The sequence below is a fragment of the Cajanus cajan genome, chromosome 3 (assembly GCF_000230855.2).
Source record: "Cajanus cajan strain Asha chromosome 3, NIPB_CcT2T_4, whole genome shotgun sequence".
NCBI classification, from domain to species: Eukaryota; Viridiplantae; Streptophyta; class Magnoliopsida; order Fabales; family Fabaceae; genus Cajanus; species Cajanus cajan.
Window position 1 is genome coordinate 4942506 of NC_138519.1, and position 72089 is coordinate 5014594.

Sequence of the window (72089 nt, forward strand, 5' to 3'; positions counted from 1 at the left end):
ACTGTTCTTGATTATCCTGTTGAAAAATAGAATCTAAAATTTCATAGGATTTTGGTATTGTTAAACCATATTAATTTCAAATGATTACTTTAAAAGGAAATGATATTTTCTACCATATTTTTCCAGACTCACCTTGTTTCTTAAATATCAGGATTCACCAGATACTGTGAGACTTCTGTCAGTTGCTGTTTCAATATTTGGACCACGGATGATTGTTAAAGAAGTCTTTATTAAGAGCAAAAGTCACATTTTTAGTCAGCTTTCATATGATGAGGATAAAGTAGGGGAAACAAATATTCAAGAATATATTTGTTCCTTGGTGTTTGCAATCAAATAGTTGCTCAACCAGTGCTAGGCTAGAGTTATTGTTGGCACTGCTGGATGATGAGTATTTCTCAAAACAATGGTCTTTCAATATCAACTATGTGATTGGCCAACATTATGCCTTAATTAGTAAATGAAAGTAAATTAAAATAGCCTGGTTGATCTTTCAGCTAATAACATGATGATTTTGGGATTAATCTAACTAACTAACCCCTTAATTATTAGGAATTTAAATCTGATCCTTGTTGAATTGTACTTCACATATTTTAAATTACTTCTTTTTCCTCCAGCTTTAGATTTTATTCTCATTGATACCTCAAGTTATCCCAGGGCACATTATTTGCCTGCATGCGGGGACAAAAATTGCATTTCTATTCATTTTGTGGCGGTGTAAAACCGCCAAAACATGACAAACAAGTCAAACAGAATTGCGTATTTGTGGCGGTTTCGGACCGCCAGAACATGCCAAACAAGTAAAAAAAAAAAGCATTTTGTGGCGGTTTAAACCGCCACAAAGAGATTGAATTTTCTAGCGCTCAAAACCAGCGTTTACAAAATGTACGCCACAAACGGTTTTTGCGACCGTGGATCCGGCGGTTGTTAATGACGCCGGTAATACAATTTGTGGCGGTTTTTAACCGCCAGAAACTGCCAAAATAACCGCCACAAATCACACATTTTTTTGTAGTGGCTTATTGATTTTAACTCAAGCTGCTTACACTGCCATGTGTGTTTTAACGACCATCAAAATTCATCGTTATTTAATTTATTTCGGTATCTATTATATTCAGCTATTAAAAAACTCAATATTCATGTATCAATTTCTAAGGTTTGATTTTTGCGGCATTAGTCAGTGTTTGATTGATTATTCCTGATCCTGTCTTTGTGTTATTCACCTTTATTCTGCTTGTTTCACTTTCGAGGAACCTTGTAGGGTTCAGTATGTTATCTTGAATGCATTTTTTTACTCTCTTCTAAATTTTTATTTATTTGTTAAAGTAGTTCTGATTTTTTGGTATATAAATTGCAAAGCAGAGAAACACCTAAAGAGACACCATACATTTGTTGATTTTATTATGTCAGAGCAGTAGAGGAAGCTCTTGAAGTATTAAATCGAAGTGATATTGTTAGGAAACTCATAAAACTTGAACACAATCACCCTACTGAAGCACACAAATTAAGTAGGTATTAAATCAAAGGATAAATAGGATATCCGAACCAAATTGATTGCATTACCAGTTTTAAAATCTAAACTAATTCACTCCGGATTGGATTAGATTCATTAGATTGGATAGAATCTACAATCATCTCTACTAAAATTTGTGTACACCAAAAAATATCCCTTTTAGTAATAGTACATATTAGCATGAGAAAAAAAAAACACAATATCTATATTGTATTAAAACCACACACAAAAAAATCCTTTTTATGAGTAGTTATTTAGGAATATAGTTTCAAAATAAATTAAACAAGAAAGTTACTCATGCGTAATTTTAGAATAACAATATAAAAAAAAGTCTTAAGAAGTTGTAAAAAATAAATAAAGAATAAAATAATTCACGTAAAAATAAAAATAAAAAATTATTATAAAAGGTGGATCTCTTTTATATAATAGTATTTAAATATTTTTATATAGATATGTTTTGGTTTCTAAGTCCTCTTATGCAACTCATCATGTCAATGACTTTTTTGGACTCTATTACTCTATAGTTCATGTGGGTTCTTTACTAACATCAATACATAATTAATTAGATTCATTCATGTCATTTGTATATCAGACTCCATGGCACTTTACTTAATCTTGTAATAATCATCTATCCATCATCCTTATGCTCCGATGGTAAACTTCATCAAAACATTCGGAACATAAAAATAAAAGTTCAGAGACAAATCTTAAGATAAATTTATCTAGTTGTACATTCATTTTAAATTCAAGTATATATCAAATAAAAAGTTTAATTTCTATTTCCCCCCTTTCTTTTGCATTTTGTTCATTATTGTATGTTTTTTAGAATAAAAATGTGTCCTAAATATTACCGATGTAATTAAAAAATTATATTATTGCAGATTTGCAGACTTCTTTTAATATTTGGAATATCATTTCCTCCATATTCAGAATGTTATTTGTTATGAGTACACATAGAACCGCTAAGTCGTAGCGAGGAGATTAGCCACTACTATCGACGGTGGATACTCCAGGAACGAACAAAAAAAAATAATACCACTAAGTACTATATATATTGGACTATTAAGTGGTTGTTCACTATAAAATTTAGAAAGAAATGTCTCAATAATACATTTGCCCCTCTAAATAAGGTTGTTGTTAAAGCATGAAATTGTCTTTTATTGAGAATTTTTTCTAGGATCTCATGGTTTTAAATTCTGAGTGAACACACTATGACAATTACAAGGACATTTTAAGAATAATATTTCAAAGAGCTCTTAATTCATGAGAAAATAGCATTTATATTTGCGAGTATCTTAACTTTTAACGAAATTAAAAAATTATAAATTAAAAAACACTAAAAAAGTAAATAAATAATGTACATAATTAGTTAGTGTACTTTCATTTAATTTTTCATCTACTCTTTAGGAATATCATACTTTATTTTCTCATCTTTGAATATTAAATTTACTTTTTAAATAAATATTTATCTACTAAAATTCGATATCACAAACATTTATATTCATTAACTAACAACTGAAAATTCGATTTTGACTTGAGTATAAAGTTATTATTGGATATATCGTTTTATTTTACCAGGGTTAATATGATGAAAAAGAGTTATAACACTTTATTAAACAAAAACAATGTTTATCTTCATTATTTTTATTTTTAGATTATATATTTAATTAAACATTATATATTTTATAATTTTAGATATTTCTTGTTTTAAGTGTTTTTTAATTTATAGTCTAAATTTTATCTAAATTAAAAATATTAAAAATGCTCAGGATGTTTGCCAATTTTTCTAAATCGTCCCTATCACTTTCTATACATGTAACAATTTTGTCAATAAAAGTTTGCATGTTTCTTCTTTGGTGGCTCAAATTATGACCCCATAGGCATAAATTAGTCAATAGCCGACCCATGCATGACCGCGGTTTGTGTAATCATTAGTCCCTAAACCAACACAACCAATCCAAATCCTGCCTCCATTGAATTTTCAACAAGTTCATCATTCTCATTTTTTTTTTCTTTTCTTTTGATCCTACATATAAGATTTCTCAGCCATTGACCCAACTACAACACCTGCCGGTAAATGAAAGTTCATGTTTAAAAAAGTTTGATTTTTAAAAAACCACTTATTTATTTTAAAAACTCTTATTACTATTTTTTTAGTTCAATGACAACTTTATAGCTAGTATCAACTATTAAAAATTATCATTAATATAGTTTTTAAGATAATTAAATAATTATCATAAAAGTTAATAAATTTGTTATACTGAGTGATAATATAAGATTGTTTTACATTGTCGTTATATATAATCAATTTCTTAAAAAAAAATAAAAATAGGGAACAATGAAAGATGACATGAAATGACATTCTCTTCTTACCTCCCTTTCTTAATATCTGTTTTTATTATTTAGTTTCAATTTTCTCTTCTTTAGATTTTATAACGGTGTGTTTGTTTCGAGTCATCTTTTAAAATTATCGGATATATATGAGCCATTGAGCGGTTTAATTTTTTTAAGAATGCATGAGGGATAAAAAAAATGGACAAAGAAAAGCCGTTAACAAGATACTATATTTATATAATTTAGATTTCCCATTCTGTGAAGCAAATTTGGCAACACATATGATAATTCCAATGGTTTTGATGAGAATATATATATATTATAAAGAGAAAACGGACCAAGAAAGGTTGTTTAGCCCAAAAGATAAGGTGATCGAACGAATGCACGTAACACCACCTTGCCCCCTTTTTTGTGCCTCTAAATAACCGCCAGAACTGACCCTTTTCTTCACACCCATGACGCCCCAACCTTTTCTTTATAATAACTTCCAATCAACCTCTCTTCTAAGTTCTCAACCATTCTCTCTCTCTCTCTCTCATGGCTTCAACCCAAAGAAAGGGACTAGTCCTAAGTTCAAAGGCCATAGCTGATGCAGCTTCATGGTACTGTGCCTTTGTCCTTGTGGCACTCGTGCTCCTAAGCATCTCCAGAGACAGCTCCATGCATCACTTCGTAGACAGCCAACAACTCTTGTCTCGACCGTGCGATGAGATCTATGTTGTTGGAGAAGGTGAGACACTTCACACAATTAGTGACAAGTGTGGTGACCCTTTTATTGTTGACAACAACCCTCATATCCATGACCCTGATGATGTCTTCCCTGGCCTCGTTATCAAGATCATTACACCCTCACATCATACCTAGAAAGCTTTTTATGAAATCAATTAGTTGGAAGTTGGAACCATCTTACATGTATTAGCAAAAGTTTTCTTTTTTTCATTTTGTGAGTAAATGTAATCAGAATATTCTTAACATGATATGTTATGAAGTTTTCAGTGGATTCGTCGATTAATGTTACGATTTCGTTTATGGAATTGTCGGTTGGAGAAGCTAGATGTTCTTGATAGGTATCATAGGTTTGTGTCATAGCGGTTGGAACTTGGAACTCTAAACGGGGAATCGCACTTTTTATTTATTTATTAAATGATAGACTAAAGAAGACGAGATTAGTGAATAGTGCATGCGGTTGATGAAAAAAGAGAAGAATAAGCTTCCAAAGTTTTCATGTTCAAGGAACGAATTATTTTGAATATGCTCGTCAATTTAAGGTTTTATTCTTTTGCTTTTGCAGATCTTTATTTTGTTCTGTATGCAGTAAATTAAGCTTTTATATGTTTTGTATATGGCTGAAGTGGTAAATATAAACTTATATATCAAGTTTTTTTTTATTTTAATAATGGTGTCTCTTATAACCGTTGGAAAATTGATGTGTCTAGTATATCATATAAAGATTGATTTTGGTCTTTTTGCTATTTAATAAGGAATTGTTGGGAAACAAAGATAAAGAATTGTACGAATCGACATAAATTAAATGTGCATAACTACATACGTTTTTGAGAAAATAATACATATACTAACGATCACATATTGCATGCCTTATAGATATTCTTGTAATTTTGATAATAATTATTTTAAAAGCTATTTTTATACTAACGATCACATATTGCATGCATAGCTATTTTTATTCTCAACTGCATATTTTGTTTTTTTTTTTTTTTCGTTTTTGATTTTTTTTTTGTTTTTTTTTTTATATTGTGTTTTTTTTTTGTTTTTCGTTTTTGTTTGTTAATTTTTTTTTTCTTTTTTGTTTTTTGATTTTTTTTTGTTTTTTTTTTTGTTTTTTTTTATTTTGTTTATTTAGATTTTTTATTTTGGTATATTAATTTTAAATATTTAGTTTTTTTTAATTTTTTGAGTATTTTCAAATAAAATAATTTAGTTAAGTTTGTAGAATAAAAATAAATAATGAAATAATTAATTAAATATATAATGAAATAAATATTAATTAAAAATTTTAACAATAGATAAAATATTTATATAAAATACTAGAAAATAAAATACAATATTTGGAAGGTTTGATGACATTTTAAGGTTGATGACTTGAACTTCCTTGACGGTAAGGACATTTTTTCTTTGAGTGACCTACATTTCTACAGAGAGAACATCTTTTTGGTTGTCCTGGTTCAACCATATCCATTTCAGTGTGTATTCTGGATGACTTTGGACGACCTTTTTTATTTCTAATCTTTTCCGGATTTGGTATGATTTGCGGTTCTTCACAATCCGGCCAATAAGATTCATTAGGCAGTTCACCAAATAATTCGTTATACACATTTGAAACATATTGTAATGTGTATACCGGATCTATGTAAGATTTATAATCGTGGTGAACATGCTTACATGCAGCAACAACATGGGAGCATGGCATGTGTAGCTTTTGGAATTTTCCACAGTCACACCAGTTGTCATGTAGTCTAACCGTGAAAGTTCCAGTAGGTCGTGTTTCCCTTGGGTTAATAGTCTCTTGCACCAAAAAACGTGTACTGTGACGATCAAATTCGAGGACATGATGAGTATTAGCCTTTGATTCTGCATCTCTCATGGCCCTATTCATTATTTCCGTATAAACTTGGTCAGCCCTAAGTTTAGCATCGACTTCCTTCCCCCTTTGGATGAATAAGGCATTACATCTCTTATAAGTCGACATGATAATTGCAGAAATTGGCAAATTTCTTGTTTTTTTAAGAATGGAGTTAATTGCCTCAGCCAAGTTAGTAGTCATGTGTCCCCATCGTCGGCTACCGTCCCATGCAAGAGTCCATTGTTCTTTTGGTATGGTGTTGAGCCATTCAATTACACCTTCAGTTTCTGGTTCGCTCCTTAACGTGTTGTAGTAGTAATTGAATCTTGGCTCAGTCATCCCATAAGCTGTGAAATCAGATTTTGAAAAAATGAACAATTTAGTAATGTTGAAATATGATGAAACAAATTAAAGTAATTAATGATGCTAAGTACATACCCATATTGATGATTAATTTTTTCCGTTCTGTATTCTTGAAATGCCTCATGAAGTTTTGAGCTATATGGCGAATACAGAATACATGCACTGAATTCTCAGGTGTCCAACCACTGCCTTGTCTAGCGTAGGCATTTTTGATAGACTCGTGCTTGTCCGAAATTAAGCAAAGGTCATCTTGAGGGCAAACATGTCTTTTGAGATAATGTAGAAAGAAAAACCATGCCTCTGCTGTTTCACCCTCAACAATTGCAAAGGCAATTGGAAAGATTTTGTTGTTACCGTCTTGAGCCACGACCACAAGGAGAGTTCCTTTGTATTTGCCATACAAGAATGTGCCATCAACTTGAACAATGGGTTTGCAGTATTTGAACCCATCGATACAAGGTTTAAATGTCCAAAATACTCTATGGAATTGAACATAATGATGAACCATCTCACCTTGTTGGTTGTATAGTGGCCTTGATTGCTTCTCAACAACAAATCCATTAAGAAATCCACTCATGGCACTAAGCAACTTGGGTAAATCATGGTAAGATTGTTCCCAGTTACCATGTACGTCTTCAATTGCCTTTTGCTTTGCCATCCAATCTTTGCGGTATGAGATCGTGTACCCTTCAGCACTTTTGATGTGTGCTATTATTGTTGGAATAGAAATGGATGGATCACTCTCCACCAAAGGAAGAATACTTTTGCTAATATATACATAGCCAAGGTTAACATGATCTTGTGTAATAATAGGTGATGAACAAGAATGCTCACCTGATAGCTTACGAAGCTCCCATTTTTTGCTTTTAGTAATAAAAGCCACTCTGCACCTCCAATCACATGGACTGCTTGTACTGCTTTAACTTCATTTGCAGTTGTAGCCTGGCATCAAACTGATAGAGTCCAATTGCAATTTGGCTTATGGCAACCAATCCCCAATGAAGCTCATAATCTTGATAAAATGCACGACATAGACATGAGAGGACATAGCGACACCAACTGGGCTCAACAACATGCAGACTGGATTTCGATTTGGAAAGATAGACGCAAACATGTTATTTTCGGGGAACCACTTCAAGGGCCTCTCCAACACACTCCGGAGTATTTACAATGGTTTTGTGCTAATTTTAAATTATTTCTTTGTAGTCAGTATTCTTCATCTCATGCATCCACTTCTAGTACGCAACTCCCAACAACAACTGCAACAACATTCCCAATGGCTGGAGATAATCACCCACCTTATAGTGTGGAACAACATCCTCAGTCTTATCCATCATTTCATACGCACCATGAACAATTCATGTACACACCACCATCAACAACAACTCCAACAGGGGACTTCATGAGCAATCTTTTTGGCGTCGATGTACACACGCCACAAAGTGCATATAATTACATGCAAAGCATGAATTTCCCTTCATTTTCGTCTTATCACTCTGAGGTCGGTGGAAGTGGTTCGTCAAATCCAGTTACCAATACTGTTAATATAGAACATGACGAGGACCAGGTTGAACCACAACAACCACGCATTGGTCGTCGAAACCCAACAAGGAACCGACAACCTCCGACTCCGAGGTGTGGAACGGGTGGACATAGACATCATTAAAGTTGGATTGTAATTTCCTGGATTGTAATTCTGTTGTTGTTCTTTTTTATTCGATCTCCTATTTTGTTATTGTATTTTATTTTTATTTCAAGTTGTTCATCTCAATTAATGTTGTTTTTATTTAAAGTTGTCATTTATCATAATATTTTCATTTTTAAATATTCTATTTAAAATTAATTTTATTCAATTTTATTCTTTAAATTTAATTTTAAATACATTTTTATAATTTAAAATTAATAATTATTTCATTAATTATTTTTATTCTAAAAACTTAACTAAACTATTTTATTTAAAAAATACTAAAAATTTTCAAAAATTTATAATTAAAATATGAAAATAAGAAAATTAAAAATCTGGAAAAAAATAAAAAAAAAACAAAAAATGAACCAAAAATGAAAAAAAAACAAAAACGAAATAAAAAACAAAATACAAAAGCAAAAACGAAAAAAAAAATAAACAAACAAAAACGAAAAAAAAAAACACAATATAAAAAAAAACAAAAACGAAAAAAAAAAAACCAAAAACGAAAAAAAAAAAAAAAAAAAAACAAAATATGCAGTTGAGAAATCGGTTAACGTACAACCGATTTCTCACTGCATTGTTTTCTAACTTTGAGAAACTGAAGGTGAGAAATCGGTTCCCTTAACCGATTTCTCACCTTAAACAGTAAATGAGTCATTTTGGTAAATAAAATGGGGGTGAGGTTATTCAGAAAAATAAAAAAAATTGATATATTAAAAAAAAAAGTCTTAAACTCTATGTTTTATTGGTTAGTTAAAAGAAAAAGAAGAAAAAAAAAAGTCATTTTTGACGGACATCTTGGAAAGAATTTCGTCCGCCTTTGTGCAATTTCTTTTGGATAATAAACAAATGATTTTATTCATGTCACTGAAGACTCCTTTTTCACTGGTTAATCGGGTCTAAAAGTTAGAAAGCTTCGTTGAATACACACGAGATTTTATGAGTTTTTGTGTTTTATTTATGTTTTCCACTGTTTCAGATATAATATTGCATTTTACGTCATTTAAAATATATTATAATAAAAAAAATGTTATTTTAAAAAAATTTAAAATATATTTGCTTAGACTTTAATGTTTTTAAGAATATTTTTCAAATTTAAAACAATTAAAAAAAATAAGAGTTTAAATGAAAATTATAATTGAGTCAAGAAAATCACATTCTTATAAAAAAAATATATAATTTTTTTTTCATCCCTCATCATGAAAATAAAAATAAAGTAAAATTATGTATTACTAAGCTAACTCTTGTCTCTTGGTAAATTCAGTTTGACAGTGTGACATTTGATTTATGAGAGTTCTATATTCGTTTATGATGATCCCATATTCGGTTGAGTTAGGAGTATCTTCGATCATTTGTAATCTGTTTCCAATCATTTTTGAAATAGATGGGGTCAAAACATTTGTGTCTGATCCATTTGATGACAACAAGTAGTGCAGTGACTTCTCCTTCATTTACATTTGACAAGTAAAACTTATGGTCCGAGTAAGATTTGACAAGGTGTCCTTTGTTGTCTCTAAGGCATGTCTTGAAACCAAAATTATTGCTGTCAATGAAGAATATTGCATCCACATTTGAGAAAGTCTGGTCCATTTGGTGGTCTGGCGAGTGGCCATGCTGTGATTTATGTGTGATGGTTGTGTTGGCTTTGTGCCATTCATAAAAAATTTCTAAAGTTTGGCCAGTCATGCCCAGTGGGTTAAAAGATTTTTCCTCCCAAAGATAAGTACTTCTATTATTTCAGATGTTTCAGAGAATCATGACAAATTTGCTGACTTGAGTATCGGTATCTAAGTTGTAAAAGTAGATGACATCGTTGAATGAGTCCACTTTGAGGATGAAGTATGGACCACATAGTTGAATAGAGAGCTATGCTTCACTTCTGGTGTTGCAATCAAAGAAAAGGTATTAATGGTTCTTAAGGTTAGAGTTGCAGAGGGAAAGTCGTGGGTTGGGAAGAGTTAATGGTACGGGTAAAAAGACAGTTCTTATATGTCATGCGAAATTCTTTCTTTAATCTTATGTGAGTTTTTCGGTTACAAATCTTGTTGCATGACATAATATTTATTTATATATATAATTTATTTTAAATTTTAGCTATATATAACAAATATTTATATAAGTTAAAATATTAATTTTTAAAAAAATTATATATTTAATTACAAAAAAAATTCTAAATTAAGTTCTTATTAAACATTTTTAATAGAATTAACATAAGTTTTTTTTTTGTCATTCTAAATTTTTAAAAATAAAAATTTTAAAAAATTATTTATCAAAATAAATAATTTGTCTCAATGTGACACTAGATTAAAGAAAACACTTTTGTAGGTGATGTTTTTGAATATAAATATAAAATATTTGAACAGAAAACATTTAAGGGAGGAGATGTTTTCTATTCCTGTCCTGTCATGCGTCAATTTCAAAAAAAAAAATTAACTCTCCAAATGTTAATTTAAATTAATATTTAATTTTAAAAATTATATTTATTTTTTTATTATTAAATTTTAAGTTTATAAATTTAAATATTAATTTTATTATATGTGTAAATTTAAGATAATATTTTTAATTTTATTTATTTTTTTAGTATTTAATACATTTATTTTTTTAGTATTGATTTTAAAAAATTAGTTAATCTATTAACAATCAAGTTATTATGCTTATTACCTCACAATAAGAAATAAGAATAAATAATTTCTTCTAAATTTATTTAAAACCGTAAGAACTAAGAATTAATAATCTCTTCTAATCTCTTGCATGTTTTTAAACATGTTTTATTTACATTTAGAGCGACAGTTTTGTGATATAATTTTTAAATAATTCTAGACATAATCATATTAAGTAATAGGCATTAATTTGGTTGATAATAAATTAACTAGTTTTTCAAAATCAATCATAATATATTAAATACTAAAAAATAAGTAAAATTATAAATATTATCTTAAATTTATATATATAATAAATTAATATTTAAATTTATAAAATTAAAATTTAATAATGTAAAAAATTAAATATAATTTTTAAAAATTAAATATTAATTTAAATTGTAAACATTCAAATTAAAAAAAAAAATTATAGAAAACACTTAGTGGGAAAGACAATTTTTGTTCAACTCGTATAATGGAATGTGAATAGAAAAAAGGTTAAAAGGCTAGACATTTCAAAGGGTGGGATAGCTGGCCCTAAGATTTAACGCAGCTGCATACACAAGGCAGGATTCAAACCCCTGACTTTGCTTAAACGTAGATCAACCCTTACCGCTGAACCACACGCTTGGGTTCTATTCAAATATTCTTTAATTCTTAGTGATGGTGCACAAATTATTTATTTTGATAAATAATTTTAATTTTTTTTATAATTTAGAATGGCCAAAAAAGCCAACTAATATATGAATAAATAATTAATTAAAATAATAAGAGTATTTGAGTTAGAGTGATTGATGAGATCAAGATTTGGATTCGTGTCGTGAAAAATTGAAAGTGGTAGCAGGTTGTTGAATTGAAATCCAAGTAGAAAGAGAGAAGAAGAAGAAAAAGGAAGGCACAGTTAGGTTTGCGATTGATCGATCAGAATGGGAGATCAAGCGGAGGGAACGGTCCAGAACGTTCTAGAACAGGAGTCGCTGAAGTGGGTCTTCGTGGGCGGCAAGGGCGGCGTGGGCAAAACGACATGCAGCTCAATCCTCTCCATTCTCTTCTCCACCGTTCGCTCCTCCGTCCTCATCATCTCCACCGACCCCGCCCACAACCTCAGCGACGCTTTCCAGCAACGCTTCACCAAAACCCCCACTCTCGTCAACGGCTTCTCCAACCTCTACGCCATGGTAATTTCCGATTTCTTTTTCTTTGCTTTGCTTTCTTCAATTCTTTCTCTTATTATTATTCTTCCCCTTTGCAGGAGGTCGATCCCACCGTTGAACACGAGGATGTGGGCGGCTCCGATGGCATGGACAGTTTGGTCTCCGAGCTCGCCGGTGCCATTCCCGGAATTGACGAGGCCATGAGCTTCGCTGAGATGTTGAAGTAAGAATACTGTTACCGTTCAGTTTTCGTTGTGTTGGAGATCCCACTTGGCCACTCTGATGACTATATTAGTGTTTATAAGTAGGGAACAATCCTCAATTTACAAGTCTGTTAAGGCTCTTAACCCCACTCTTAAGAGGTTGACTTGTTTTTGAGGCATGTGTGTAGTGTTTGTGATGGGATTGGTGGAGTGATTTAGGTTTGAGGTGTGTGAGAGAGGAAGAGTATGGATTGGTGATTGTGTTTAGTCGTTTAGAACTTGCTTGTTATGAGAATTTTGGGAAAGGGGATTTATCAATGGGCACCGCCACACTAATTAACACATTGAAAAAGAAATGGCGAGAAGAGAGAGAAGTCTAGATATGATAGGAGTTGTGATAAACATGCACCCCAAGAAACAATACGGAGATCGAGCAAGAAAGTAAAGGTAGAGAGAGAAAACAATAGATATGACAAATGGTGTTGAAGGGAGATAGGAAGAAAAATGAGGTGGAAGTGGGATAAAGAAAAATTAGATGCAAGTTAAGTATTTTTTTATATGATTGGGGATCTGATGTGAATGTGATAAAAAGCAATTATTGGTGTGAACGGAGTGTATAATATGTGGTATTGCCCATATATCATCATTCTTTTGGAAAACCCTTGTGGAATCAGTCTTTGAGATTTGAATTCTGAAAGTAGGGACACAGATAAAAATAGGAAATTTTGTTGTGTTTAGTTGTCTATTTTTCATGTGAGCTGCACAATTTGTATGGTTTTCTAATTTCTTGCAAGATTCTTGTTATAGGTTTGTCATCTGCCCTCATGGTTGTCTTTTTGATTGCCACCTCTGCCAGTGATGTAGTAAATATCCTGATTTAAGTCATAGTTCTTTTGCTGTTTCTATCACTCAAGGTGGACAAACAAAAGGAAACATGTTAAGATGTTGTGATATTGATTTTCAATTTAATCATTTGTGTAAATTTGTGGAGATTATTTTTCAGAGTGCAGAGAATATTTTGTTAGTTGTTGTATCCTGTTACTAGGAGCCTTTAGACCATCCTTGAGGTTTTACTTGGGATATTATATGTAAAGCACATAGGTTTTGATGAGTGTCAATTTCATATTTCCACACCCAAGTCATCATTGTGGACGGCCTGATGGTGTTGTTGTCGACATTGGTATGCAGTGGTGGGATGGCAAACAATCTTTTCACATCTTATTCAAAATTGATTCAAATGGAAAATTAGAATGCAAATTTAGATCTCACATGAAATAGTGTAGTTAAAAATATTCCTATTATTGGTTTCTGAGAAATCTTCCTAAAATCCTGTCTAGCAAGTAGCAAGTTCCCACAGCTGCATAAGTAAAAAGTAAAACTACAGCATTATGTAGCCATATGGTTTATGAGAGGGCACTGTTCCCATCACGTGTATGCTAAGCAAATATATAAACTTCTAACTTCTGAGGGTGACTATTAATTTTATACAAGAAAATGGTGAATCTTTTTTATTTTAAAACAGCATACGTCTAAGTAAAGGATAGTTCCAGATGAATCAGTATGTGGCAATCTCAAAATCTAAAGATGAATGCATAATTTGTATCAATACTAAGCTATGTGGATTTTTATTTTCATTATTTATTGATTTGCACAACACTCTTAACCATGTTTGGTTCATCATGAAATATGTTAGTCAAGTATGTGTGGTGCTCCCATTTCTTTCTTTTTCATTCAAATGTCACGTTTCAACTTAATTTTTTCTTCTGTTCAGTGTGTGTTTTGATCTATAATAATTTTGCAGATTGGTGCAGACAATGGATTATTCTGTTATTGTATTTGATACTGCTCCCACTGGCCATACACTTAGACTGTTGCAATTCCCATCGGTTTTAGAAAAGGGTCTTGCAAAAATGATGTCTTTGAAAAATAAATTTGGTGGCTTGTTTAATCAGGTACAAACTTAAGAAGGAATTTTTCCTCATCACATGATATTTTCTTTCTAGTTTAATGTTGACTAGTCTCAGTTTCAGTTTTTAGACTGTGATCTTCAATTTTTTTTATTTTTTTAATTTCAATGTACACTATTCCCTCGTTGTGGAACTGTGATCAGTGCAATATAACATCATTTGTTAACATCTATAGAAGACTTATTTAATATCAAGATCTTAATCTTCAATTACATTCCCACGTTTTTTATTAGATGGTTCTCTGGCCAGTAGATCCAAGTATAGAAACAGATCCACATTTCATTTGGAGATCTTACTGTTTCAGTTTCAACTTCGTGCAATATTCTCATATTCTCTCTTCTTTCATTTCACACACTTTTCCTGTAACTAGCCAAAAAATTTCTCTCTTAAGCATCTGAAAGACTCAAAGTATCATTTTTTTTTATATTCTTTTTATATGTATACTTGATCTTCATAATCAGCCATCTCTTTCAATTTTCTCTTGTTTGTCTCTCTATCTCTAGATTGAATTTCAATATTTTATAAAAAACATTGTCAATAGTTAAGAATAATCTTGTCTCACAATATAAATAGTTTATTGTTAATCTAAAATATAAATTTTCATTTTAAAGTATATTTGTTTTTGAATTTTAATTATAATATAATTTATATTTTAAAAAATTGTATAAATAAACATTTATCAGACTAAAATACTAGTTTACATTATTCTTGTAACATAACTATTTTTGTACCTAACTTGGAACAAACTTCCTTGATGATTCATGAGATGATGTGTTTCGTTTCATCAACTATTGTCTAATTGGAAGCCATTTAAACTTTAACCACAGATGACTCGCATGTTTGGAATGGGTGAGGACTTTGGAGATGATGCAATTCTTGGGAGGCTTGAAGGCATGAAGGATGTAATTGAACAAGTTAATAAGCAATTCAAAGATCCAGTAAGTATTACATTTAATTTCTGTTTAGTATTGTTTTAAAAGTGACAATTTCTTGTTTATCCTTCAGTAAATTGTGGCTTATATCTTGCAGATCAATGAATGTAGTTTTTATTTATTCTCTTGATATCCTTAAACTGTAGTTTGTATATTCCTGGTAGAATTTGACCTTTTAATCCTTAGAAGAAACAATGGAGGTTGGGATGTGATGCACCGATTCAATGAGTATCGCATATGATACATATCCGATACAATGGTACGATGATTTTTAAAAATATAAGATACAATACGTTTAAGATACGTATTAAAAAAATTGAAATCAACACTATTTTTAGAGATATATTTGTTAAAATATTAATAAATATAAAATAAAATTAAAAATCTATTATAAAAAAAAGTTGGATTAAGAATATATTTTGTTTTTATTTTTAAACATTACTAAAAATATATTCTTGGTTTGAATTTTTTAATACTGATATATTTTTTAAACAAAATTATTATGGATACGTGTCCAATATGTATCAGATATGATATGGGACAAAAAAGACGTATTGGTGCATTAGAGGATCTATTAGGGGAGAAAATTGAACTGACACATATTGCTAGTAGCATATACACTGTCTTGACATATTATTAATTTAAAGCCCGAATAATATGGATATGTTACTTATAATGAAAATATTATATTTATTGTTCAAACTGACTTTTTTTTCTTTCAATTGTTACATAGTATTAACCTTGAAAAATAAATATAATATATGTGAGAGGACCGTAAAAATTAAGACGACATGAAGCATTCTTCCACTGGTGTTTAGATTTGATCAATTTCAATGGCTAAGCAATGTCCTTCACTGCATGGAAGCAATATTTCCCTATAATTTTGATAAAATGAATGGGCTTACTTTCCTTCACTTGCATTTACAAATTTACAATTACAATTACTATACTCATGCTTGTTGTCTGTCATGTACCACAATTTTCTTTACATGTTCATGAACATGCTTTTATCTGTTTCTAATTTCCATATTAATGCAGTTATGCTCAAGAGGTAGGATAGTGATCTTTTAACATAAATTGTTAGATTAGTCCTAGTCATTTGTTGTATTGTTTATGTTCCCTTTATTTGGTAATTTAGTACGATCAATTAAGATGTATTATTTGTTGTCTTTGAATTTTGTTCCTGTATATTTATGTGATTAATCTTATTTTCTATTGTATTAGTTACCCAAGCCCGGGTACCAATCCCCTTCCTAAAATAAATTGTTGTATTTCTTTATTTACAGGACATGACAACCTTTGTCTGTGTGTGTATTCCCGAATTTCTCTCTCTATACGAAACAGAAAGATTGGTTCAGGAACTTACAAAGTTTGAAATTGACACGCACAATATCATCATCAATCAAGTAATCTTTGATGATGAAGGTAACATCCTAGTCATATCCATGTTATCCTACCTTTTTTTATTTATTATTTTTTTCCATATCATATTATTATCTTATAATCTGTTTACCCTTGTAGATGTTGAATCCAAGTTACTCAAAGCAAGAATGAAAATGCAACAGAAATATTTGGACCAGTTTTACATGCTGTATGATGACTTTAACATTACGAAGCTGCCATTGCTCCCAGAAGAGGTTAGTTGTTATTCTCGATACTCAGCTGATCCATTTTAGTTGCTTTTTTTCATGTTAATTGCTTGTTTGTTTCATTATCCTTTAATTAGCCTGTGCAAATTGATAGGTTACTGGGGTTGAAGCTCTCAGATCATTTTCAAGACATTTTACATCACCATATCAACCCTTATCTAGTACAGTAAACCAAGTAGAACGGTTAGAGCGTAAAGTAGCAGCACTAAAATGCCAGTTACATGATGCGGAAGAAGAATTGGAGAGACTCAAACAGGCTTGATGTTCTCCATTCATCAATTGTATGCCTTTTTGGTTCGTATTATTTTTTAGTTTACATCTGATAAAGCATTTTTTTTCTTTGTTGGGCTGCCAACACTACCCATTCTCTATTTGCTTTTATTTAATTAATGTCACAACGAGCTTTCTTATGTAAACCTCCCCCCAAAAATGCTAAGGTTAGTCCAATTTGTTTCATGAATATTCTTGTAGCCTTCATATTACGAATCGGATAATTTCTTATTGATATTCTTCCTTGTTTTGTTTTATACGTTCCAAGCAAAAAATGCCATGTTAAAATGTTCAATCGTCCATCATGATAAAGCTCATGTTATTAACGCGGTTGATTTTGGTATACAAGTATCTCGAGGAACCAATTAATAAATGTAAAAGGAAAATGTTAAAAGCGTGCGAAAGTGTATTTGTGAAATGTGCACGATGCAGATTTTCGTGAGGAGTTTATTTTATATTTTTGAAAATTATTAAATGTTTATTTTAGAAAAAAGGGGATTGATTCATGTAATGAATTCGTGCAGTAGGTTAGGTTCATATGAAATAGCACTACTACAATTTAAATATGGGTGCGTGGCAGTACCTGTGATGAAACTCTTGCAATTGTGTCAAAAGTAAAACTATGGACCGGATGGAGTAGTGTTTTGAGAGGACGGTGTAAACATTCATAAAACAGCTTTATGGAACATATAACTCTAAAATTAAACCTTGTAGTTTATTGAAATAAAACTGTAAAACATCTGCAAAAAATGGGTAAACAAAGTACCATATAATCCTCAAATAAACATAATAATGAAATATGTTCTCACGCAAAAGGTTATAAAATATAAAACAGTAGAAACATATAAATGTTCTACGCTAGAAAAATGTGAATTACGGATCCGTTAATAATAAATAAAAAAAACTTAACATATCAATATTAAATATTGTTTAAGGGTAGGCATGACAATCTAACCAGTTCCCGTGGGTACCCCTGAACCCGCCCCGATTTGGACGGGGAAAACCCGTGTTTATCGGGTTCGGTTTTCCCCGATTGATAAAATCGGGGGTGGGGGCGGGGATGAGGATGTTAATACCTACCCTGCCTCCGCCCCCACCCGCATACCCGCCCCCCGCCCCCGCTCGCTTAATAATATAATTAAAAAATTATATATATATATATATATATAAAAATCAAAATTAGAAATATTTATATGTAAAAATTTATATATATATATTTTTTTAAAATTGTTCATATTTATTTATAAATAAAAAAAAAAGGAGCAGGGGCGGGGCGGGGCGGGGAAACCCGAATCCCGCCGGGAGCGGGGATGAGAACCTAGATTTTATTCCTGGCGGATATCGGGGGCGGGAGTGGGGGCGATTTAAATTTGCGAGAGCGGGGGCGTGTTTTATGTTTCCCGCCCCCGCCCCAGCCCCACCCCGTTGCCATGCCTATTTAAGGGTATGTCAAAGCGTTAAACATAAATATAAATAAATAAAAATATGATTTCGGACTTCGGAGGGATTATAGTTTTGATCAACCTTATTTATTTATCATATAAATTAACATGTTTACCCTTTTGTGATCCCTATAAGATGGCCGGTAGTCATTATACCTATGATTGTGAAACAATTTCTGACAAAATAATTTCTTTTACGATTACTTTGGAACAATGTTGTACCTCAAATTTTAGTAAACTAATTCGATATATGTGTATATTAAAAAATTAAATTAAATAAAAATATATATGATATAAATATAACATTTAGAATAGTCGAAATTCAATGTTAAAATAATAGCTTTGCGTAATAATTTCATGTATGTGTATAAATTAAAATTGATCAAGACTCTCCTTCCAAATCATTCAAACAATTAAATTACTAATATCTGTCTAGAAATAAAAAAAAAATTATCAATAAAAAGATACAATAACGATAATGAAATTTTTTTTACTGTATTTTTTTCACTAAATCAAAAATTTAAATTCAAAATTTTAAAGTTTTAGAATCAATCATAATATTTAGACCAACAAACGTTCAATAATAAAGATTGAATTATTACATTGATAAATATTTTTATTATGAATAAATTCCAATAACACCAATGAAGATTGAATTGCTAATATTAACATAATAAGTAAGAGGTTAGGAAGCATCGTAATATAGACAAAATTACAACTTTTAGCTTATTATTATACAATAAAAAATCAAACAAGTGAAAAGGATGACTTTACAAATACAGTTTTTTGAAATTAAAATTAAAATTAGAAATAGTGACCGTCAGCAGTTGTAGCATCAACGTTGAGATGGCCGAGTTGGTCTAAGGCGCCAGATTAAGGTTCTGGTCCGAAAGGGCGTGGGTTCAAATCCCACTCTCAACAAAATTTTTCATTTTTTCATCTATAATTCTTAATCATTATCGATATATGCCACCTTTTGGTTACGCTGACTTATTAGTTAATATGGGAATTCAATTAAAAGTAAGCTTACTGTACTTATTTACACGTTGCAATTTATTCAATTACAAATAAAAAGAATCTTATAATTTCAGAAAAAAAAAATTACATTTCATTGGAAGAATTATAAAACAATAAAAAAAAGAATAAATATTTCATATTATAACACTAACATTTATACTTTATAACAATATATAAAAGCAATCTAACATTTGAATGTATACATTTTTTATGATATTTTTATCTCTTTAATTATTTTCAAATTTCACTTCCTTATTATAAATCACCTACTATTTTTTAATTATTTTTATTTCTTATTTTTCTTTTATAGAAAGTGGAGACAACCATAAAGAATTGTGAAAAAAAAAGTAAGATTAATTCCAATAATTTATTTATTTTATTTTTAAATACATAGAGGTACAAAATGTTAATTTTATGCTAATAATAACAAAAAGGATGTCCACAATTTTTATATATATTTTAATTTTAGGATCTGTTTGAAAGAGTTAATAAATAACTTATTTATATTTATCTTATTTTATAAGTGTTTATAATAGTATTTAGATAAATTATAAAATATTTATGAATAACTCATAAGATATTTTAAACTTATTTTGATAAATTATTTAATATAACTTATTACTTAGCTTATGTGATAATTTATACTCCAATTCGAATTGTGTCCATGACCTAATGACATGGATAATTTTTATTTTTATTTTTTCATTCTTTTACAAAAAAAAATGTTTTAATATTTTGTTATTACTCACTACAAAATTTTTATTACTCTCTCTAAAAGGCTTTTGTTTCTTTTTATTTTTCTCTCCTCTCCAATTTTTTTCCTATCTCTTCCTAAATATTAAAACAATAAAAATTGTCATTCAAGAATTATAATTTTCTCTTTTTCTCACAAAAGCACGTGTCCTTTTTCCTTACTAATGTATAATAAAATCGTTAAAATACCTAATAATTACATTAAAAGTTAAAAATAATTTTTGATTAATAAGTAGGATAAATAATTTTTCAACTCTTATTTCAAATATTTTATTCAGTTACAAGCATTGTAGAATTGTCCAAAAAATAACATATTGTATAATTTCAAACATTTCATTTTGCCAGCTATGGTTGGAAGTAGGCATAAGCGTAATTCTTCGATCCGACCGAAACCGAAGCTATCTGCGTGCAATTTTTCACTTCTAACGTTAATTTTGAATTTTCGAGATTCCAAATTGATTGATTCAATTGGAAATGGGTTTTGTCGATCGAGTTTGGGTTAAAATATTTGAACCGTCAATATCCAAACCCCGACACATAACAATTAAAATTTAAAAGGTATGTCATTGAATTATTTTTTATAGTTGTAGAAATTAGAAACCCTAGTGTCGCAAATGCAACTAGTTTCGTGAGAGTAGTCGTATCGTATGAACCCAAACACAGTTCATTTTTCTCCATCTACCATCGCATAATCGTTTGCTCCTCTCTGCCTACTACCACGAAGACGATCCGCTTGTCTCCTTCTAACACCACGAAGAACAGGTTTGTTCGTCTTCTTCTTCTCTTACATCATTATTAAATCTTCAATAGTTCAGATGACATTTTTGTTTGCACCAATTAAACCGACCCAACTAAATTAAGACCCGACCAACCCAAACCCGAAACACTATACCAGTTAAAAATGGATTGATTTTTTTTTTTTGTCAGTTTGAGCTGGACTAAATATTTTTGACCTAAACACGTCCGAACCCACCCCGTACTCGGCCTAGTTTGAAGCTCGAAATCTTTAAATAAAAATTCGTGAAGGCTAATTCAAGTAACTCAAGTTACGACTTTCCTATAATTTTTGTTATGCATTGGCAAAACTCGAAATGAAATATAGCTACTTCTGTGTTGATTATTTTCCATGATTTCATCATGATTCATGCTACTTCATAATATCCTTATTACAAAACACATTTAGAAGAAAAAAAAAACTTTTTTAGAAGACATTTTATTATTAAAAAATATTTTTTTTATTTTTATTTTTTTATCTTCTATTAAAGATTGTGAATAAATATATTTTTTATTAAATAATAAAAATAACTTAGAAATATATACTTTTTCTCACCGCTTAAATTTTCTAATTATAATTTATTAATTTTATTGGTACTTTGAGTAAAAACAATATCTTCCTCTCACATTACAACTTAATGATAAATAAAAAAGGATAAAAGTATATAATTATTTTATAAAACCGATAAAATCAATTGAATTAACTACTTATATTTACAAGTCTAATTATGATATAAGTTTGTTATAATAAAAATCAAGATGTAAAAAAAAATCCAAATCAATTCATAATCAATCTGAACAATATTAAAAAATTTAATCTAATCCACTTTGTAAAAAAAAATAATTGATTCGGTTCAATTTAACTTTTTAAAAATTCAATCTATCCATTAGTATAAAGTGAATAACTGCATCACACAAAAATCTTTAAGAAATTTGATCCATATTTTTAAAAAATCAAATTGATCCATTTTATAAAAAATAAAATAAAATCAATTTATCAATCTATTTTTATAAAATTGATCAATCCAATTCGATTTAAAATTTTCAAAAATTTGACCCATAAAAACTCCTACCAAGACTAACAAACTCCATAGCTAGCATGAGCCTTGGTGAATTATGAGCCTTATGTAGAAGGGACACTTGCAGGAAGAGATGGGAGTATTTTAAGAACCTCATACAGTTGCTATACTTGTATAAATAGACACATACCTATTAGAGGGGTTTAGAATACAATATATTAGATCCCAACTTTAAAAATGAAATTGACTCTAAGCTTTAAGCAAGTTGGGTGATTAAAAATTGTGTAAAACCCCTATATTTCTAAACAATAATCCACTAAAAATGTCAACTCGTTAACATGTGAGCTATGATGCACCGATACGATACGCGTATCGGATACGACACGTATCCGATACGGTGATACGATTATTTAAAAATATATAGGATACGACACTTGTAAGATACGTGTTCATCAAGGACCAATAGTTTTATGTTTCTATATTAAACATGTTTAAATATCTTATTTAGCCGTAATGGATATTTCATAATTTTTCAAAAATTTGAACACTTTATTGATATATATCACTAATAAGTATCGGTGAAGTATATGAAAGTATCAAAATTGAATAAAATTTTTATAATATTTTTAAAGGCTAGGATACTTCATTGACACGTATCGGTGAAGTATCCAAGAGTATCGTGTCGGATACGTATCGGATACGGATACGTGAAGCAAATTGAAGTATCCGTGCTTCATAGCATGTGGGTATAACTATAAGATAGTTACAAGTGTATGGTTTAAGGAAATATACTTTCTTTCACATTTATTTCTATTTGCACCATTTCATTGAAAAGCAACAAAAAGCATGGTAATACCTTTGCAATTATTAGTAAAAACAAAACAAAGAAAAAACCCTTAAAGCAATTATATCATGACAATATTTATCACACTGATATTCTTGGAGCTAATAATTTGTGTTGTGTTAAGGTCAAAGATTCTTAACTCATTAGTGAAGCAAATCATGGATTAGACCTTGCAGAGTAGGTTACATTGTTAATGTCAGACAAGTTTCACATCCTTGCCAAAAACTGTAAAGTGTAATACCGAAATTTGATTTCAGTGAAAGTAAAGACTGAACAACATTTTGCATACTAGGCTATGTAAGTTGATTCATCCATTTGATAGCCAAAATTTTCGATTATCATGGTTCACTAATGACCTCAACAACTGCGTTTTGTAAGTGATAATAATTACTTCATTAAGCATTCGATTACCTATACCCTAACCACCATGCAGGGTTGATATAAAAACCACCACATCTTTCTCTTCCAGTGATGTATTCAGCTGACCACTTAGCTCCCAATCACAATCATTCACTAGGACAAGAACTCCAGGTCTCCTGCACAACAAATCACAACAAAATTATTAACATAGTGCAGCACCATAATAATACACATGCAGATGGAAGATTTTAATTGTAGTGAAATATGTCTTAATGTTGTGAGGTGTATATTTATAATTGAATCAAATATGTTTTAGTCCCTGAACTTTTGTCAATTTGTTTTTATTTCCTGAACAATTTTTTTTACTAAGTTAAGTACCTAAACTTTTGCTGATTTTTACTTTTAGTCCCTAAACTTTTTCTTCCATTAACATTTTGGTTCTTGGCATCAAAACTTTTTGTTCATGGAGAAATATTTCAGGGACTGAAACCAAATAAAGTTTGTTCAAGGACTAAAAACAATAACTGACAAAAGTTCAAAGGCTAAAAACACAGTTAATCATTTATAATTTACATATTAGGGTACACGTACAACAAAACCAGTGATAAATACATAAGAAGAAATAAAATCCTAAATTTCCCATCCATAAAAATAGTTAAGTATGCTATCTATCATTAATTATAGTTAAATCTTAAATTAGCTAAAGCATAAATACTGCCTTTTCCTCATGTCCACTGAAAAACAAAACCTGTTATGTGCGTTAATGAGGAAACTGACTAATTACTACCAAGGAAAAGGCTCCTCTAAATAAAGTTGTCTTTAAAGTGAGCAAGAGTGTATCCACATTAAATCATTTAGAGTTTGTTTTGATACAAATTTGAAGTGTTTTTGAATCTTTCATAGCTTCTCCACTGAAAAAAAAAAAAAAAAAAAAAAAAACCTCTTAAAAGCTCTTTTAAGCTTGAACTCAAACAGGTTCTTCATAGGTTAAGACTTAAGATTCAGTTTCGTCTCAGATAGTCAGATTAAATTAACAGCAACATACGCTTGATAAACAAGCTAACTTTAGAAAATATCCTTGCTATTACCAATGATGTATTAAAATGTATTTAGATTATCAAACTTACACAGTATCTCCTTTCATGAACATTTCAGGCCTCTCCTTAATCAAGTTGGTTCGAATCCAAGAAAGCAAATCTTTCATGCTTAACTGAGAAAGCATGAAGAAAATTTTCTTAGAATGTCAAGCAGGAAGAATATCCCTTAAATATCATAGTACAATAATATTTGAAATTATATGGTACCTTGTCTTCTCCATTGTGTTGCTCAATATTGACATTGTGAATCTTCTTAGAGTCACAAAGAAGTTCCAATCCCCCCCTGTATGTTTTAGCCATTTTAACAAATCACACAAAAAATTAAGATTCCAACCTTAGATATATGATAACTAGATAAGAAAACAGCAACAGGCACAAAATAAGTAGTGCTGAATAAATGTAATCCAAATACTAAAATATATAATGAACAGAATCAAAGAACAATCTCAAGGAATAAAACGAAACCAGATAACATGAGAGACCAAGTAAATATGATAAACAAACATTCAAATTCTCAGCTATATAAGATACTCAAAAAAGTAATCATCAAAAAAAAAAATCAGTTTTATAAATCTCGGAGAAAAGCGTCACCCCCTTAAAACACAGAATAACAAAAGCCCAACCCCGAAGAAACAAAAACAACAGTCTCCCAATTTAAAAAACTCTTTTTTAATGAAAAAATAAAAATTAAAACTTTATTAAGAAACATAACAAGCAGTGACTTTCGACGGATAAACATCGACTTACCCGAATTCAAGTGTCAGCTGCATACTTAACAACGTTTCCTCGGAACCCCCAAAACCGTGGAGAGAGAAGCACAACCTCTTCAAACTTAAAAACCCTCAATTTGTATTCCTACGCAACTCAAACACCAATATATATACCACAAACTCTTAACCGCACGATCAAAAGATCACCACCGAATCTTAGCGGTTCATTCTTTTAAGTGTAAAACACTCTCATCGCACGGTGTACGAGATAGAAAAGTGTACAAATCAACGGTTACGATCAGATCGTTCAATTCACCGAAATATGACACGTGACTATATCCCCCTATGGGTCATCATTATTGAAAAAATGAAAAAAATTGAAACTCGTCTTTAATTCACGCAATTGTGTGGAAAGTTTACATCTTGACCTATTGGGTCGCGGCCAATCCCTTCAGATTTTGCAAGCGAGGGTTGGATTTCGTGTTTTTTTGTAGAATTCGTAGAGTTTCAGAAGCTATGGAGGCTTATAAGGGATGGGTGAGACAGAACAAAGAGTTTGTGCACTCCTTGGAGTCTTTGGCCAATGTAAGGTTACGTTTTGGGTTAACAATTTGGCAATATTGTTTTTGTTGAATTTAATTAAATGTAATCGTTCTGCTGCTACTATTTTATCAGCCAAAGTGAATTTGTGAGTTAGGTCATGCTTTTGTGTTGTTACTACTCACTATTGTAACGTTTACAACTGCCAAGGAGTACCCAAATTCTTTGAAGAAATGGTGATTTTGATGTGAATTTTGTGGGTTTATAATTTGGCTATTGTTGCATTAGGTTGTATCCTTTTATGCCTTTTTCACTCATGATCATGATTTGGCTGTTTTCTTTGTAAAATCTAACGATTTGGGATTTTGTAACTTTTTCATGAAAATATATTTAGTGAAAATGATGTTAGAAAATAAATTAAACAGACGGTTTTGCTGTGATTGTTGCTTTCCGTTTGTTCAAGTCTATGGAGGCATTGTGTTGAAGCTTAGTTTGTTATAGTGCTTGCCAACAGTTATTTATTGAGGTTGAAAATGTGGACAGGGATTGACATGGCTTCTTCCTGAACGGTTTTCTGAATCAGAGATTGGACCTGAAGCAGGTTTTGTGGATTTTTTTTTATAACTTTTGGCTACTTCTTTTGAGTTTCATTGATAATTTTTTTGTTCGTGACCATTCTTGCCTAGATCAAAAATTGGTTGGAGGACACCCTCGACCCTACAAATTTTTTTGAGTGACAATAATTTACCAACTTTGTCGATGATTAATTCTTGTTGAGGATCTTGGCTGACCACTTCTAGTAGACTATTCTTTTCCTAACATATTTTTTCTTTCTACGAGACTCGAATATGATATTTTGTTTAAGTGAGGCGAGTCCAATTCCATTTGAACTAATGACTTGTTGGTGGACTTCCACCTATTTGACACCTAGCAAGAGAAAGAGAGAAAAGAAAGAGAAGTGTAGATATGATAGGTAATATGATGTGATAGGAAGAGAGAAATGATGAGTGTTAATGCGGTGTTTGTAGTAAAGAGTGATTCATGTATCAGTATCATTACTTTCCCAAAATAAAAGCTTCAATTCTATCTCGAATCACTTGTTCATGTTGACCTTGAAAATGCGAAATAGCTAATAAAAATAAATTTACTTTGCAGAGCCATGGTTCCTGTTGCAAAGTTCAAAAGTCATGTTACATTCTTTTAGTTTACCTATATTTTCTTTAAAATTTAACCACTACTAATAGCCTTCTCTATTTTCTAATTATTTTTCTCCTACTATATTTCACTAGAATACGAAATTGGTACCTTATGGATAAGATCTATGATTTCTTGCAGTAACAACCCTTCTGGGAATTATCACAGCTGTGAATGAACATATAATTGATACAGCTCCTAAGGAAAATATTACAGGCTCATCAGAGCCTTATTCATTTCCTTATCCATTATGCTTATCTGCATTAAAGGATTTGGAAACATTAGTTGAAGTTGTGGCACAACATTATTATGGTGATGATAAGAAATGGAATTTCCTTGCCGTTACTGAAGCAACCAAGTAAGAAGCATAATGTAATTTAGCATATAGCCCTTCCTAATATCCTCAGTCTGTCATTATATTTACGTATGTGTAGTCATCAATCCGTTTTTCTTATTATCTTTAATCACTCTAAATCAGGGTACTAGTTCGGTTATCTTTGTTTCGGAAAAGTGGATATAAGATGCTGCTACAAGGAGGAGAAACACCTAATGATGAGGGGCATTCAGATAGATCTGGTGATATGAAAAACAATCTTGGTGCAAACCCTATGAATTTGGAAGGAAGAGCGCTATCTGCTTTAGTTAGATTTGGAGAAAAAGCCAAGGTGTCAGATTCTGCATGGTTACGCAGGGTTCAACACCAACAAACAACTATGGAACCTTCATGTAACCTGTTTTAAAGACATTTTTTTACGATTAGATAGCAGTGTAATTGATTGCAATGCATGACATATTCGACTAATATTTTTTTGTCCCCTGCATTTTTACAGCTTCAAAGGTAGATAGACCAACACTTCTCACCTTATTGTCTGAAAAGGGTCTTCGAGGGGTGCTGTTTTTGATTGGAGAAGTTCTATTTATTAGTAGACCACTTATTTATGTTTTATTTATTCGAAAATATGGTATTCGATCATGGACCCCTTGGTTCCTTTCACTGGCTATTGATTGTGTGGGAAACAGTATTCTTTCACTTGTTACAACATCAGTGGTTGGTGGGAAGGAGCAAATGTTTCATTTGTCTGCCCCTGAAAAGGATGAGGTTTGTGTTTCTTTGGACTTAAGAGGCATATACACAAGATGCACTGTCTTGGGCGTGTTTAAATAAACTTTTTCAAAAGTACTTATAAAGGAATAAAATAAGAAGGAAAAATGAAATTAACTTTCTCGTAAACTAAATTAATTTATGCATAAGGTAATTTATAAAAATTTTGTCATATTAACTTTTCTATAAACTTATTTTTAATTTATGTATAAATTAATTTTAACTTATGAAGAAGTTAATTTTTTTTTTTATAGAGAATAGATAATCAGAAACAATAAAGTGTCAATCACCTAATACAAAATAAACATACTATTAAAAAATTATTACTAATAATAATGCTCATACTTTCAACATGCTCAATAAATGTTTTGGGTGGTAATCTTTTTGTTGAAGGATCAGTTATCATAAAATTTGCGCTAATATGTTTTGTTGACACTATTTTTAAACTTCTTCCTTCACAGCAAGATACTTCAGCACCATATACTTAGCACCCTTAGGGTACTTTTATTTCCTAGAGAAAAACACCACTCTAGAAGTGCTTTTGAGAAGGTTTATCCAAATAGACCTTTAATGTCTTTTGAATTGAATTTTTGCTGTTAAAACTGCATTCAAAACTGTCTTGTTTCCTAGTCATGCTCAACTCTAATGCTGAAATAGTTTTGCTTCAGGTTAAACGGCGGAAGCTGCTATTTGTTCTTTACCTAATGAGAGATCCATTTTTCAGCAAGTATACTAGGTAACAATGATTTTATATTTTGTTCTCAATTTGTTTTTTCTTTCTTTCACATTTTTAACGCTTTACATTTGACAACACGCTACTTTCAAGTTGGAAAAAACATGACTAAAATGTCTTATGATGTTTCAGGCAAAGACTTGAAAGCACTGAGAAAGTTTTGGAGCCCATACCTATCATAGGATTTCTCACAGGTGTGCTTCATACTTATTTGTATCCATTGTTTCCCTTCGGTTTAATTACCCTCCCCTTAGTTTCATCAACTTTACATTTTAGGCCTTAATGTTAAAAGTGTTCCATTTTAGTCTCTATATACCATTTTTGTTCCTTTTTAGTCCCTGACATCTATTTTTACAGGGACCAAAAGGTAAAGTTGATGATGAAACTATAAAGACTAAAAGGAAACAAAAACGGTGTGTATAAAGATAAAAAAGGAATATTTTTTGTTATTTGGACTAAAAGGTATAGTTGATGAAATTATATAAGGACTAAAAGAGTAATTAAACCTTTCCTTTTTAGCACCTTACGTTCTTGTAGTCATCATTTCGGCTAGGTATAATACTTTGAGCATCTGATCTGTTTTTCTAATGTATGTTACAGCAAAACTTGTTGAGCTTATGATTGGAGCTCAAACACGATACACTTACATGTCAGGATCATGATATAAAATCCAGAAGAAACGCCTAATTACCCTCCAAGATCGTGAGAAGGTTGATATCCTTACTCCTCTGCCACACTATATCATGTTCCAGATTTTTCACACGATGAAGAGATGTCAAATCCACTCTTATGATTGAAAAGTAACAAACCATGCAAGCTTGAACATTTCTTTTGCGCAACAATCCCAGACGTAGAAAATGTTTGGAAGGATGGTTACACTATCAAGAACTGAGTATAAATTGGAACATTTCTTTGGGAGATTTTGTTCTACTCCTATACACAATAAAGGTGGGTGAGATTACCCTTGTGGTTATGAGCATCATCTGGCAAGTTACTCTCTGATTCTTGAACTCAAAAGTATAATTAGTTCAAACTTGTTAAGTTTTAAGCTTATCTTCCATCAACATCCATTTGTGGACTATGTTGAATTATGCATTTTTATCTCAAAAGGTAAATGAAGAACCATCTGAGGCAGTGATGCTGTCGATGTTGTGTATTTTTCTATATCAGCTTGAGCTTGTAATACCTGTGCACGAAAATTACATATATTATACTTCAGCGTTACTGTAAACTACTCAATATCTTTGTATTGTTGCAGTTGTTTGGTAAGCAAGGAGATTTTTAATTAGTGTTCGCTTGGCAATATGAAATCACAATTGCATATCAAAATTTGGAATTATAACTATGAGGCTTAAATTTTGTTTTAGAATTAAGATGACAATTTTAAGGTTTTGTTTCATGAAATTCTAATATGACTAGAAGTAACATTTCCTGTTAACATTTACTATTTAAATTATAATTCCTAACCCTATATCTTTTTGCTATGAATTAATATTTCGTGTTAACATTTACTATTTAAATTATAATTCCTAACCCTATATCCTCATGCTATGAATTAACATTTCCTGTTAACATTTACTATTTAAATTATAATTCCTAACCCTATATTCTCATGCTATGAATTACTTTCAAATTATGTTGCATTTATTATTGTTGTTCCCATTGTCACACTTGTTATTGTCATCGTTATTATTATTATTGTTATTTTTATATTTTTGTTTTCACTTCTGCTACAAACTTTATTTTCTTTTTCTATTGTAATCACTACTAACAATTATTGTTGTAGTAGCCACCACTATTATTAACAAAATGTAACCATTGTCATCAATATCACATGGACACCACCTTCTCACGCCCACTAATACCATCAATGTCACATGCATATTTTTTTCACTTAAACTTAATGAAATATTGTCCATAATTATCCCTAATTAGGAGTAAAAATAGAATTTCAGCAAAAATAGAATTAAAATTCTATTTAGAATTACAATTTTACACTTTGCTTTTTTACGACCAAACATAATAATTGTGATCCAAAACCAATTCTAATTTTGACAAGATTGGAATTGGAATCACAATTTAATACTATAATTCCAATTTTGTGCAGCGAATGGATCCTTATGGTACATTTGAAAGTGAGGAAGAAAATAGAGGAGAAAATTGATTTTTTTTTTTAGTTTAAAATTTCCTTTCCGTACTTAATTTTTTTTTTCTTCAATTGAAATTTTAAATATTTCTATTCTCTCTCTCTTTTTCTCCCTCTATGATCCAAACTTAGAGATATGTTACTAATATACACTCACTTATTAGCACTTTTAATTTGATGCACGATTATTAATCTTTCGAGATTTACTAAATTATGAATTCATTCCTTATTTAGTAGGATTATATGAATTTCAGTCGTAATAAAAAAAATAATTAAAAATAACGAGTTGTTGATATTTTTCTTTAAACTATGGCCATGACAATGAACAAGATTAAGACTTAAGTATCATAGTATTTCTTAAATGGACCAATTCAAATTGGACTGCGATTAAATGGACCGGTCCATATGTGCCTACATTTGTTGTTTGTGTTGCATTCCATTGGTGGGTTAACCCAAAATGAAATTTCTTGTCAAAACTTTCAATGGCTAAGAAAAATTTTAAAATATGTATTTTTTATGTGGCCGAATGAGTTGACCAGTAATGTTACAAAACAAATTTGTTTAACTTATAAATCTACAATTAAAGGACCTAAATTCTACGTGATTCAAAGCAAAAGTCATGGCTACATAACTAGTTCCACTAATCATGATTCATGATACATATGCCCACCACTACTTGAACACATATTGATATGGGTGTCAACTTCCATGCTTGTTTCAATTAGTATCTATACATTTAAGCATTGTATCATTATTTTATTTTAATTAAATAGAATATGCTTTCTTTCAATTTGTATTCTTTATTCCAAACCGGTAGCTCAAAGTCACAATTTTAATGTTAAAATTAATAATTGAATGGTACTAATTAATAGTGTAACACTTTATTAAAAAATATTCGAAGATCCTTCAAACCTCACTTGTATAAAATATTTAATAAGTATGTTATTAATCTCGCAGTCACACCATACTCATTTGATAGGTGAAATTCTCAGTTATTGTGAGTAATTTTGATGGATATTCATTAAAACTAGGACCAATTACCATCCTTATTTAATTATTTTACCAAACTAAAATGTCAAAGATAACATGCATTTTTAATTATGCATTTAAGGTAACATTAAATCTAAGATATTAATGTATCCGTGTCACGAATTTAATTTTTCTAAACTAGGGTCCACTCTTAAAAGAAGAAAATACATATTCATAGTTATTGAATGAAAAATTAACGAGAGACTTTTTACAGCTACAACTTCACACGCGCGCGCGTATAACACATAGTATCACAAATCACAATCTAACAGAATTTAAATTAACAGCTACAACTTCATATTTTCTTTTACTTTTAACATTATTAATTTAGACACAAATAATAAATAAAAAACCAATTTAGATGAGTCAAGTCTTATATATTTTATATTTACCGAGATAAAGGCATGGAATTTAATAATAATTCATCCATCATTCATCTGGGTTTAAAACAATGTATTACTGTTTAAGAAGATTAAATAAAGGCAGACAAAACAAGATTCAACTTGGAAAAAGTAGTTGGATGAAAAGAAGAAAGAACGAAAAATTTTCTTCGCTACCTAATCTTAAAAAGCAAACTACTATTTAGATTTTTTTTAAAAAAATATGCCGTATTATTATATTGGTCTATAAATTTAAGAAAATTTTAACATTATTCAAATTTCTAATTATTTCATATAAACTCTTAAATTTAATTACTTATTTTAATTTTTAAAATACATTAATATTATCTCGTAAATCATATATTTAATGGCAGATCATAAAAAAGATATTAGTTAAAACAGAAAAAATAAATAGATTTTTTTTTGTTCGTCCCTGGAGTATCCAAGGCCGATAGCAGTGACTAATCTTCTCGTTACATTGGAGACACCTCAAAGGGTAGGATAGCAAGTCCCAAGATTTAACGCGACTGCATACACAAGACAAGATTCGAACTCCCTGATCTTGCTTAAGCATAGATCAACCCCCTACCGCTGAACAACACGTTTGGAGTTAGAAAAAAATAAAATAAATAAATAGATAATATTTACACTCAGAAATTTTTTTATAAATTTTATAATATATGTAATTTTAGGAGTGCCTTTTGTGTAATTATCTCGGTTTTGATATGTGTGTTTAATGATGAGAATGAGAAAAATTAATAGAATAAATTAGTAAAATTAATATCATTTTCTCTTTTTATTTTTTATAAATTTTTTTTTATCTTTATTCAAAAAAATGTTTTGGAGATAACACCTATTTTTTTACGGGGCAAAAACGACTTATTAAATATAACTAAGTTAAAAAAAAATTCTAGGGAGGCATTTGCCTCCACACACCTATATATATTTAGATTTGTTGTTGTATACATTTATTTAAATTTTGAACTAATGTGATTGGTAGGTTGTACTTTTATAAACTTGTTAAAAAAATTGATTTATAACACCATGCACTTTCAAATATTAAACAGTCGTTTACTTTAATTTTACTATTTGTATTTTTTACTTTATTGATAATTTTTTCTAGAATGCTCAAACCTAAAATCTTGAAAATTTTGAACTCCATTTCACTCTGATGAATGTAATATTGGTATATACCAATGTGATATTGTTAAATAAGTATGTATATAATCAATTAAAAATTCAAGTTAATAGTTCTAATAAGATTTTTTATCTAATATATTTTAGAATATAATTATTTGTGTGTTATAGATCAAAATAGTATCATCAATAAAGTTCGGTTTAAATAAATGGATTTTTACACAAGCTGACCCAGGGTGTATACAAGTACTTTATCGTAAAAGATAAAACTATCTTCAATGATAAATACATTTGGAAAAGGATTAATGCGTTGCCCCAAATAAAATAAAACCTTAACATGCATAAAAAAAATTACTGAAATTGTATTGATGCTAGAAAAATTACTCATTTCATGCTGTCATGCCCATTCATCTCTCACCAACAAGCATCGTGAAGGGGCCCCATAAGCTAACCCCATTCTCATCCAATGGAATAGTTCTTCCCACCATTCACAATAAATAAACACTATCTACATTCACCCAAAAAAAGAATCAAAAACTAAACGAAACAATTACGTCATTAGGAGTAGGCAAAAGTTGGTAGGATAATAAAGAATAAACAAATCATGAGGGGGGAAAAATGAACACTTTGTGCAAGAGAGAGAGAGAGAGGGGGGGGAGTACCCTACACCATGAGTTGCAAGAAATAGGGACCCACCTCCATAGGTCCCCCATCCAGAAGCTAGCAGAGAAGGGATACTTTACTTTTCTTTTTTTATCATCAAATGTTAATATTAGTTAATATGTTAATAGGAGATTCAAACACTCATCCTCTTCATCAAGCATTAACACATTATCATGGAGACAAATTATTTAGTGAAAATTCATGTTTGAATCTTATTATATGTAAAAATTTGTCAGATTAGCAGCAACCTCAGAGGCTCAGAGTTGTAATCGAGATTAGTTTTTGACATGATAGATGAAGATACACGTGACATGAAAATAATAATATAAATAGAAATAAAAAAAAAGTTTAGAAGTAGGGACCAATTTGAAAAAATGGGGGTTGGTGAATACCGAATTTGCCATTGGGGGTCGGAAGAACCGAAGAAGTGTGTGAGATAATGGTGGGTCCCACAAGGGGCCAGCACTATGGTGGTCCACTTTGGAAGTGAGGCAGGCAACCAATCGAGCAAGGGCATGGCCCTATTTCTTTGGGGGTGGGACCCACGTGAGGAGGGGCAAAAGGGACCGTTGGATTAACGGATGAGTGGGTCCCACGGCGCAGTGTACGGAGGCATAGAGAGTGGGTTTGGAAGATAAAGTGGGCCTCTGTGGCCCATAGTTAGCATCTCAGCGTGCGCACCGGTGCCACCCGTGAGGGCCCCAAACTTCTCTCTTCAACCCTGGCCCCCAAAACCTGCATGCCCAAAAATGGACCCACACATCACTTTCTACAATCATCCATACACTAACTATCACTAAATATTACCATTACACTACTAAAATCTTTAGACTAAAAATTATGTTTTATACAAATATCTTATCTCTATAACAACTTTTACGACCAAGATACCAACGTGAGAGATAGATTAAAAAAAAAACAGTGATATTGTGTGAGTAATACTACTTTGTTATATGAGGGTTGCACTTTTTTTTTATTATGAATATGAATAATCTTGTTTGTTGTATAATTTTTTTAATAATATTTTTTTTATGAATATATATATATATAAACTTTGCAAGTAATGGTTCAATGACAGAGTTTTGTGTGATTTTACTTTCTTTTGTTTTTAGCATTGGATTTTTTTAGCATGGTACTCCTAGGCCCTAGCAGCCATTCTGGCTTGTTTCAACTTTCAAGCGTCTTAATTACCAGCTACTGTGTGCAATATAGAGCGTGATATATAGAGCTTATTTAGATGTAAATTTAAAAATCTTTTTGAAAATATTTTCATTAAAAATAAATAGTACTTTCAAAAACACTTCTATTTATAACACTCTTCTAGCTTATAAGAGTCGTATATAACCCTGAGAATGAGAGTTAATTTGTCAAAATATCGCATAAGAATTGGATTTGGAAGAAAAATAGAAAAGGAAAGAAATCACATGTGAGGTTGGATTTTCCTAAAAGTGAATCAGAGAGTTAGAATTCATTTGTGTGGCTCTTTTCATCACAGTGACGTGGCATGCGTGCTTATTGATTCTTAACTGAGTGAGGAGTCCTTATCACTTTATTTCATCCTTTAACTATTATTAAATACAAATACTATATATTTTTTTTTATTTTCTATTTCGGAATATAGATACTTGGGCTAAGAGTTATATATATATACACTCCTTTAAGTACGGAATTTTCTTAACAACGTTCTTCTTTCACTATTTAGTTCTTCTACAATGACTGATTTTTAGTTAAGAAGAGTTAAAAATAAAAGTTGTAAAGCAAAATAAAAAGACCCCAAAAAATAACTAGATTATAAGAGTTAAAAATATTTTAAGCAAAAATAAAAATTACAAAAATGAAACCTACAATCGCAAATACGCGAAACATTAATTCTCTAGAATTAGAAAACACACACATGCATGCGCAGCACGCGCTCTTGCCATTGACTTTCGAATTTATGGTCTTCCTTATTGGCTTATTGCACGCTCTCTTTCATTTGTTTTTTCTTTTTTCCTTTTTCTTTGTGCTCTTTCACTGAATATAAATTATTTGACAAAATCTTTCTCAGTCCAAAAGTGGATGAACAATATATGCTGTTCTTTCTTACATGCATGATGTCATTTCTCTTTTCTTCATCATCTTAATATCCTACGCAAAACGGAATTGCCCCATCTTCTTCTTCTTCTTCGTATTCTTCCACTTTTCATTTATTTTTACCAAGAATTCTTAGCTTCATTCATATAATCATATTTCACACCAACCCTCGTTTCGGGCCTTTAGGATAAGTATGTGATATAAATTTCATGTTTTAACATAAATAATCTCTACTCTCGTTGGCCATTATTTGCATGATTAATTAATTGCATTCACGCCTTTAAACTAGTGGGTATGGGCAATGCCTTCTTTTAAGACGTTCGTTGGGTACTTGTCTATTCCAAATTAATTTTGAATCACCCTCGCTTTTCTAGTCTCTGCAAACAAAACTATCGTTTATTGACCCTAAGGAGAGACATCTCCTTCTTATACTTTTGTTTTTGTCTTTGTTTTAGCATCCTTTATTTATTTTATAAAAAAACGACAAAAACAAAACTATCGTTTGCATGCAAATATTATTTATTCGAAACAATTCCTGCTTGCGCGGGATCAATTATCTCCTTAATAGAGCTACGATTTTAACTCCCTTCTTCGTAATATATAAATTAAATATATAGCGTTTCAATTTTCACTTACAAAATCATTCACATTGCATGAACTCGAGGTCTCTTCAAAATTATTTATCCAAATATAAAATAACATAAAATATTTATTTTTTAATTCCCTACATGTATCTTCCATTTAGGAATTTGGATAAATTTATCAAAAATAAAAATCTTTTATTATATTTTTTATCTTCTATTTTTCCCTCTTAATTACAAGTATTTATGAAAAAGTTAACCAAACAAATTCAAATATCCTAAATGTAATTCTATTTAATATGTTATTAGACACTAAATGTGACCATGTGGATATTTCTCATACCAAATAATTGAATCTTGGTTCACCGGTGCATTTACTTTAGGTTAAATCTAATAAGATCTGTGTTGATTAGTAACAAAAAATAATGTTAATTTTAAACCCCCATCTCGATGTTATGAGAGAGTAATAATCTCTTTCATTAGACCGATTTAGATGACTAAAGAATCATTTTTGTTATCCTTTAATAGTGCACACCATCATGGACTCATCATGCAAGAATCTTATCAAGTTCATTTCCATTCCATATTCATTTTCTTCTTCCCTTTCTTTTTCATCCCCTCCCTTTAAACTTTTTTTTTTTATTTTAAATTTTGTAGTTGCCAAATAAGTGAATGAATTGACCAAAACTCCCTACCCCAATCTCCAACATGGGCCCCATCACGTGCAATAGTCCTAGTCTCCATGGGTCCATCAAATATCACCGTAGATTTCTTTCCATGGACGGTACCACCACCAAGGGCCCCCCACCCCTATTACCACAAAACAAAACAACCCTTGGCTATATATATATAAATTCACCCTCTCTCTCTCTCACACACAAACACAAACACACTTGCACTTTCATTCTATGCCAACTCAAACACCACCTTCCATCAAACTAAAAAAAAAGTCACTAGTTGTTGTTGTTGTTGTGTCATGGCCGATGAAGCTTCTAGAGACGTTGATCTAAGGCTGGGGGAGCCCAAGGGCCCAAAACAGGAGCCAGACACGGAGGAAGCCTCAGGTTCGGCCATACGTGTGATGCCGGTGGCTGTGCACGTACCGGCGGGGATGTCGAAGGCCCTGGCCCAGGCCCAAACCCAGAAGCGGGCCTCAACCAAGGACCGCCACACTAAAGTAGAAGGCCGAGGCAGGAGGATCCGAATGCCCGCGACGTGCGCGGCGCGGATCTTCCAACTGACCCGAGAGCTGGGCCACAAGTCCGACGGAGAAACCATCCGGTGGCTCCTCGAACACGCGGAGCCGGCCATCATCGCCGCCACGGGCACCGGCACCGTCCCCGCCATCGCCATGTCCGTGAACGGCACGCTCAAGATCCCCACCACCTCCCCTTCCAACCCCGACCCCGAAGACCCGCCCGAGAGAAAGAAACGCAAACGACCCGCGAATAGCGCCTACGTCGACGTAAACGACGCCGCCGTTTCCCTCTCCGCGGGCCTCGCCACCTCCAATAACCAACACGCAACAACAACGACAACAACGACAACCTCGGTTCCTCAACACAACGTTATTCCGCTGCCGCAAGGCATGGTCCCCGTGTGGGCCATACCTTCAAACGCGGTAGTTCCAACCGCGGGTGCCTTCTTCGTTGTTCCTCAAACGCCGTCGTTTCAGCACCAGCCACAGTTCTTCACCATAGCCAGACCTATCTCCGCTTTCGTCTCTTCCATGGTTACTCCAATTCAACTCCAATCAACCTCAACCTCTTCAACCATCGATAACAGTAACACCTCCTCCACCGCGCCATCTTCCAAATCGCCGGCGAGAGCCGCCGTCATGACTCCGGCCACCGCCTCCGCCACCACTACTACCACTACCGCTACAACAACAACAACAACGCAGATGCTGAGAGATTTTTCTTTGAAAATTTACGACAAGCAAGAGTTGCAGTTCATGTCGCGGGCTTCTTCCAAGCATTGAGCCAAAAGAACCAACGTTGTTGAATCTGGCTGTGGTGTGGTTTCCGCTTCGAACGACGTCGTTACGGGAGAAAAAAGAAGAGCACGTGCGCACGTGAGTTGGATTAAAAATGGTGGGGACCACGTGCGTGTGGGTGTGGGTCAACAAGAAAAGTGGAGGGGTGGTGGGACCCACCGCTTGTGCTGCTCCATGGACTGTACAAATAGAGGAATTATTAGTTTATTACGTTAGATTATTATATCCTCAATCAAATTCTTTGCGATACATAATTGAATTTTTTAAATTAAAAAGATTCAGTTATGCATCCAGTAAATTTTGATTGAGATCATCATCACTTAATAGTTGTGAAACTACACTACTAGTACCAGAAGTTCAGAACTACTTCTACTCACTCTGCAGATTTTTTTTCTTTTCAATTTCTGAGAATAATGTTAATATCATCAGTTATTTAGAATGACATTGATTAGGGTTTTTTTTTATTGATTTTGAGCTAGGGAGGGTGAACCTTTGTAAGTGTGTACTTAAAATCAGTTATAAAAATCTTTCTTATTTTAATCGGTCCATAAATTATTTTAATGTAATCATTAGTTAGATATCATATCAATTCCTAAGCATATAGTTATTTTAGTAATTTTTTTAATTTGAAGTGAATTATCTAAAATGAAAAATAGTGATTTACACAAAAGAAATAAAAATTGTTTTATGTATATTTTCTTTGTTGGTGAGGGTGGGTGGGTCCACGTGATGGGTGGTCATGAGGGTGGTTGTGGGACCCAAAGAGTAGGAGGGTGAGGGCAACAAGTGGACCCTACAGGACCGTTTGTGCACTGTTCTCGAGCCGACCTTTTCAAAGTGGTCCCTTCTGGTGTGAAGAGTCATAAGGACACGTGTCACCCTCTGGCTTGTCAACAGGTGGGGTACCACTTTTTCCTTGGACACGTGGGGGTTTTGCCTAGGTCCCATGCTGCAAGACCCGAACCACTTTATTGGTTTTGGTTTTCTTGGCCCGAAGAAAACGTGAAGCTAAGATTAAGATAAAGATACAGAAAAAAATGAAAATAAATGGTATGCAAAATCTTATTATATATTTTTTAAGCATAAGAAGATTTGCTATGGATTGTGTTGTTATGTTATGTATGTTTCTCATTGTTGTAGTGTTTCTTGAAGGTTTTGAGTGCTATTTTCTTGTACCCTTCACAATAAATGAGCACGATCTGTAATGTCTTTTCTTCCATTTAATTTTTATGTTAGACAGTGATATATGTTATGAGGGAATTGAATTGAAGCTCGTATAGTTTTATTTGAGATTATAAGGGTTTCGTCGTATTAAATTTGAGTTGTGAGATGGGATGTGATGTATTTCTAGTTATGGTTTTTTGGGATGTTACTATTTCTTATACTTAGAATCTTTATGTTTCAAATGTCAGTGATGTTCATCAGCTGTTGACATATTCTTGTACTTAAAATTAAAAATTGCTGAGAAACGAGGTTGTTAATTTAGGATTATTTAGTTTCTTTACCTGTGAGAGAAAACAAACAGAAATGTTTCCTTTGTCTTTATAGTGGGAGATAAGTCTAATTTCAATTACTTTTTAGGTAGAGACACAGAAACAAAGAGAATTTTATCTCAAATATTTTCTGAGTTTGGGATATTTAATTAGCAACACATGCAAGGATAAAACATATATTTTCCGCATATTCTATGGTGTACGTATTAATTTAGTTTTATAGATAGAAAGAATCTAAAATATTCATTATTGTGGCAAACTAACACCACGTAAGTGATACATCTTTATTAATAATTTTTTTTTACATGAATTCGTAGAATAAAAGATGATTATTGTTTTCTTTATTAATGAAGCATTGATGACCACGCAATAACAGTTTTATGTAAAAATTGGTTCATATCAATAAAAAATATTATTTTTATTATCCTTAATTAATTCAAAAGAAAAATCAACCAACCAACTAAAAATCTTGTAAAGTTGATTATTGGAATTCTCGTTAAGTAAACTAAGAACTTATATTATTAGATTCCTCTATTTGAACAAAAGTAGAACATTAAATATAGATTTTATTATTATTAAATATACACATACATCGGCCTAATAAAAAAGGTTAAACATCTTAACTCATTCCATTTATGGGTGGATTAATAAGGTAATTTATAAAAAAAATTTAAATTATTTGCATATTTATTTTGAATACATATTTTAAAATATATTTTTTCTTTTCAATATCTAAAGAATTCACATAAATTAGTAAACATAATTAATAAAATAAATTTTAAATTACGACATATTTGTTTTGACTTGTTATTTAATAAATATAGATTAAAAATAAATTAAGTCAAACTAGATTTTAAATATATAAGTTGTACTTGTTTTATAAATTTAAAATTAAGTTTGACATATTATCTATTGTAAGCTTCTTTTATAGATCTGCTATTTAAAAGTATGGCCTAACATATTAATTTATTTTGCATTAACAATGTTAAATAAATCAATTGATTTAATTTTAAATAATCTAAAAATTATATTTTTAAATGAACATGTGAGTTTTTTCTTTTTAAATTTGTATGATAAATTTTTTTTACTCTATTATAATTAAAATTTAGAGTTTAAAATAAAAGAAAATAAAAAATAATTGAAAGATAATTTATGCATCCCATATACACTAACGTACATTCATGCACATCTTGTAATGAAAGAAGATAATCTTATTAAATTGTTTTAAAAATATTTTTTTATATTTTATTTGAAGTATTTTCAATTATCAAGCATAAAAATAAAAGAAAAAAGCAACTGAATAAGCAACTTCTAGAGTTTTTATTTTCAATATTTTAATTTCTTACAAATAAAAAATATAAAACATTTAGTGTAGTGAAAATGTAAAAAAAATATTGATAATTTAATATTTTTTATTATAAATTTATTTATTTAATTATATCGATAATATATATATATTATTTTTATTATACCATATAAATAAATAGGCAGATCAATCAATCTTAATAGACTTTTCTTATTAAACTTAAGTCCAACCTTTTAAATAAATAAATTTTTAAAAAAAATTATAAACCTAACATTTTTATCAGATAAATCAAATCAGATAAAAGATTAAATCATAACCTCCTTATTTAAAGTATAGTTTATTCTCATCTTTATTACTATATAAATTTATTTTTTTATTCTCTAAAATTTAAATTTATTATTTTTTGTTTCTAACTATCATTTTAAAGTAAATAAATAACGTTTATTTTAAAAATTTATAAATTTTTTAAAAATATTAAATACAACATAATATCATTTATATTAACATCTAACGTGATTATTTAACTTTTTTTAATAAATAAAAATAGTTAAAAAATAATTACATAAAAAATAAGGATGAAAAAATAATATTTCAATTAAGAAGAATAAAAAATAAAAATAAAAATGGCTACAAAAATTAAAACTTACTAATTTTATAAATAATAATAACATATTTAAGTCTTTTATAATAATTATCCTAAAAAATCATAAATAATATGATTTATACTTAGTAAACAATGATGTATTTTTTTTTGCTAAAATGTATATAAAAGTTGATTATTTTCTTTTAAAAAAATCAACATTTTCATATATTTATTGTTGATATGGGATAATTTAATTTTAATAAATATTCATTTTTTTTTTATTTTTTGAAATGTTGGTGAGAATGATATTTGATTTTTTTTAAAATAAATTAAACTCAATACACATTTAATTTCAGATAAGTAAGATTTAAATGTATACTACATTTTTAATATCTATGTAAATTTCATATGAGTATTACATATTTAAATTTTTTTTCAATAGAGAATCATAATTTCAGCTGTGGTGGCATTTGTTTATTTAATCAATTTGAGTGGGAAAGAGGGTTTGTGCAGTAAGCAACAGATATAAAATAAAAATAACAACAGCAATATGATGAAGAAACTGGGAATTGCCCTCTGATTCACCCACTATAACAATTTTTTTATATTACAAATATCTTAATTAACATTCTGATTATCATCATTCACTAGTAGCTGGCACCCTAACAGGCCAACACCATAGAATTCAATTCCACCTTTCTCTCTCCCAAACCATGATGCCAGAAATGGATGCCTCCTCCGCCAAAGCCCCCCAAATCTCCGAAATGTTCCAGAAATTCGCTCTCGCTTTCAAGACCAAAACCTTCGAGTTCTTCGCCGACGAAAACCCCTCCCCCCTCGAAGACTCCGACGGCTTCTCCCTCCTCGACTCCGCCGAAGGAATCATCACCGACCAAAAAGTCGTCGTCATCAAACCCGACCCCGACCCCTCCCACAACTACTCCCCCCTGCCGCCGCCTCAGATCGCCCAAACGATGGCGCCGCTAACCGAAGCCCAGATCAGAGAAACCACGCACGCCCTGATCTCCTCGGTCTTCGCTGCCCTGTCCGCGTTCGAAGCTTCCTACTTCCAGCTCCAGAGCGCACACGTGCCGTTCGTGGAAGATCACGTGATCAGCGCGGACAAGGTGTTGGTCTCGCACCTCCAGAGGCTCTCGGAGTTAAAGAAATTCTACTGCAACCCCGAGGGTCGCGGTTTACCGTTTGGGTCGTGTTTGGAGGCTGAGGTGGAAGAGAACCAAAGCAAACTGAGAACCCTCGGCACCGTCTCCAACCGCTTGCAGTGGGAACTGGAGCAGAAGCACGATGAGGTGGTGGCGCTCAGAGCCAAACTCCACGAGATTCGCAGTGGTAACGTGACTTTGACTAAGAAGCTTTGCGCCAACACTTTGAATCTGAACCCCTCTTGTGATGTTCTGTTCACTGTTAAGGTTTTCGATTCCTTGTTGCACGACTCTTCTAGAGTGACGCATAGGTTCACCAAGATTCTGATTGGCTTGATGAGGAAAGCAGGGTGGGATTTGGGTTTAGCGGCCAACGCTGTTCATCCCAATGTCGATTACGCCAAGAAAGGGCACAACCACTATGCACTTTTGTCGTACGTTTGTTTGGGGATGTTTCATGGTTTTGATTCGTTAAATTTCGGACTGGAACAAACGGTGTCGGACAGAAGTGGTTGTTTGAAACAATTGCTGGAGCATGTGTCTAGCAATCCCATGGATTTGCTGGGGATTCACCCGGGTTGCGAATTTTCGCGATTCTGCGAGCACAAGTACGAGAGGCTCATCCATCCTTCGATGGAGTCCTCCATTTTTGTGAATTTGGAGGAGAAAGAGGCGGTGTTGAACTCGTGGAGGTCGTTGAGTATGTTCTATGAGGCATTTGTTGGAATGGCTAGTGCTGTTTGGACACTGCATAAGTTGTCCTATGCGTTTGATCCTGTTGTTGAGATTTTTCAGGTGGAAAGGGGTGTGGAGTTTTCTATGATATACATGGAAGATGTCACAAAGAGATTTACCTGGCCGCACAAGGGGAGGGCAAAGGTGGGGTTCACCGTGCTTCCTGGTTTCAGAATTGGGAGGGTAGTTATTCAATCGCAGGTTTATATAAGCAATTTCAGATGTACATAGTAGTGTAACCAGCGTTCCTCTTCAGATGAGACTAGTACTATGAATCCTGTTCATGGTTCTGTTCTACTCTTGTGGTTTGTCTCTCATCCGTAAGAGTTTTGCCGGAGTTTATTAATAGATGTCTAAGACAATGACATTGCCATATGTGCCTGAAGATGTTTGCATCATTCTATGAAGATGAAGTGGGAGCCGTAGTGATGGTTTCAAGTTGTTCAGTATATGGTGCCAATTCCGGGTGAGAATCAAAAGTATTTTTTGTTGGTATTTTTCTCTTTCTGTTTTTCTCCCAGTTTTGTTTTTATGCTTGTTTTAGGTCACTTGTGTAGAGTTAACTGTACAGAATATTCCTCTCATTCTGGTTACTTTTACAACAAATACACCAGTAAATTGTGCATGTATCACTTATTACTTATATATGAGGCTAAACGACCATTTTAGAGCACTTTTACAAACTATTTATTAAAATGGGGTTGTTTTGAAACATATTATACCTTTGGGTTGTTTTTTACGGTGTCGCTATGGCCCATAGCGACACTTATGACACGTGACAATTTTGTAACTCCAGCGAAACCATGAAAGCTATATTGATAATGTCGCTATAGCCTATAGCGACACAAAACAGCTCCACTGAAGTCGCTATAGTCTACAGCGTCAAATATTTTATATATAAAAAAATAATTTTACTATAAGTAAATAATTTTAAAAAAAATAATTTGTGAAAGTGGTGCTATGGCCTATAGTAACACGGTGTCGCTATGGGTCATAGCGCCACCCAATTAAAAATTAAAAATGATAAAAGGAGAAACAAATATTTAAAGAAATTATTTAAAGGAATTATTAAATATTTAAATACATATTTAATTCGTAATACAAGTACTTAAAGGAAAAAAATATATAAAATAAACAAATTCAAAAGAAGAAAAAAATATATATAAACAATTGGCAGTGTCCATAGCGACACTGCCTTTAATTTTTTTTCATTTTTTTAATTACGCATTTTTCGTTTAATATTTTTTAATTAACATATAAAGAAATTATTAAATATTTAAATATATATTTAATTCGTAATATAAATATTTAAAAGAAAAAAATATGTAAAATAAACAAATTCAAAAAAAGAAAAAAATATATATAAAAACAACTGGCAGTGTCCATAGCGACATTGCTTTTATTTTTTTTTAATTTTTTTTAATTACGTATTTTTCGTTTAATATTTTTTAATTAACATATAAAGAAATTATTAAATATTTAAATATATATTTAATTCCTAATATAAATATTTAAAAGAAAAAAATATATATAAAAACAACTGGCAGTGTCCATAGCGACATTGCTTTTATTTATTTTTTTTTTAATTACGCATTTTTCGTTTAATATTTTTTAATTAACATATAAAGAAATTATTAAATGATAGACCATGGGCCAAGGGCCCAGTGATCAGAGCTATGACTAGAAGAATACAGGAAGAGTTAGACCTTGTGAAGACTAGTGGGCTTGTCAAGCCCAAGGTAATCTTCACTTGGAATGCTCTATCATGAAGAGGAGGCCTAGTAGTTCTACTTGTTTATATTGTACATACATAGTCTCTTGTATAGGTTGTTTTTGCCTTTGTATTTGTGAGGCACTTTACTTACTTTTCCTAATGTTTGTATATTGATTTCAAGGTCGGTTACTTGGAGAGTTTAACTCCATTTAACCTCCCTAGTTGATACAATCATTTTGTATTTTTTCAGTAGGGAAAAGGGGGTGACATTTAGCAAAGCTAGGGAGTGTGCTTAGAAATTGGGCCTGAGTTGGGCCTAGGCAAAATTTTGCATATTAGACTTATTTTGCTCCTAATTTTTCATATATTTGATTTAGCTAGGTTTCATCATCATATGGTGAACCTTACTAAACCAAATCAAAGTTTTTCAAATTAAATTTTGGAGCCATTTGAGACCAAGGCCGCCTAGCCCAAATGCTTTTCCCTTTGGCCGGATTTCCAAGCTTCTCCTCTTGGTTTTTGAAGCTTGCCTTGCAAGCTTCTAAACCAAGGAAGGTTAAGCCTACCTTACCATGGTTCTTAAGTGAACCATGGTCAAGGTTAGCTTCTCCTACAAGCTAGCTAAACCGTGGGAGTTTAAGTTAACCTTACCATGGTTCCTAATGAACCATGGTTAATGTTAGCTTCTCCTACAAGCTACCTCTCCCTATATATTTGCTTTCTCTATACTTGTACTCACTTTTGAACATTTATGAGAATAGAAATTAGATTTCTCTCTCACTCAAGAGTCCCTAAAACCGTAGAGAACTCTCTCTCTAAGGTTTCTCTCAAAGTTTCTTCAAACTTTGTCTTGGTTCATCAAGCTTCTACTTCAAGCTTGAAGTAACCGAACCTCCATTCAAGGCTTCTCCTCCATTGAAGGCTTCTTCAAGGAGAATTTCGAGCTTCTCTTGGAGTCAACCTCAAAGCATTTCGGTCCTAAGCATGGAGGTGTTGAAGTTCATCAATCTTCTTCAACTCAACTCCATCATTAAATATTTAAATATATATTTAATTCGTAATATAAATATTTAAAAGAAAAAATATATAAAATAAACAAATTCAAAAAAAGAAAAAAAATATATAAAAACAACTGGCAATGTCCATAGCGACACTACCTTTAATTTTTTTTTTTCATTTTTTTTAATTACGCATTTTTCGTTTAATATTTTTTAATTAACATATAAAAAAATTATTAAATATTTAAATATATATTTAATTCGTAATATAAATATTTAAAAGAAATAAATATATAAAATAAAAATATTCAAAAAAAAAAGAAAAAATATATAAAAACAACATGCAGTGTCCATAGCGACACTGCTTTTAATTATTTTCTTTTTCATTTTTTTAATTACGCATTATTCGTTTAATTACGTTATTTTAAGGAAAAAAATATATTATGTTTAATTACGTAGTCCAGTTTATTTTAAAATTTAATTATATTATATTAAATAAATTATATATAAATACTGAAAATGTAAGGCGCTATGTCCCATAGTGACACAGTTTCGCTATGGGCTATAGTGCCTCTTTTTTTATTTTTTTAATTACGCATTTTTCATTTAATATTTTTTAATTAACATATATAAAAATTATTAAATATTTAAATATATATTTAATTCGTAATATAAATATTTAAAAGAAATAAATATATAAAATAAACAAATTCAAAAAAAGAAAAAAAATATATAAAAACAACATGCAGTGTCCATAGCGACACTGCTTTTAAATTTTTTTTCATTTTTTTTAATTACGCATTTTTCGTTTAATTACATTATTTAAAGGAAAAATATATATATTACGTTTAATTACGTTTTTGTGGTCCAGTTTATTTTAAAATTTAATTATATTATATTAAACAAATTATGTATAAATACTGAAAATGTAAGGTGTTATTGCCCATAGCGACACAATGTCGCTATGAGTCATAGCGCCTCTTTTAAAAATTACATAAAAATTTATTTTAAAATTACATTTTTAAAAAACTTAATTTTATTTTTATAAATATATAATAAATAACTCAATTTATTATTATTTTTTTTATATTTTTATTATTTTTGTTTTTTTTCTCTTTTTTTCTTAGAGGGTGTCGCTATGAGCTACATCATTTTTGTTAGTCTATCAATTATGTTGGCTCAACCTATGGCGACACTGACGTGGCTCATTCCAGCCCACCCTAGACCAAAAAAAAAATTGACACGTGTCATAGGTATCGCTATGACCCATAGCGACACCCACGAAAATAGCCCCAAAGATATAATATATTTTAAAACAACCTCATTTTAATATATAATTTATAAAACTGTAGCACAATGGTCGTTTAGCCCTTATATGACAAATATCAATGGTTTTCTCAATAGCTAAAAATTAACATTCTGATTTGATATCATAACTATGATCCATTTTTATCCTAATAAAAAATAACTAAATTCTATATAAGGATTGATTATGTATCAAACACTTCATAGTCTGACACTTTTTCTTAGACCCACAGAAAAGAAGGGTCTTTCACAGTGCTTTAAGAAAGAAGTCCAAACGTAGATTTGTTTTCTGTCATGTATTTGTTTTTTTTATAAAGAAAATCAATAACAGGGACAGGAAATAGCATAATAATCAAGTAATGATAAGTATGAATAAGTACACATACTCATTGCAGATTTTGATGCGGTAAATGTAATGTTAATTTTTTTTTTCGTTCGTATTCACCACCGACAGTAATGACTAATTTTCTCGCTACATTAGAGACAATTTCAAAAATGGGATAGCTAACCTTAAAATTTAGTACACTTAATAAGTTAATTTAAAATTTTAATATAATAAAATATTATTTTAACTTCATTAATTTATCTAAAGTTTAATATCTTAAATATTAAAAACAATTTATCACTCGTAATAATTTTATTGGATCGAATAAAATTGTTCCAATTAATGAAATATATATAATTTATTAAAAAATATATTTTTATTCATTAAAATATTTTTAAATTTTTTACTTTTATTATTTAAACAAAATTTTAGCTTTAAAACCTTTATTTTGTTAATGTTTTTAGTCCTTATATGTTCGTTAAGTGATAATATAGTAATTATATCATGAATTAGTCTAATGTGACACTCATATTTTTTAAAGAATATTTGTAGTCTTTCATTTTTTTATAAAAATTTATTGTTAGTCCTTCAATAAATTTTTCATCCATATATCTGTCTTTTATTTTATCTTTTACAATCCACTTTTAATCGTTTCACAATTATTATTTAAAGTTGTGATTAAATAAAATATTATTGAATTTTAAGTGGATAATAGTACTCAGTCTAAAATTTGTTAGTACATTATTAAGATGAAGTTTATCTTGTTTTCCTCTTGATTCACTTACTTACTGGCAACACAACAGTGAACATTGAATGAAATTGAAAAGTAGAAGACAGAATTAGTATCCGCAACTGCAAGTGAAACTGAAAAGAGTTTGAGGGTGCACACACAGGTGGGCCCATGGGCCTAACACAAAATGGAACGTGGATAATGAACGGACCTGATCGTCTCCAACTCTTTTGACACAAATTAAATGATTGACATTTTATTGAGTCTGAGTAATAGTATGTTATGTTACGAGACACACTGCTTCCACAACACATTCAACATCAACCTCATATATAGAGAAAAAGTAGTTTGAAAGATTGTTATAAAATAAAGTGTATATATATATATATAAAAGTTAATTAACTAGTTTTTAGATGTCAGGAGAGGGGATTAAAATCCATACCTATGAGAAAGGTAAAAGTTCCATCTTGATCTATAACAACGTTGGCAACTCACGTTGGTTTATGTGTAGGTTAATTACTTTGTTAGTTAGTGATGTTTACTCTGATGAACACTTATATAATTTGGATATCCCAATGTTTGAGCTTAGGAGTTTTATCATATGGATTGAATATGAATGAAAATGAAAAAATGAAAAGTTCAACCCACCTTAACCCCACGGACCAAGGTATTAAAAATGGTAAGGATTGGGTTAACCCAATTTTATTAAGTCACAATTTGTTTTAGGTTTTAAATTTTAGTTCGACCCTACCTAATTTGCGAGTTATTTAGGTTGAGTCAGTGGGTCAAACTCATTTTGTTATCAATAATTCTCAGTCTAGTCCATACCAAAATTATATTTATAATATTTGAAGTGTTAACAATTAAGAAAATTTATAATTATAATTTAATAGTTAGATTGATATAAATTACATTCTTTATAATAATGTAATAGTTTATATAACTTATAAATAGGAGTGAAAATACTTCAAATCCCCCAACAAGGAATTTATATATGGTCTTCCATGTCCAGGTCAAGCCAAACCATTTTAGTAAATAAATCATGTAATATATAAGTTATATTTAAAATTTGTCTAAATTGATATTTTTAATAATATTTTAAAGATAAATAATTTATATTGTGATACAATTATTTTAATTATTTATAATATTAAAATTTAATTCATAAATAAATATAGTAAATAAAAAATTAAATTAAATAAAAAGTATAAAAAAAAAAACTCTCAAAATGCTCACATTGAAAAATGATTTCTAAAAATACTCTTGTACTAAATAGTCATTCATATTTAATATACAAGAGTTTGATTAAAAGATAAAATTGTAACATATTCACTAATTTTATTGCAAAACATATTTTTAAATAAGTTATCATCATTGATGTTGAATTAAACCTTAAAAATATACTTATATCTTATAAACAAGTAACTTAATTCTTATAAAACTTAACAATGTTTTTTTTTTTTTTTAGTTTTATCATGATGTAGTGGCGGATCATAGGAGTCACGGCTCTCCCAAACTTTTCTAAATCTTTTTTTTAATATATATATATACATTTATATATATATTAATATTATATTTATATATTATTATATTATTAATTATAATAAAACTAAAAAGTTTAAATTAAAAAAAGAGAAACTGTATTATTCTTTTAACTAATAAAAAATTTATAATTTTATATATATAAAAAAGTAATCTGGTACCTTAAAATTTTTTTTCAAGTTCGGCCAGTGTCATAATATATTAAACTATTTTAAAGTAACCACTTTAAAAAACTTATAAGTGAGGTTAAAATTAGAAAAAGAAAATCTATAATAAAAAAACAAACAATGTTCAGACCATATAATTTTGACTAAGCTATATTCGGGAGCTTATCCTAATCTATTTCTGCCTCAGTTTATAAATATGTAATTTGATGTTTCTCTCTCTCTCTCTCTATACGTGTGTATTCGTCTAGAACCACATATGTCAGAATGTTTTATTGAATATTCGACTAATCTTAGTTGAATTAGATAAAACAATTGTGAGTGAGAAAATTCTCTTTGATCGTCAATTGGTCATGATGTTATGATTGTTATCCTCTGCAATTTTACTTCAGTTTTTTTTTTTCATTTTTTTTCAAAGTGAGGAGTTAGTTAAAACTTAACTAATAGTTAGGAATAATAGAATATACTCTTAAATGTTCTTAAACCGAACCATTTTAGTACGGCCGGCTCTGATCTGCAACTGCTTCCAAAACACAAATGAATTTGGTGCCTAACTGTTGTTGGCTACAAGAGTTCAAAACAAAAGAATACAAAACTTGGTGCCAATCTCTAACATTACATGAATACATGCACAAAAGTATACCATGAATATATTTTGCATAATATTTTAAAACTTTAATTTTTATTAAAGTCAAAATAATTTTATTGAATCTTGCCTCTTAATCTTTAAAGTAATTAATTTTTATGCACTCTTAGTCTTGGTGTAAAATTTTATTGCCAATCAGTTAAAATGGGTAGCTAATATGACTTTTATGATGTTTATAGTAAAAGTTAATAAATTTCTCATCCATAATAATTTGTGATTAGTTGATAAATAAGAAGAGTGAACTAATAATGGATACATCATTAATATAAAAGTTTTGACACTGTTAATCGATTAAAAATTACTGTTATTGTAATTTTTAAAATAATTATTATAAAATTATGTGATGGTTGTAATTAGATGACAATATAAACATATTTTATAGTGTTGATATATAGGTTTTGTTCTCGATAACAATTAGTAAGAAAGTAGAAATTTGCATGGAGTGTGTGGTAGCTAGCTAGGAACTGATACGTACAGCATAATACAGTCCTAAGTACTCAATACATGGTATAACACGACCATTGAGAAATACCATGTAAGGCTAATGGCTAACACATCACATGCAGAGACCATATATTATCCTTTCATTCATAACTATAGTATGACTAGAAAGTTGATCTCCACTTCAGCACTCAGCATATAGCTCAACTGTGATGTCTTTCTATAGCAAACATTGTCAGGGTGCAATAACGGTGGTGATAAGAGGCCACATGAATGATCCTTTATTAGTGGAACACACGAAAATATTATAGCTAACTCATTTTTTGTGGCATGAGATGCTCACCCTCTGACACAGACAGTCCTTACAATTTTAGGAAGTTGTTTTTCAAACATAATAAGATAATGCAAAGTTGCAAACCTCTGCCACACGCTAAAGGGGTCACATATGACATATCCCTTGGGAATATATAGGCAATTATGAGAACTCTTGCCTTTGAAGATTGGTCTTGCAATTGGGTTGTATTGTATCGCAAAAATTAACAGAATGGGCCATGTGGTAGCAGAGAATATGCTTGCTGCCACTATATTAATTGGTCAAGTTATTTTCCAAACAAAGTTACACTATTAGGTGAATCATAAGAAAAAATGACCCGGATGGACCCCTTAATCTTATTAGTTTGGAGTTGGAGCTTGTTTTGTTCTGTCTTTCTGTAGGGCACTTTTGACTCTGGTTTTCTGGCCTTAGTGGCACTCTTTCTACTGACCATAAATCTAAAGAAGGTACTCTGACCCAACTTGGTGAATGAACTTTGGGTCCATAGTGGAGATCCACATGTTAATGGTACTAATTTGTAAGGTTCTATAACCATAGCCCAATACTTTAATAGTTTGTTTCAAACAGCTTTAGATTAAAAAAAAAAAGCTAAAAAGAGATGAAAGTAAGGGCAATGATTCCTTTTCCTTAACAAGTGCTTGGTAAAAGTTACAACTTGTTCATAGTTTCATTTCACCTTTTGACCTTTGAAAATTGAAATGCAGTTCTATGATTGGCTTTTATTGAGTTTGATTTACCACCTTTCAGTTCAATTCAAAGCTCTCAAGTCTCAACCCAATTGCATTTAATTAAATCCTAACGTACAATAGTTATTAGGACCCTTTCAAAAATACTATTGAATAAAATGTTAAATGCAATCCGAAATAAGACAGAATGGAACCCTCAAATAGACCGAGGAGTTAACACACTCTCAAATATCAATTAGATTGAATTGTGGGAATTTTAGTTTTGTTTTCACGATTAAAATTCGTATATTAAGAGGAAGGGGTCATAGTTCAAAAAGCAAAACTATAATTACAGGTCAGATCCATTACAAAATAAAATTAATTTTCAACATTAACTTAAAGATTCACCCATAACAATATAAGAATTAATCATATATTTATTTTAAAGACTTTACTAAATTGTTTAGATTTACATGTACAGAAAATTATTTTAACAGATCATACACAAAATCAATCTTTTTTTTTTCTCTTTCTATTTTCTTTATTTTTTTACAATATAAAATAAAACGTTCAATAATTTAATTTTTCTATATTTTTTTTGGTGAAATTTAATTTATCTATATAGTTTTATTTCATTTAAAAAGCTTTCTTAGCTGATGATGTAACCTTTTTGTGTGTCTTGCCATTTCTTGGTGGCATGTATATCAACTCCTACATTGACAATAAAGTTTCAACGTACAAACATCTAGTGAGACTCAAGAAAGTGCAACTTTCTTCTTTGATCCTTCTTTAATGATAGGAACCTTGAATTCCTTAGAAAGCTTGGAAGAGTCACTTGAAAAATCCCTGTATAAAAAGCTTGGAGAATTTCTCCCATATAAATCAGTACACAATGCTCCATGTGAGAAAATCCTAATTTCATAGCCACAATCCAAGTACGTTTGTTTCCCCATTTTAGCATTCTTTTCTCACATTACAAGAAACTTAACGTGACTGGAGAAATTTGGTTGATCCACAATGGGGTTTGAATGAATAGTTCACACCTTAACCATTTAGCAAAAATTGTGAAGGGACTTCACATGTTATTGATGGCTTGCAAAGAAGTATGCAAAGTGAAAGTATCATTGCTCTCTTCTTATCTTAGCTTGGTTGGGATGTTTTGAAAAATACCGGTTAGACAAAACTTTACTGTTGAGCAATTAATCTTACGAGTACAATGTTTATAAGATAAGAAATCAAGAGCTCAAGATAAATTTGAGCACATAGTTCATTGCATTTTTTGTTATTATTACTATTATCTTTGATCGACTGTGTCCATAGACATCAGAAATTGCTAATGTAATAATTGCTATTGGCACTAAAGGATGGAACTGAATATCAATTGATTAAGAAATTTATGGGGGAAAATTTACAAGTTTCATTGAATGTCTCTGATCTAGGATTTGCTTTCTCCCATCCAAATATAATGTTTCTATAGTTATTGGAAACGAAAAGTAAAAATCATACCCTAGTTTTGTGAATTATGCAATGGATCGAGAAAAAAGTAAATTGGTTAAATAATGAAACAATAACCCATGAAGAAGACAAAAACAGTAATAGTTAAGAGATAAATAAATAACAAATTCAGATATAATTGCTGAAATAGAACACAATCAAATCATGATTTCATGCGGGGAATGATTTCATAATTAATACCAAACTCACGGTTCTCTAAATTACAGTTTTACTAAACAATATATTCCTTATAGTAAGCTAGCCAGATAGACAATGAGGGAGTGATGATGTGTAGCAAATGGTTTTTGTATGTATACAAGAAAGGAAATAGAGCATTTTTTTTTTATTCACTATACACAGGGCTCAATGTTTCTTCAACTACAATGCATTTCAAAATTGTTTGTAATTTACATTCATCCTATCCTAATGGCTAGCAATGTAAATGTAAAAAAAAGAAAAAAAAAATCAAATGGTTAGATTCTCTTGAATGGCAATAAATGATCCTACTATCTTTCCTCCTACATCTGGGAACTCTTCATGGCCAGGAAGAGATCTTACCTTACCCTTTCGATCAACTTCTACTGGGTACTTGAGCAGATGCCCTCTCATCTCTGTTACATCATTTGCGGCAAACTGTTTCCAGTTCAGTTCCCCCATTGTTCTAACCCTTTTAACACATTCCAGGCTCTCTGGTTGTAAGAAGCAGTCTTCTATAGTACCTGTATGTTCGGCCCAAAGTGACATCCTATATCCATGGATCTGCATAGTATATTTTCACAAAGAATTACAGTCAGGTCAGGAAATGTATTAATCTTACAAAAATGTAAAAACATATATATTAGTAAACCAGAAGGTAATTCAGAACTTATATCGACAAATGAACATTGAGTAAACACCCACTTTGGTCCTTGAATTTGGAAGGCACAGATATATTAGTTCTCCCTAAAGCTAAGAAATTGTAAATCAGTCCTTAGAATGTCACAAATCCTCAAATTTAACTGCTTACTTTTATTTTAGTCCCCGAATATATCAATATTAACACTATAGTCACATTTTTTTTTTTATTTATAGTTTTGGACTAATGTAATTGTCAATTTATTCTTTCAAACATTATTTTACAATTTTTTAATTTCAGAAACTAATGGAACATCTTCCAAATTTAAGGACCAAAATGAGTGTTTACTCAATGAACATTTGTATTACAGGGAATTAGGAAACCAAAATAAATCCAAAGATGTTGGTTTTGTGGCCTGATGGTCATAACGGCCTGGTTGGCTGGTTGCTTGGATATGACTCCCTTAAAGTGAAACATGCATTTTAGAAGCTAGAGTGGAATTATAACTGTTGATTGAAAAATCGAAGGAGTGGATTTTAAGTTTTAACAGCTCGTCAGCTTAATACTTTGTCATATATGTGCATGTAATTTATCGCAACTTGAACTATTAATTTTTCAATCAACGGCTCTTCTTATGTAAATATGTGAGAAGCCATCCACTTTAGAAAATCTTACCTGTCCACGTGGAAAAGACCGTCTTCTTGCCCAGGTATGATTAGGTTGGTAGGCTCCCATCGCAATCTCAGTGTCCCTTGTTCCTTCCATAGAGCGCTGGTTGATGTTTGCAGACCCCAATATGACATATTCATCATCAACTATCATGCCTTTTGAATGAACATAAATCATGAAACGTCGATTGTTTCTACTAATTGCCTGGACAAAGAGCACCAGCACACAAGTTCACAATTGCATTCAATAAAGGGAGATTGCATGCAGCTAAACAGACTATTAAGATGCTTATAATGATTATCAACACATTTGTCTTACCTATAAGACATGAATTTCACAAATTAAGAAAAAAAAAACTTAAGAATCTTAGACAGTTATAACAGCTTTTCACAGTTTACATTACAAAATAACAGTTTATAATGAGCTATCTTGAAGCAACTTTTTATTCATTACTACTAGATATCTATAACTTCATAAGAATTCACTGTTTCGTGGCACTGCAGAAGCAGAAAAATGTAACTGAGAAGGGAAAAGGGCAGAGCAAAGAACTCATACTTGTGGACTATTTGCTGGCGGAGGATTTCCAGACACTGTGATATTCTCATACATATCTATGGCCTCCCGATTGCCAAGACAGAAAAAGTTCAAATAGTCTTGTGGAGAGAATGCTGCTTCAAGCCCAACTTCAACCAAAGCCTTGTAAATTGTCTCGTACATCATTTGCATTGTTTTATGCTGAAATTTTGTAAGAAAAAGGATTCAGATAAAGAAATGCAAGAATCAAGTACTCTAAGGTGCTATAACTTTCATTTTGCCATCAAGCAGCCAGGATTCCTAAATAAAAGAGCCAAGACACTTGTTTTTGGCAGGGAATTTTGACTGCTGATTTCTGGAATAATTTGATTCTACTTTTTCTCTCCCCCATAGAACCTCACATTAGTTTGGAATGATGAAATAATAATGATAATAATAAAAGAAGCTTTTATTGTTCTTTAAAAAGTTATTGATGACCACAATAATATTTTCTGACGTCAAATTTACATTTTCATTTGACATATTTCACCAGCAGAAAAAAATGTCCTCTCTTCAAAGGGGAGTAAGAATGTTCCAACCATTATATTTTAGTTGGATAAGATTACAATGCAATTTAAATCGAATCAATGGTGGAAACACCCTTGTTTACTTTAGAGATAAGTTCACTTTGAAGGAGCCTTGTCCTTCAACAACATATCAATGATTTGGAAGTAAAGTGTGCAGGACAATACTCCAGCAGCCAAGTTTGTTAAACTAAGAAAATCACTCATGCAACAATTATATACATATACAGCCTTAGTTGTTGTAATGTTGTCAAAACATGCGTGTAGAGAAAACACCATGACCTCTAACAAACGAGTGAAGGAAAATAACAACAGTAACTTGGACACTGAGATCTTCCGAGTCATTCTCTGGGTTGCTTCTGAAACATTTATGGAAAAATTGGCTATAAAGGTCAAGGAATAAAAATTTCTGAGTCTCTCAGCCCTCTATTTTCCTCCTATTTTTGCTTCTGAAATGTAATTTGCACTACACCCTACAATCTTTTCGGGGAAAGCAGTCAATAGGCAGTAGCCAACATCAAACTTAGTCTAATTTTGGGACATGGATTGTTGACAGAGGGCAAGTTGATAAAAATGTACCACATGAAACATGGCTCAATAAAAAGGGGCAGAAGAAGACTGAATACTTTAGGAGAAGCCATAAAAGAACTTTATACTAAATGATGTTATTGAAAGTTTGGTTTTTTATAATGCAGCTGTTGGCTCAATCCATGCATTATTGGGAAAAACAATAAGGCTTAGTTGTTGGAAAAAACAGACACCTGCTCCACAGCAGAAAGGATAAGAGAATTGAATGGGAAAATGGTCTAACATGATTAGAATAGAGCTTATATGCAACCTGATGCCAGAGTGAACCAATCCATATGTCAACCAATTGAAAACCTTAAAGACATGATTTCAAATATTTCATAAAAGGAAAGCCAAAATAAAATGCAATTGAAAAGAACTAAAGAAAATCCTTCATAGGCCTTGTCATTTGAATGAACCTATAAAAAAATGAAACTCAATTTCTTCTTTTGAAAGCATTATTACATCTTTGACTAAAACAAATCAGAGCAGTGACAAAGGCACTATTCTTTTAGTGTATGTATATTCTGGGGCCAGAGGTCACATAACTGCAACCCACCGAAAAGATGTTCCAGCTTCACAAAGTTTTAATCCTTTTTTATGGGTCAATCGGGCATTCAAAATCTCATGAAAGTTCAATCAAATCCTTGCCAGACAAAATGGTTGGCCTTTATCTTGTGAGTTGAAGCATACCTGCCAAAATAGAATTCTTTGGGTAGCAGCACCTGTTGGAACACCCTCTGGCCACATTGGAATGACAATGTACACTGCAAATCTCTCATTTGCCCTTATCTTTGCAGCAATCTTCAGCGCAATTTCCATTGGAATTAAATTATTAGCACCTGCAAAACACGTAAGTTTTAACATTGAAAGGAGATATTTTAAATAAATCTAATTAACCTCATTAATTAATTGAAAGGAAATGATATTTTTTCTTTTATATAATATTAGTCCACTCAGTTTAATATGAAAAATATGAATTTTACATTATGAATTTTACATAATGAATTTTGGCTTTGGATACTTTATCCATACAAGAGCTGATATACCACAATAATTTATGTTCTACAAAATCTTCAGCGCAGTAACAGAAGGAATTCTTGAAGGAAAAAGCAATAGTTGTTCAGAAAGAGGAGTTCCATACCAAGGTCTTTATGTTGACTCCAATTATATGAAGACCCGATGAAATATTGATTCTCTATATAAATGTAATGTTGTGCAGCACGAATGGCCTTTACATATGCTGTATGTATGCTCATGTCAATCAGCACATTCTTCCCACATACTAGATTCTGAAAAAACACAGTAATATATTTAAGTATCCCATCATCACACACAAGGCGGCTCAAATCTGATGAATTGAAATCTAGCATGAGAAACAAAACAAGAAACAATAAAATCTTTCACTCACCATGCTTGATGCATCTTTTGGCTCTTTTGGAAATCCCTTGACAGAATTTGAATCTATTGAACGGAATATCTGTATTCCAAAGCATGTATGATCAACAGTTTCCTTTGACCAGTGTAAACGAAATAATAATCTGCTTCTTGAAATTCAAAATATCTATTCAGTAGTAATTGACTAAATACCTGAACATGCCATGATTCAGGATTATCATCAACAACACTAGCAGCATTAGATGCACTGATAATATCTCGGATTCTGTCTAGCTTAAGCAATGCATCATCGTATGAACTCTTCAACTTTTTAATACCTTTAGGTTTTGCAGCTCTTAACCAGCGCTCCTCAAAGTTGGTCAAAACATCGTAAGCTGCTGGACCATCAATTTTAGAATGCAAGTCATGCCATGGCTCCCGTGGACAACCACCAGTATTGCCCTGTCATTGTATAATTCACACCATCAGAATAAATTGGTCTTCTTGCTTCAGCCTTTGTTTTAAAATTCAAACTTATTGGTTCCTAGCTACATCCATTATATTTTAATTTTTATTATTTTAAGGCTAAAAAATGTTTCTGTCATGAATTTTCAGGAAAAATTTAGATGTGCAAGAAATATGGAATAGATTTACAGAGTCAAAGACCAGCTAGATAGCGACAACATCTTATATAATAGATTATATATATCACTGGCAATGCTAGTTTTATGGTTCAAAGTGTGTTGAACTGATCAACATACATGATAATAGCCAAATATGTATAATTTTCTGAGTAATATTAGGCAATTATCATACATGTCTTATGCTTTTAAATAGTGTTTTTCCCAAAAATTAGCAATAAAAATTATATTAGTTTGTAACACTCGTTAGATTTGACGTTTTAGCGACTCCACTCCATAGCAATTTACACGATGACATTTCACATATCTTCTCGTTGGTTTGAACCCTTCACCGGTCATAATCCTCCATGGATAGCTTTTTCTGACATGTCAACTACCTTTAGGATCAATGACCATCCCTATAAACTAACACAAGACTTTTCAGTGTGCTTTGTCCGCACTCGCACACTTTCTGAGAAACTTTCAAGAATATTACCCATTCCTAAATGGCACTTATAATGCTTATTGCTAGGAATAGAGTAAGAATTATTAGTCAATGTTTAAAACCCCCGATCTTAATGCAAATCACTTAATTAACTTTACCAAATAATTGAGATTTTAATTAAGAAATTTAGAATTTTTCACCTAAGGGACAAGGGTTAAAAATACCTTTATTGGTTGTTGGATTAACAATATAATTACTGAAATTGAATGATTGGAAGGATAGATGTGAGGAAGGTTAGTGAAATCAATATATGATATTCTTTATTATTGATTCACAACAATATTTTAATTAAATTTCATAATATAAACCCAAAAAATACATTCTTTAGTTTATGCATTCAAACAAATTCTTATATGTTTCCTAATTAGCATTAAATTAAATTAATTATTCGTAGTGCAAGTCTACATGGATTCAATACTTGGACTATTGTCCATTTTACTGTTTGCAACAATTGGAATGCTTGCCAAAAGTCTAACAATACACTTCAAAATAATCTCTTTAATCTTCCTTACACAAGGAAATGGAAATATTTCTTTGTCGTAATTTGGTTTCTTGTAGAAATACTAAAAATTTGAGTTATATACCTTTGTAGCTTTATTCTATTCACACTTACTTTTGCTCCTTCTTCCTTGCTTATTAAATGATTGATGGAAAAATTTAGTGATCATGCAACCAAACAAAAATACATTACCGTGAAAGTAGGGTTGTGATAGTCATCCTTATGCAATGTCTGCAGTGTCCTAAAGAGAGGATGGTGGGGAGTATCATATCGCCCATCACACAAATCAAGTCCACCAACAAACGCTACAATTTTTCTTTTGTTATTTCCAGCATCAGCATCCACAATTACAGTTTTCTGATGATGTGTATAAATTGTTCCAACTTCCTGATAAATAGAGGAAGAAATTTAATGTGGAACTCTAGAACTGAAATTGTAAAATATGCAAATACATATATATCCAATGAAAACATGTAGATATAGAAACAGGTACTAAAACTGAACCTTGTCATAAATTCTGGCATTCATCATATGAAGTTAAAAAAACTACCAAATGGGATCACCCTATCAGTAGTAGTAATATGTGCATCATAAAGTATACCGAATGGGGAACAGGAAAACATCTTTAAAATCTTCTTACAATGCAGTGAATAAAAATATTTCAATAAGTAGAATCATTGTCGAACCAAACCTTTTGTTTGGCCCAGCTATGTCGTTTTCCAGCAATGCGAGGACAAAGCAGCACTTGCACAGAAGAGTGCTTAAAAAAACGTCTAGTTTCCTCATCATGAGTTGCCATTACACCATCCTGAATGTAAAACAGAAGAGTTTTGCATAATTAAAATAAAAGAGAAAATCATAACCATAAAACTAAGATTTCAAAAAGAAAAACTCATTCAAGAGTCTAAATATTAAAATAAAGTAAACTTCATATAGAGCATGCTAGAAATATTATTAACACAGGACAAAGGAATGACTTTACTGTTTCACATGCCATATCAGAATAATCATTTAGACAAGAGCAATAGCAAGTTAATTATTATTGGTATGACTTTATGACAGATTATAAACAGAGAATTCTGGATGGAAAAAACAAAATCACAAGCCAATATATAAGAATTCCCAAATCCAACTGTAAAGAAAGTTTGATTTAAAGATAACTGAATTATTTACGGCCATTGTCAGCACATTGGAAAGACAAAAACAGAGTTTTTATTATGAGGTTCCGAACTCTGAGTTGAGCAGAGTATGAAGAAAGTTATTTCATCTCTGTGGTCTGTATTATTTCATACGAGAAGGATACATATAGAAAGAAGAGACAAAGAAGGAAGTGATAAATGGGATATTCCCAAAATTAACTAGGAATCACAAAATTACAAAAAATGAAATAAAAATAGAATAGCTGCTTTACTCCTTCCAAATAATAAGATGTAGTGATTCTCCTAAAATTTAGAGATTGATTTTCGACAAGAACTTATGACCTCACTTGGCCTTATTTAAATATACAATCAACTCTTGAACAATTTTTACCTTCTTAAGTTTCTATTCACAATAGCCAACATCTATCTTTTTTCTTGTCCACAATGAACAAAGTTCCAAAAGAAATAGAATGACATAATCAGGATAACAGCATGCAGCAAATGTGTCCACATGCAGACAAATGCAAACCAAGTCCTATAATGTGTTTGGATATATCCGTTGGTAGAGCTCAAATGGACATTCAAGTTAATCGATCGTGACAGTTACTTTCATGTTCAACTGACTTGGAATTAATGCAAACAATAAATCAAACACACCTAGTCCTCCTTAAAACAGAAATGCAGTAATAGGTAACATAAAAATATTACATTACTAACCATTTTGTAACCGAGAATGCTTCTTGATGTAGGGTCATCCCAAACAAGGAGAAGCACTCTTACTCCTTCCTGTGACTTAGACCTCAGAAGATCACCTAGGGTGTAATTTGATGCTTGGCCAGCATCCCTTACCAACCTAACTTTGTGCCACACTGACCACCCCGTAATGTAAACCAATCGCTGTGCTTGTTCTATGGCATGAAAGATGTCCAGCCAACACTTTCCATGAGCATAATACATGCCATGGTCAAGCACAACATTAGGGAGGCAACCATCTGGAACATGAGCGTCTTGATATAGAGTAACGGTTCCACCTTTCCTCAATGGAAAATATGTGCCAGGAACACCAATGTAGTCAGGGCCAGCTCCAACTCCTTGATGATAAATGATAAGTTTTTCCATAGGAATGTACTGAATGGATACACTCAAGACGGCACCTGGCTTACAAGGCTTCCCATTGCTATTCAGGATAGGGTAGTTCCCTTGTACCTTTTCCCCTGAGTATATTTGCTCCACAGGAATTGCCACAATGCCAATGAGCTGTGAACCCACCACATCGCTGTCCTTTACAACAAAGTGAACTTCAGCAGCATGATGTGCAACAGGAACATAGAAATGTTGCTCCCAAACCGGATTCTCACTATTGCTAATCACAAAAGTCCTCCCGATCACAGCATTTGACACAGTAATTGACACATAAGGATCACTAGTAATCTTCCGGCTCACAGTTCCTTCAATCTTGTTGCTCACATTAACAGGCAATTTACCAAACATATCCCCCAAAGTTTTGTGGAACATGTCCATGTTTGGAAGGTGTTTGGCTCCATAAACCCAAATATCTAAACTCCCATGCAGGAGCAAAACCCTCAGAGACCCTTTGCTCTGAGCTGGCACAATCTGCCAGCTATGACTACGCACCGAGTCATCAGAATGAGCGGAAAGATTAGAAGAATCCACCTGATCCAAACCCGAGGAGGGATAGCTAGAATAACCATGAAACTCATCTCTCTTATCTATTGAAATTGAATGTGCCAATGGAGGTGCACTTGGAAGGTTATTATCAGAAATTCTAACATTGCTCATGAGATCATCCAAAGGAGGGTAAGCAGATGAGTGAGGAGGGTTATAATCATCACTAGTGTGAGACACTCCACCTCCTGTGACACTCCATTCTTGAGGGAACTGATGAGGGTAAGGATAAGTATAAGGTGGCTGAGGCTGAGGCTGAGGTTGAGGCTGAGGTTGAGGCTGAGGAAAGTCAAAGTAACCATGTGATGTGGTGGTTGGAGGAGGTGGTGGGGGGTATGCATAGTCTATGTGGCTAGAATAAGGGATTGAGGAGTGTGGTGGAGGTGGTGGAGGGTAGGAGTAGTCGTTGGAATATGGAGGATTTGGTGGATATTGATATGGTGAAGGTGCATATGGATCATGAGGAGGGTATGAAGGGGTGTTGCCAGGATACATGTAAGGGTTTGGATGCCCATATCCATATGGATTCTGTGAAGACCCATAATTGTCCATTAATCACAAACCCACAGAATTGAATAATCAGTTGAACTTCAAGATTTGATTTTTCATGCAGAAGGGTGAAACCCCAGATGGAATTAACACAAAGGGGGTTGATTGCACACGGCACAATGAAAACAGAGGCTGAATTGAAACTGATCGCATGCAAAATTGATGAAAAAAATGGAAATTGAAGGTAATACCGATGGAGGGTGCAGCAGAGAAGGAAGGAAGTTGGGTGAAAGAGAAGATTTGAGAGGAAAAGGTTTATGATTTGGAAGGTTCAACGAATAAGGTGAAGAAGATGCATTGCTTTTGCAGTGCAGGGTATGGAAATGGATCTCTCTCGCTTTTCCTGTTTTACACACAGCAGGTCAGCTTGGTCCCACTGACATCAACTCGTTCCAAGTTAATGAACGCGTCTTTTTGTAACTGTTAAATCAAACAAGAATAACACAACACATTTGCTACCTTGAAAGTTGAAACTATAAAAATAATCCATATATACAACACATTTCCATCTGAACCACCGGGATCCAATTCCACAGTATATCACAATCATCCAATTTTTCTTCTTATCTTTCAAATCTTGTTTATTAATAAAAAAATATATATGTGTGATTAATGTCCATTTTGTTGGTCTAAGACTGTGTCGAATTGTAATATAGATGTAAAATATAATTTTAGCAGAAATGAGTTATTAATAAAATTCATAAAAATTTTATATTAATAATATAATTGTTTTAAAATAAGATATAATTTTAGTATTGAAAGACGTTAATATGAAGGGAGGTGCTACGGTACGTCGGTACCCTCAAAGATTGAGAGATTTTATAAAAATTAAAAAAAATTAATTTAATTATAAAATGAATAATCCAAATTATATTTATAAAATGAAAAGTAATATAAAATTATAGAGATTAAAATTATAATATTTCAATAATGTTATAAAACATTAAAAAAAGAATTAATAAATAATAAAAATAAAAAATTATTAAAATTACAATATAGAAATTCAAAAATTTAAGACAAAAGACAAAAATATATTTAAAAAATTATTAAAATTAAAATTTAAAAATTTAAAATTTTTAAGTGAAAAGACAAAAAATATACTTAAAAAATTATTAAAATTAAACTATTTAAATATATAATAGTATTATTACAAATAAAATTAGAATATATAAAATAAAAATAAAATGACTAAATAATTTAAAAATTTAAAGAATAAAATATCATAAATATTATTTAAATAAATTATTAAAAATATAAAATATAAAATAAAATTATAATTACAAATGTACCGGTACCTTACCAAATAATATAAGTACCGTAGAATTTTTCTAATATGAATGGTTCAGTATTCTTTAACTAAAAATGAAAGCTTATTTTTTTAATTCAAATATGAAATCGCGATAAAATATTATTTTATTTAATGTTTTATAAACCCGATATTAAATCTTATAAATAATTTATATTATTATATATTAAAATTAAACTTTAAAAAAAATATTCAATAAAGCTCTCATTATTTTTAAAATTTTTACTATTCATTTAATCTAATTTTATATGTTAATTAAAAAATGTTCATTAAATGATAAATTAGTAAATAAAAAATGTTTTAAGAAAAGATTTAATAAAAACAATTATAAATAAGTTAATAAATCAAGCTAACTTTCATGCTCATAATAAAGTTAGGATCTCAAAAAGAAAGTTAGGAGGATTAAAATGTGACCCACGCAGCCGGTTACCCTATGACAGATTTTCACGCCACACGGTTGGTAAGAGAAAGATTAAAGAAAAAGAAAAAAGAAAGACAAATGATTACTATATATAAAAATAAAAAAAGTATTTGAATTTGATTGGCTTTTCGTACAAACATGGAAATGGGAATCGGGAATGTTTGAACTTTGAAGCATTTGTTAATTGTTGAGAGGTAAAAGTCAAAGCTTAAACACAATTTTCTAATTCTCTTGAGTCTTACCAACGGAAAATAACGCCCTACTGCACCAAACATACTTTATTTCTGCAACTGCTTAATGGCCTTAAACTATTATCATGTAATTCAAATGGATTCTTCCAACACTTTGTTCATTCAATGAGATTGCACGTAACTATCGGATTAAATAGTATATCTTATTTACTATTTCTCTCATAAAGAAGATGAAGTGTCACATGTGAGATTGGCTTTATACTTTTCTTTTTCTTTTTTTCATTTTCATTATTAATTTATTTATGAAAATTATTTAATTTCAATTACTTTAAAATTAAATAAAAAAAGATTAAAAAAAAAATTTTGAGGTAAAATTAAGTGTACAATTTTGATTCTCAATGCCATATGAGCTTTGTGTCATTTTCTCTATATTATGTTGAGTCACGTCAATGGTTTTCGATAGAAATTGATAGGAAACTAACGTTCGACAAACATTATTCGACGAGAAAACATACGACACTAAATTTGTGATAAATAGTTTTGAAGGATTAGAATTGCACGATCTGAAAATTGTACAGATCAAAAATAAATTTTGAATCTAAAGAATAAAACTTAAATATAATTCCTTAAATGTTTTGGTGTTGTTGTTCAATTATAATAAAAAATTTATTTTAATAATTTACTACAAATTTTTATTAATTATTATTTATATTATTGAAATAAAACTTTGATTCTAATTAAAAATAACACCAAAAAAATCTAATGAACTGCATTCAAATAATAATGCCCTCTATTTCAATTAATTTCAACCCTTATTTTATGTCACATCAATAGTTGTTTATTATCATAAATTCTTTATTCGTTTTTGAACTTCATTTTCATCGGAGATATTTTTTAATAAAAATAAGTTTCATTTGTACATATCATTTATTTATACTCTTTTAATTTAAGTATATTTATAAATATTTTTTTCTTAATTGAATATTTCTCTTTTAATTTTTAAATGAGTCTTACAAAAAATCTTATATTTTTACATATTATCAATAATTTATTTATTAATTTAATTTTTTTTTATTGAGTTATGAATTAAGAGATCTTTTATGTAATTATTTTAAAAAATATTTTTTTTATGCTATTCTTTTTTATACTACTGTTATAATAGAGATTGAATTAGTTTTAATTTGGTTTCATTAAGTGAAAACAAATAAAAATAATAATTAAAAATGATAAAATTGACTAAGAGAGAAGAGGAAAATTAAGAAGTCAGTGAATAAAAAATATATTGATAAATATTGATAAATAAAATATATTAAAAAATAATTTTATAACGTTAGGAAATATAACATTTAATTTTACTGTAGTAACATTAAGAAATATATTACAAGTTTAATTTTTAATTTAAAAAAAAAAAAAAGAATCACGTGTTTCTTTAAGCCATACTTAATAAAAATTACACATAATGAAAGATGGTAACTAGAGAAGATCTTTGGAGAAACTTTGTGAGTGTAGCACTAACACCTCTCTTCATGCCCTTTAACCAAATTCTCTTCTCTCTCTTTCTTCTTTGTCGTCTTAATTTATTTTCTTCTGAATGAAAATTAGGCATCTAAAAATTAATTTAACTGTCGAATGGCTGAACTAACTTATTTGTAATTCTTATTATCACTTAAATATATTTTTAACTTTTAAAATTAAATAAGTTTTAAGTTTATTTTTATTTTATAAAATTTAAATTATTATTTTTAATCTTTGTTATAATTATATAGTCATTTTTAATTACTTATTTGTTTAGTATAATGTTAAGTGACCATCTTGGTGATACTACATATGTTAGTGTGAGACACTTCTATTTTTTTTTATATGTCTTAAAAATAAATGTTATTTATTTATCTTAAAATTATCATTAAAAATAAAAAATAATGATTATAGATTTTAGAGAGATAAAAGTAAAAATTAATATTTTACATGTACTAAAATCAAAATTTATTCATTTTATAATGATAAAAATATTTTACAATAACTAAAAATAATGTTTACAAATTTTAGAAAAATAAAAATATAAAATTATATGGACCAAAATCAAAATTTAATCATTTTTTAGATATTAAAAAAATATTTAAATCTTATTTTAATTTAATCAATCATTTTAAGTTTGGGTCTTAATAAGTAAAATTGTTTTTTTAATAAAGTCGTTTTTAATAAAAGATACATGTAGTTTAGAAGGAAAAAAAATCAATTTCATAATCGTAGTACTTTCTCGTCTCCAATTTCTGTTTTTTATTTATTTATTTATTTATTTTTTATTTTCGCTGTATCATTATCTTCCATATTCTACTTTGTCATTTTCTTTTATTTCAGCACCATATCCTTTTCTATCATGATAATGATGATAAACTAAACAATTGTTATTATAGTTTACCACTTCTTATTAACATTGATATTTCTAACGTAGTTCATCAAGAAAAAATGAATATAAAATTAATGATATATTATTTTGCAATACATATAAAATTTTGTAATTTTCATAATCATTATCCAAAGAAAACTTTTTAGAAAACTATTATAATTTAGTGATATAACGATGATTCTAATACTTGAAAATTTAATATTATAAATAAAGATTGCGTAAGATAACAGTTTACTTTCCAATGAAACCAACCAGGGGCGGCTTCATGTATAACATTATGACAATTGCCCCAATTTTTTTTATTTTTTATTTTTAGTTTAAGATGGAGTATAATATTTTTTTTTTATCATCATAACAGTAGATGTTACTTCTCTTAAAACAATTTTTAAATGAAGATAAAAAGTTATAAAAGATTAAGGTGTTTGATAAAAATGAAGGCAAAAATTATAAATAAAAAAAAAATAGGTGTTACTTCTCTTAAAACAAATTTTTAACTATTTAATGTTTGGTCTAAGAATTTTTAACATATCACTAATTTTTTGTCGATTAATTATGGGATGTTATCTTCTATATATTATTTTCACTCATAAAAATATTTATACATGTTCTTAAGCACGGTAGACACTGAGAATAAAATTTTGGGGATATACATTGATTTTTTGGCTTTTTGACCAAAGTAGGGCTGCATGGAAAGTTATTTACGTAAATGGTGCTGTTTAGAAATTATTTACGCCTTTAGGGCTGTTTACAACGGTGTCGCTATGGCCCATAGCGACACCACTGCCACGTGGCATTTTTTAAACTCCAGAGAAGCCATGAGAGCCATATTGAGGAAGTTGGTCCAGCCTATAGCGACACCAGTAGCTACAATGAAGTCGCTGTAGCCCACAGCGACTCATATTCGAAATTTAAAAAAAACTTAAATCCAAAAATATAATTTATTTAAAAAGAAAATTTATAAAATAGTTATTAAAATTTATATGATAATGTAAAAATAAAAAAATTACAAAAAAAATATACTACATAATTTAAAATATTAAAACGTAAAATACAGTTGGTGTCGCTATGGGCTATAGCGCCACTGTGTCGCTATAGCCCATAGCGACACTATTATATATATATAAAAAAAATATTTATATTAAATAAAGAAAATAATAGAAAAATAAGTTTATAAAAAATAGTATAATTTATATGATAATATATAAATATAGAAATGTTTTTTAAAAAATAAGATAATAATTTAAAAAAAAAAAAAACAAAAAAAAAAAACACTGGTGTCGCTATGGGCTATAGCGCCACTGTGTCGCTATAGCCCACAGCGACACTATTATATACAGAAAAAATAAATATATTTATATTAAAAAAAGAAAATAATGGAAAAATAAGTTTATAAAATAGTATAATTTATATGATAATATATAAATATAGAAATGTTTTAAAAAAAATAAGATAATAATTTTTTTAAAAAAAAAAAAAAGAAACAGTGGTGTCGCTATGGGCTATAGCGCCACTGTGTCGCTATAGCCCACAGCGACACTGGTGGTGGTGGTTGAGGCCATTTATTACAGTGGCCACGTGTCAATTTACCGTCTGAGGAACCAATGGGTAATTGACACGTGGCCTGGCACAGTAAAAAAAAAAAAAAATTTCCTATATATATTAGGATTTACCCTGCTGGTCCCCCCCCCTCCGCGTGAAGTTCATCAGGTGCAAGTGCAAGGTGAGTTTCAAATTTTTTTTTTCTTTTTTTGTTGAATTTCGTTTAAATTTTTTTTATAAATATTGTTTAACTTATATATATTATAATTAATATTTCAGGTTAAATTGTATTATTTGGATTTCTGCAGATTTCCAGAAATATCAAGTATTTGAGGTATTTTTTATTTTATCAGTTTTGTAATTTAATTAAATATATTGATTTTTATAATTATTATAGTTTATTTAGTTATATTTGTCTGTAATTTATGTTTAATTTAAAAATAATGATATTTGTATTAATTTTATTTAGTTAAATTTCTGTGTAATTTAATTTAAATTTTTTATGAAATTATTGTGTGTAATTTGAGGTAGTTATATTTGTCTGTAATTGTTATTATTTTAAAAATAATATTTGAAATTTAAATTCAATTATTTTAATTCTGTTAAATTTATATTTATTTAGGAAAGAATTTAATTTAAATTTTTTGTTAAATTTGATTGTGAGTAATTTAATTAGTTATAATTCTGTGTAATTGTTTGTTATTTAAAAAATAATGATATTTAAAATATAAATTGATTTATTTTAATTCTGAATAATTTATATTTATTTAGAAAATAATTTAATTTAAATAATTTATTAAATTTAATTCTGTGTAATTTTATTTGTTATTTTTCTGTGTAGTTTATTTTAAAATTAAAAGATAATGATTTTTAAAATATAAATTGATTTATTTTAAATCTGTTTAAATAATATTTATTCAGAAAATAATTTAATTTAATTTGTTATTAAATTTAATTATGTGTAATTTGATTAGTTATAATTTTCTGTAATTTATTTATATTTTAAAAATCATTATATTTAAAATTTGATTTATTTATTTTAATTCTGTTGAATTGATATTTATTTAGAAAATATTTTAATTATATTTTTTTATTAAATATAATTCTGTGTAAATTTAATTAGTTATATTTCTGTGTAATTTATTTTAATTTTAAAAATAATGATATTTAAAATATAAATTGATTTATTTTAAATCTGTTTAAATAATATTTATTTAGAAAATAATTTAATTTAATTTGTTATTAAATTTAATTATGTGTAATTTGGTTTATTTGTATTTTATATAATGTATGAAATAATTAGTTGTTAAATTTTGTTATAGATGGCATCATCTTCTACATCTATGCGTGTGAGTTGTGGACCCGTTGAGGATGATTTATTGTCATTGCAATCCATACATGTTTCACAACATGTTTGGAATAGAGAAGAAGATAGGAGATTATTAGCAAGACGTGCTGCTCCAACACGCAATGGAATTGACGGAATTCCACATCAAATAGTTCCGTTATTAGACCAGGCTGGATTTGGATGGATTGCTCGGTTGAGTTATATCAAAGTGAGCCCTGGTTTATTAACTGCTTTGGTAGAACGATGGAGACCAGAAACACACACATTTCACATGCCATTTGGAGAATGCACAATTACTCTCCAAGATGTTGGTATGATTGTTGGTCTTCCAGTTGACGGTCAAGCACTGTTAAGTCGAGGCAGTGCTAATATATTTGAATCAGGTACTAAAATAACTATACTTTAAGTTTTTTTTTTGTTATAGTAATTGTGTTTTATAATATTAAAAATCGGTAAATAATTTATTTTGTTTTATGCAGCTCGTGATTTTTTAGGTGTTATTCCACCTGAGTCAGAAATGAAAGGTCATAGGGTCAAGCTATTTTGGTTGGCTACATATTTTAATGAGATTGTAGATGATCTACAGGAGCTACATCAGTTGCTTCCTTATGCTCGAGCTTGGATACTACGGTTTATAGGAGGCGTTTTGTTTCCTGATAGATCTTCTAGCTATGTCTCATTGAGGTGGTTGGCGTTCTTAGGTGACTTTCAGACCATTAAGACGTATGCATGGGGTGCAGCTGTGCTTGGATGTTTGTATCGCAATTTATGCACCTCTACTGATTACAAAACGCCAAGTTGTGGTGGGTTTACACTT

The 72089-nt window shown here is 30.5% G+C and overlaps 9 protein-coding genes and 1 non-coding gene across 10 annotated transcripts in view; 7 read left to right on the plus strand and 3 right to left on the minus strand.

The window, feature by feature from the left end:
* The first annotated feature begins 4211 nt into the window (after positions 1 to 4211).
* Positions 4212 to 4835, plus strand: LOC109787655 (uncharacterized). The gene has a single exon (XM_020349564.3). The coding sequence runs from the start codon at positions 4382 to 4384 to the stop codon at positions 4706 to 4708; it is 327 nt and encodes a 108-aa protein (XP_020205153.1). The 5' UTR covers positions 4212 to 4381; the 3' UTR covers positions 4709 to 4835.
* Positions 4836 to 5930: 1095 nt separating this feature from the next.
* LOC145955976 (uncharacterized) lies at positions 5931 to 7446 on the minus strand. Its single transcript, XM_083071530.1, has 2 exons — positions 6864 to 7446; positions 5931 to 6772 (listed from the first exon to the last, which is right to left on the minus strand). Exons 1-2 carry the CDS (start codon positions 7444 to 7446, stop codon positions 5931 to 5933), a joined length of 1425 nt encoding a protein of 474 aa, XP_082927656.1.
* A 4460-nt stretch (positions 7447 to 11906) lies between these two features.
* Positions 11907 to 17546, plus strand: LOC109797614 (P-loop containing nucleoside triphosphate hydrolases superfamily protein). Its single transcript, XM_020357716.3, has 7 exons — positions 11907 to 12292; positions 12367 to 12491; positions 14273 to 14423; positions 15266 to 15376; positions 16657 to 16795; positions 16892 to 17007; positions 17114 to 17546. Exons 1-7 carry the CDS (start codon positions 12041 to 12043, stop codon positions 17279 to 17281), a joined length of 1062 nt encoding a protein of 353 aa, XP_020213305.1. The 5' UTR covers positions 11907 to 12040; the 3' UTR covers positions 17282 to 17546.
* Positions 17547 to 19571: 2025 nt separating this feature from the next.
* On the plus strand, positions 19572 to 19652 carry TRNAL-AAG (transfer RNA leucine (anticodon AAG)). The gene has a single exon. It is a non-coding gene; the product is annotated as a tRNA-Leu (tRNA).
* A 3629-nt stretch (positions 19653 to 23281) lies between these two features.
* On the minus strand, positions 23282 to 25500 carry LOC109798817 (ubiquitin-related modifier 1 homolog 2). The gene is made up of 4 exons (XM_020359216.3): positions 25343 to 25500; positions 24803 to 24878; positions 24626 to 24708; positions 23282 to 23674 (listed from the first exon to the last, which is right to left on the minus strand). The coding sequence occupies exons 1-4, from the start codon at positions 25363 to 25365 to the stop codon at positions 23557 to 23559; spliced, it is 300 nt and encodes a 99-aa protein (XP_020214805.1). The 5' UTR covers positions 25366 to 25500; the 3' UTR covers positions 23282 to 23556.
* A 149-nt stretch (positions 25501 to 25649) lies between these two features.
* On the plus strand, positions 25650 to 30162 carry SSE1 (shrunken seed protein (SSE1)). The gene is made up of 8 exons (XM_020364462.3): positions 25650 to 25890; positions 26389 to 26446; positions 27181 to 27397; positions 27518 to 27765; positions 27870 to 28138; positions 28810 to 28877; positions 29007 to 29068; positions 29475 to 30162. The coding sequence occupies exons 1-8, from the start codon at positions 25822 to 25824 to the stop codon at positions 29534 to 29536; spliced, it is 1053 nt and encodes a 350-aa protein (XP_020220051.1). The 5' UTR covers positions 25650 to 25821; the 3' UTR covers positions 29537 to 30162.
* A 7577-nt stretch (positions 30163 to 37739) lies between these two features.
* On the plus strand, positions 37740 to 39419 carry TCP9 (TCP family transcription factor). The gene has a single exon (XM_020357488.3). It carries the CDS (start codon positions 37860 to 37862, stop codon positions 38862 to 38864), a length of 1005 nt encoding a protein of 334 aa, XP_020213077.2. The 5' UTR covers positions 37740 to 37859; the 3' UTR covers positions 38865 to 39419.
* Positions 39420 to 42830: 3411 nt separating this feature from the next.
* Positions 42831 to 44842, plus strand: LOC109796388 (protein GRAVITROPIC IN THE LIGHT 1). The gene has a single exon (XM_020356066.3). The coding sequence runs from the start codon at positions 42975 to 42977 to the stop codon at positions 44388 to 44390; it is 1416 nt and encodes a 471-aa protein (XP_020211655.2). The 5' UTR covers positions 42831 to 42974; the 3' UTR covers positions 44391 to 44842.
* A 9965-nt stretch (positions 44843 to 54807) lies between these two features.
* Positions 54808 to 64488, minus strand: LOC109803936 (phospholipase D gamma 1). Its single transcript, XM_020365621.3, has 10 exons — positions 62543 to 64488; positions 61378 to 61494; positions 60879 to 61073; positions 59276 to 59524; positions 59097 to 59165; positions 58830 to 58977; positions 58379 to 58527; positions 56577 to 56756; positions 56028 to 56225; positions 54808 to 55276 (listed from the first exon to the last, which is right to left on the minus strand). The coding sequence occupies exons 1-10, from the start codon at positions 64061 to 64063 to the stop codon at positions 54983 to 54985; spliced, it is 3120 nt and encodes a 1039-aa protein (XP_020221210.1). The 5' UTR covers positions 64064 to 64488; the 3' UTR covers positions 54808 to 54982.
* Positions 64489 to 71246: 6758 nt separating this feature from the next.
* LOC145955977 (serine/threonine-protein phosphatase 7 long form homolog) overlaps positions 71247 to 72089 on the plus strand; it is a 1763-nt gene continuing 920 nt past the window's right edge. Inside the window, exons 1-2 of the mRNA XM_083071531.1 lie at positions 71247 to 71655; positions 71752 to 71995. Coding sequence (XP_082927657.1) covers positions 71247 to 71655; positions 71752 to 71995 — 653 coding nt within the window. The remainder of the gene's footprint in view (positions 71656 to 71751; positions 71996 to 72089) is intronic.

Bases quoted from the DNA above. Each gene is read 5' to 3' on its own strand.
- LOC109796388 (XM_020356066.3), top strand. From the start codon at position 42,975: ATGATGCCAGAAATGGATGCCTCCTCCGCCAAAGCCCCCCAAATCTCC.
- LOC145955976 (XM_083071530.1), bottom strand. From the start codon at position 7,446: ATGGCAAAGCAAAAGGCAATTGAAGACGTACATGGTAACTGGGAACAA. The intron at 6,773-6,863 runs GTATGTACTTAG...CTGATTTCACAG, and splicing joins AAAATTAATCATCAATATGG to CTTATGGGATGACTGAGCCA.
- LOC109798817 (XM_020359216.3), bottom strand. From the start codon at position 25,365: ATGCAGCTGACACTTGAATTCGG. The intron at 24,879-25,342 runs GTAAGTCGATGT...TAAAACATACAG, and splicing joins CAGCTGACACTTGAATTCGG to GGGGGGATTGGAACTTCTTT. The intron at 23,675-24,625 runs GTAAGTTTGATA...TTTGTTGTGCAG, and splicing joins TTCATGAAAGGAGATACTGT to GAGACCTGGAGTTCTTGTCC.
- LOC109787655 (XM_020349564.3), top strand. From the start codon at position 4,382: ATGGCTTCAACCCAAAGAAAGGGACTAGTCCTAAGTTCAAAGGCCATA.
- SSE1 (XM_020364462.3), top strand. From the start codon at position 25,822: ATGGAGGCTTATAAGGGATGGGTGAGACAGAACAAAGAGTTTGTGCAC. The intron at 25,891-26,388 runs GTAAGGTTACGT...AAATGTGGACAG, and splicing joins CCTTGGAGTCTTTGGCCAAT to GGATTGACATGGCTTCTTCC. The intron at 29,069-29,474 runs GTGTGCTTCATA...TGTATGTTACAG, and splicing joins TATCATAGGATTTCTCACAG to CAAAACTTGTTGAGCTTATG.
- LOC109797614 (XM_020357716.3), top strand. From the start codon at position 12,041: ATGGGAGATCAAGCGGAGGGAACGGTCCAGAACGTTCTAGAACAGGAG. The intron at 12,293-12,366 runs GTAATTTCCGAT...TCCCCTTTGCAG, and splicing joins TCTCCAACCTCTACGCCATG to GAGGTCGATCCCACCGTTGA. The intron at 15,377-16,656 runs GTAAGTATTACA...CTTTATTTACAG, and splicing joins ATAAGCAATTCAAAGATCCA to GACATGACAACCTTTGTCTG.
- LOC109803936 (XM_020365621.3), bottom strand. From the start codon at position 64,063: ATGGACAATTATGGGTCTTCACAGAATCCATATGGATATGGGCATCCA. The intron at 59,525-60,878 runs GTAATGTATTTT...ATACAATGACAG, and splicing joins ATCACAACCCTACTTTCACG to GGCAATACTGGTGGTTGTCC. The intron at 58,528-58,829 runs GTATGGAACTCC...CGTGTTTTGCAG, and splicing joins GAGTCAACATAAAGACCTTG to GTGCTAATAATTTAATTCCA.
- TCP9 (XM_020357488.3), top strand. From the start codon at position 37,860: ATGGCCGATGAAGCTTCTAGAGACGTTGATCTAAGGCTGGGGGAGCCC.